This window comes from Prunus dulcis, chromosome 5 (genome assembly GCF_902201215.1).
Source record: "Prunus dulcis chromosome 5, ALMONDv2, whole genome shotgun sequence".
Lineage (NCBI taxonomy): Eukaryota > Viridiplantae > Streptophyta > Magnoliopsida > Rosales > Rosaceae > Prunus > Prunus dulcis.
In genome coordinates, this window is record NC_047654.1 from 11,506,428 (window position 1) to 11,558,647 (window position 52,220).

Genomic DNA, 52,220 nt, shown 5'->3' on the forward strand with positions numbered 1-52,220 from the left:
CCAAATGAGATTTACACAAAACACATCACTGAGGAGAAAGATAGAAGGAAGGCCTTCTCCTTTGGATTTTATCACAAGTATTAAGCTTCCCAAGTGCCAGGAGCCATACGTGAAATTTAATTTTTGGGGGAACCTTTGACTTCCAAATCTGGGGCAAGAACGATGAAAGTTGCCTGCTGCCACTGTTGAGCAGAAAAAAATTGTAGGATTTGCAAGAAAAAAACCCCATCTTATCGAGCTTCTAGCTCCTAGGGTCATCACGGTGTTGAAACAAACGCACCCTTTCCAGAATATGCAAGCAACCTAGACAGCTCATCCACCTCCACACCGTTAAGATTTCTCCTGAAGCCGAAATTCCAATTATAAAGGTGGACATAAGAATCCACAAAACTAGAAACGCAGCCAAAATGATTGCTAGAAAGCGCATACAGTCTAGGAAAAAGAATCTTCAAAGCACCCTCAACCAGCCACAAGTCCTCCCAAAACAACACCAAATTCCCCTTATGTGCCCACAACCGGATCACAACACTGTAAAAAGGCAGGATAACCCGAAGAGATATCCTTCCAGGGATTACGACAAGTACCTCTTCCCAGATGAACTGCATCCCATCTATTCTCAACCGAATAATGTTTACTCCTGATCACCTTGTGCCATAAGGAATTACGCTCCTCCGGGTACCTCCAAAGCCATTTAGCGAGCAAGGCTTCGTTTTTCACTAATGAAAAAGACAATTGTTTTATCATGTACCCGATTAAGTTATCTTTCACTCAGAACAAAAAGCTTAAATAAGAAGACAAGCATAGGATTAAACCCTCTATGTCTTGTTGCAACTGTTCAGGGAAACTCGAAGAAGAAAATTTAATTTCTTCTCAGTACCATGGACTGTCAAAATCTATTCACCAACAATATTTCCCAACCATATTCTACGCATCCTGTCAAGATGCAAGGTGAAGTGTAGTATAGACAAAACAAAATTTGGAATGTAAAAGGTCTAAAATAGTTAGCACTTTAGATTTCTCAGGATTTGTGGGATTACATTTGTATTGTTGTATACGGGAACTTCTTGTCTATGGTGATGTATTCATGATATCAGTTTGTATTACCAATCTGATACCAAACTGATGTAGAACAGTAAGGGAAGATAGGAAGAAATGAGAGATCCGGACTCACTCTGGCCTTTGCCATCGCACCAAAGGTTTCAGGTTGAGAAATTAGATAAATTCCGTCATCACACTGAAGGTGCCTTGGACTCATTACTAGTTAATAATTGGAGGATTACGAGATTAATTTGTGTCAATTATTAATACAAGAATTACATATATGAAGATTAAGCCGAACAACATCCATATTTTAGATATGCAAAATAAATCGCCATCGAACCCTAATAATACTATCCCGTGAAGGGAAACCAAGGCTACACTTTCATATCGCTTCATAAAAAATTTGACATCATCATCGTCCTCAATCTTTATGTGCTTCCACTCATTTGAGGCCACCAAAACTGAGAATTTTAAGCAAACATTGTCTTCCCTGCAGTTTGTATTACCAATCTGATGCACACGATCCAACAGTTCAGCAAATGTGATGGTCCGTGGAACTATTAAACCTTTTGAGTCACCCCCTTCGTATTTGCACATTTTCTTTGAGGTTACCCATTTTTCATTATAGCAAACCAGAATAACAATTGTCTCCATTTCTAACCATGACAAAACAACATTTTATTACCACAGTACAACCACAATAATCAGGCAATAAGTAGACAATACAATACCAATATAAATGCAATATAACCACAATATAATAGCAATATAACAGCAACATAACAACAATACGACAACAAAATAATAGTAACACAACAGCATCCACTACATCAAATGGAAAATCCCAAGTGTCAAGATTCACATATTCAGATCAATCTAAATGCAATTGGTAAAAACCCAGATGGATGAGCATGAAGATTCAAAAAACCTAACCGAAAGCAACTAAACCCAAAACTAATTTAACATAAGCCCAAGCAATCAAAACAAAACAAATTTCACATAATCCCACATATATTAAGAAAATAACCATCAACCCTACCTTTTCGAGGTCCACGATCCAGTAGAGCTTTAAGGTTGCAAGCAGCTATTCAAAAGACATACCTAAAATATGGGGTCGAGGGAGGGGTTCGTGATTCAGAACAAAGAGTGAGACAGAGCTGCGAGAGAGAGAGAGAGAGAGAGAGAGAGAGAGAGAGAGAGAGAGAGAGAGAGAGAGAGAGAGAGAGCGAGAGAGCGAGAGAGCTGCGCTAGAGAAAGAGAGCAAAGAGAGAGATAGAGATCTGCGCTAGAGCAAAGAGAAATACAGAGAGCTACGCTAGAGAGAGAGAGAGAGAGAGAGAGAGAGAGAGAGAGAGAGAAAAGGGGGCTGAGCGAGCTAAGAGAGAACCAAATTTCTGAAAATGTGATATGGGTGCAATCAGAGGACAATTAAAGATGTATTTATAGGTGGCAGTTTTAAAATTTTTGGGGAAGGGTGGTATTTTCACAAAAATTTATAAAATGGGTGGTATTTTGAGCTATTTCCCTAAAATATTCCCGGGGTATATTCGTCTTTTCCTTGAATAAATTAATAATTAAAAAATAATTTAGGATCGAGTTATTACATTATAATTTACTTAGTAAAATTTAATGAAAGTTGTAAAAAAAAAAACTTAGTAAAATTAAGAAAAATAAGGCCCATGGGAGCCTGGCCACCTAGGTCCATGCGAGCTCGCCCTGTCAATCCTATTGAGACCCGGCCCAATGGGTGGGTTTGAGCTTTAACAGTCGAACCCTCAGCCCGACTCATAAAATAAAAAAAATCACGTAAGGCCCGGCCTTTGCCCAACTCGAACTAAAAAATTTAAGATCGAGTAAGCCCAGCTTGGCCCGATGTCAACCTAACAATAAAGCCACAACGCAACAAATTTCCAATGATGGGGTACTTCATTTTTAAATTGAGAGGACATGGGCAAAACATGCTTTATAGGTGAAACCACATGATACCCAAACTGGAATTTACCCAATTATTTAAAAGTAAATAATTTTTTATTCATGCTGGAGGTGGGCTCTACTTTGCCATATCATCCACTCTAATTGGAGTAAATGGCTAATGTGTACAAATTTACTAATATAACCATGCAACATCATCGCTTTTAATAGAGTTTGGGATGAAGTTAACGGTAAGGGGGAAGTGATATACCAAACATTGGTCAATGGGACAAAATGGATCACTTTAACTTCCAAATGGCAATGTGAGATTTGAGCAAAGTTTCAGAAGTAATGTAACAATTTTTATTTATTTTTGGTCGAAAGAGTATTGTAACAATTAAGCCTTTACAATTACAAGAAGAAAAAAAACAAGATGTAATCGTCAACAAAATCTTTTTACATGCATTGATCCAACATTTCAATGATCTCATTCGGGTAAACATTAGATTAATGATTGTCACATCTTGTTCAACTGTTTTCCTTCAACTTATGCAATGCTTTTGTAATCATTAACTTTATATTACATTTAGTAGCCAACCTTATCCCTCATCCCAAACAATCCGAATTTGGTTGTGGTATATGAAAAAGCATAGCATGCCAAACTACTGCTCCCAAAAGAATCAATAATTTCAATTTCTGTCAAAATTTCCTTAAATCTGTTAAGTTTTGACCACTGTCTCTCACATCATCACATGGCAGGGTATTTTGCTTGTGTTTTACCGATAGATAGGCTCAAATGAACTGGAATATCCCTCCGTGTGAGGGGCACAGTCAAAACTTAAGAAATTTGGAGGAATTTTACAAAATTTGAAACACCTCATTGAAATTCTCCGAATTGAAACTAGGGAGATAAAATTGACAAAATTAAAAATATAGGAACCAAAAGGGTAAATATGCGACAATTATCCAAATAACAGTCAAACCTACTGCAATTATCCAAGTAATTGTACAACATAAGGTAATCGATCCAAATTTTAAACCACCGTACAAGTCCAAACAATAATGTGAACAACAGCATAATATAATTCACAGTTGAAGTGCACACATCCAACTTATTCCTCAGCCATTTCATGCTTGCCAAGCACCGTTGAAGTAAAGACCTTGCACTTCAGAAAACACCACTCTCTTCTTAGGTTGATATTTAAATACTATCGGCATGTCCCCGTTCCAGGTGAAGATTCGAAAGCCTGCATCTCCTTCATCAAGTGCCTCAACAAGGCCACCACTCCCCTATGCCTTCCTGTCCCGTCAGCTCGGAAAAGGTTCCATATTTTCTCCATGTCAGTCTATAGAGAGGCAAACGATGTGAGGACTACTAATTTAGAAACATAACAAGATATAATACAATATAACCCTTTTATACACAGCTGCATGACGAATGATAATTACAATGTGGAGAAAATTAACACACAACAATAATTACGAATGATGGTTTACATGGCAATTTGATATTTTGGAAAAAATTTAACTTCACCTAAAATGTCAGAGCATCTCCAAGGGAGATGTAAAATGTAAAATGTAAAATTTGAATTTGATGGCCTATGTGGCAATTTGACACTTAAAAAAAAAAAAAAAAACTCCATCCGAAAATGGCAAATATCATAATATTTTATTATATTTTTAAAACACAAATGGGACCCATATAATGCATAAAGTTTAAAAGAGAGTAAATAATAGTGGGGTTCATGACTAACAAAATATTAAAAATATATATGACATCAAACTTTTTGATATGTTAATTTTGACATATATCTTCTAGCCTTCAAATCTATGTAGGATTTGACAACTCCGTTGGAGAAACTTTTTTTTTTTGTTGTTGTTGTCATTTCATATCCATGTGGCAATTTGACATATCGGTTGGAGATGCTCTCAAATATCATATTATTTTATTATATTTTAAAAAGCAAATAGGGTTCATATGATGCATAAAGTTTTGACATCAAACTTTTTGATATGTTATTTTTTATATATTTCTTCTAGCATTCAAATTCATATAGTATTTGACTACAGAGCAACTTTAACCTTCAATTTTTGTCATTTCATATCCATGTGGTAATTTGACATATCAGTTGGAGATGCTCTAATCATCTCTCTAAAAAAATTTAACTCCACCTAAAATGTCAGAGCATCTCCAAGGGAGATGTAAAATGTAAAATGTAAAATTTGAATTTGATGGCCTATGTGGCAATTTGACACTTTAAAAAAAAAAAAAAAAAAAACTCCATCCGAAAATGGCAAATATCATAATATTTTATTATATTTTTAAAACACAAATGGGACCCATATAATGCATAAAGTTTAAAAAAGAGTAAATAATAGTGGGGTTCATGACTAACAAAATATTAAAAATATATATGACATCAAACTTTTTGATATGTTAATTTTGACATATATCTTCTAGCCTTCAAATCTATGTAGGATTTGAAAACTTTTTGTTGTTGTTGTTGTTGTTGTTGTTGTTGTTGTTGTTGTTGTTGTTGTCATTTCATATCCATGTGGCAATTTGACATATCGGTTGGAGATGCTCTCAAATATCATATTATTTTATTATATTTTGAAAAGCAAATATGGTTCATATGATGCATAAAGTTTTGACATCAAACTTTTTGATATGTTGTTTTTGACATATTTCTTCCAGCATTTAAATTCATATAGTATTTGACTACAGAGCAACTTTAACCTTCAATTTTTGTCATTTCATATCCATATGGTAATTTGACGTATCGGTTGGAGATGCTCTAATCATCTCTCTAAAAAAAGAAGAAGCTAATAATCAATATAAAAAAATGAGTTAAATTGAACTAAAATACCTGAAGTTATAAGATGAATAACAATACCCTTTCGAATAAATGTATTGGTACAACACGGTGCGTTTAGCTTAGCGATACAGTTGACCGAAAACAAAAAAGCTAAGCGATACTGGTTTCTCGAAAGACGAAGTTCCATTGCATCTTAACTACACACGTACACAATTTTGGGAGATCCAACGGTCCAGCTCATCCCAACATGAGGTCGAATATGATTGGCCAAGGTATCAGGCCTCGCGATCTGATTGGTCCACTTAATCAGAAATGACATGTTTCCACGAATTGCTTGCGTCCGGTAACAGACCACCGGTTCACATATGCGGACAGCATACGTTAATCTCCCTCTATAAAAGCTCTGTCTCACGCGCGGTTTAACACTCAGAAGCCATAAACCAAAACTCTCAAAATCGCCAAGGCTTAAGCCACCATTTGTACTTGAATCTCAGAGAAGCTCAGAGAAACAGAGAGGTTTCAGGAGTTGCTCAGACGCCATGGCTGGCTCCTGGAGAGCACGCGGGTCTCTGATCGTGTTGGCGATCGTTACATTCGGTGAGTGTTTCGGTTATTCAGTGTTAGATCTGCTTATTTTGTTTCTTTAACGATTTATGGATTGTTGTTTTCGGTCGAGAAAATGCCGTGGATCTGGCTGTGATTTGATGGTTTTTAGTGTGTTAGAGGACGTTCGTAGCTCAAAACCGATGAGATTTACGAATCAATCTGAAACTTTTTATGGTTTTATTATTGGTTGAGTGAATTTTTGTGCATAATTGAAGTAGTGGAGGATAAGTTTCTGCATGAGTACGTTGAAGTGTAGGTGTAGATCTAGTTAGATTGAAAAAGTTATTAAAGTGTGTGTTTATTGGTTGAATTATGTGAGCGTCTGAGATCTATAAGTGACTGGTTTGATATCTGTGCCTCTGTGTGTGCCTCTGGATCTGACTAAGTGATTTGCAGAACTAAGCATGAATAAGCGATCAGAATATATAGAAAACATATAGTTTTTTTGCAGTGTTTTGTTTGTGTATGAAATTTATTTGATTGATTTTGTTTCCGTCAAGCTAACATGAAACAAAAGGTAAGAAGAATCACAATATTTACTCCTACTAACAGCTGTTAGGATTAATCAACAGATACTTTGAAGAGTTTTGTTTAAATAAAAATTGCCAAACATGAAGGAAATGTAGATCCTGCTCCCATTATGGTACCATTATAATCGCAATGTTATAGAAATGGTTGTTATATAACTAGGAAGTATACGTTTTAAATGGTATGATAGTGATCAATGAACAGCTGTTAGTAGTGTTTGTTAAATATTGTATGTATTCACAAGACTCTTCTGGAATCTCATGCTATTATTATGCGAAATATGTTATAATAGTTACATCCAAAGTTTCCTTTCAACGAGGATTACGGTTTCATGTACTGATTATGTGACGCGTGATGCTTGACGCGCCAATGCCTTGTTTGAATGAGATTCATTTCATCATTTACCATATGTGCTTCATATCTGTACTAACATGGAAAGAGCTTTATAACAGGGTGCCTTTTTGCTATTTCGATCGCAAAAGAAGAAGCTACCAAGTTGGGAACAGTCATTGGGATAGATCTTGGAACTACTTACTCCTGTGTTGGTGTGTATAAGAATGGTCATGTGGAAATTATCGCCAATGACCAGGGTAACCGTATCACCCCATCATGGGTTGGTTTCACCGACGGTGAGAGACTGATCGGTGAGGCTGCAAAGAACCAGGCAGCTGTGAATCCTGAAAGGACCATCTTTGACGTCAAGAGACTTATCGGAAGAAAGTATGCGTTTTTCACTATTTTTTTAATGATTTGCAATCATTTTAGCTGGTTGGAAGTTAATACTGACTGGTGCTTATTATTTGGCAGGTTTGAGGACAAAGAGGTCCAGAGGGACATGAAGCTTGTTCCTTACAAGATTGTTAACAAGGATGGAAAGCCTTATATCCAAGTGAAGATCAAGGATGGTGAGACAAAGGTTTTCAGCCCTGAGGAGATCAGTGCAATGATTTTGACTAAGATGAAGGAAACAGCTGAGGCATTCCTTGGGAAGAAAATCAAGGATGCTGTTGTTACTGTTCCTGGTGAGTAAAACATATATTCAACTTAATAGCCTCCCATATTTATAGTCGTATTAGTCATGCCCCTGACATTGTCTTCCTGTTCAATACACAGCATACTTCAATGACGCCCAGAGACAGGCAACTAAGGATGCCGGTGTAATTGCTGGGCTGAATGTTGCTAGGATTATCAATGAACCAACCGCAGCCGCCATCGCATATGGTTTGGACAAGAAGGGTGGTGAGAAGAACATTCTTGTCTTTGATCTTGGCGGTGGTACCTTTGATGTCAGTATTTTGACAATTGATAATGGAGTTTTTGAGGTTCTTGCCACAAATGGAGACACTCATTTGGGAGGTGAGAAATCTTTTTCTTGTTTTACTACTTGCTCATACTTGATTTGTGTGGTCTGTTATTGATGCGTGCATACATCTCTGCAGGTGAGGACTTTGATCACAGAATTATGGAGTACTTCATCAAGTTGATCAAGAAGAAGCACGGAAAGGATATCAGCAAGGACAACAGAGCTCTTGGGAAATTGAGGAGGGAAGCTGAGCGTGCCAAGAGAGCTCTCAGCAGCCAGCACCAGGTCCGTGTGGAGATTGAATCACTTTTCGACGGAGTGGACTTCTCTGAACCACTGACCAGAGCCAGATTTGAAGAGTTGAACAATGACTTGTTCAGAAAGACCATGGGACCTGTGAAGAAGGCTATGGATGATGCTGGCTTGGAGAAGCGCCAGATCGATGAGATTGTTCTTGTTGGTGGAAGCACCAGGATTCCCAAGGTCCAACAGCTTCTTAAGGACTACTTTGATGGCAAGGAGCCAAACAAGGGTGTGAACCCCGACGAAGCAGTTGCTTTTGGTGCCGCTGTACAAGGAAGTATCTTGAGTGGAGAGGGTGGTGAAGAAACCAAAGGTATGCTCATTTCTCGCCTGTGTGGGCAGTTAAGATATATTTATTTGAAAAGGGTAATTGGATGAACTATTATAATACCTACTAACAAATGTTTCCTATGGATATTAGATATTCTTCTCCTGGATGTTGCGCCTCTTACCCTCGGTATTGAAACTGTTGGCGGAGTGATGACCAAGCTTATCCCAAGAAACACTGTGATCCCAACCAAGAAATCCCAGGTTTTCACCACTTACCAGGATCAGCAGACTACCGTCTCCATTCAGGTATCGATCTTTGTTTATTCGATGGTCCCAAAATGCTTAATTTAGTGTTTTCACAAAAATGCAACTCCGATGCTAATATGGATTCAATCCTGTTTTTGATCTCAGGTCTTTGAGGGTGAAAGGAGTCTCACAAAGGATTGCAGGAACCTTGGTAAATTTGATCTTTCAGGAATTCCACCAGCTCCAAGGTTTGTTTCTGCTGCCATTTAATCTTCCCTTGAGATTGCCACCCCTTTGTTTCCGAGGATTTAACAGTTTTCATCTCTCAATTGAACAGGGGAACTCCTCAAATCGAAGTCACATTTGAAGTGGATGCTAATGGTATCCTAAATGTCAAGGCAGAAGACAAGGGCACTGGCAAATCCGAGAAGATCACCATCACAAACGACAAGGGTCGTCTCAGCCAGGAGGAAATCGACCGCATGGTTAAGGAGGCAGAAGAGTTTGCCGATGAAGACAAGAAGGTGAAGGAGAGGATCGATGCCCGCAACAGCCTAGAGACCTATGTCTACAACATGAAGAACCAGATCAATGACAAAGACAAGCTTGCTGATAAGCTCGAGTCCGACGAGAAGGAGAAGATTGAGACCGCCACAAAGGAAGCCCTTGAATGGCTGGACGACAACCAGACGGCGGAGAAGGAAGACTATGATGAGAAGCTCAAGGAGGTCGAAGCTGTATGCAACCCCATCATCACAGCTGTTTACCAGAGGTCAGGTGGTGCCCCAGGTGGCGGAGCAGCCTCAGAGGAGGACGAGGACTCACATGATGAGCTTTAGAAAAAGTCTCTTTAACTTTTATTGACCACTGTGAGAAAGTGGAAGCGAGAGGAGAGAAATGAGGTTATAGGTTTAGGGGAAGGAGACTTTTTACTGTAATTTTTCTTGATGGGGGGTTAGAAGGGGAAGTTGAGGGAGATGGATTTTCTTCTCCCTCGATTGTCTTTTTTTGAAGTGGTGATACATTTATCAAGTCTTTTTGTTAGTTACGTGTAATTTCTTTGTTTTGATAAAGGATACAGTTTTTATAAGTTTGGTTGGTTTGTTTCTCAAATCACGCTATGCATTTTACTAAAATGCGTATATTTATATATAAACAATAATATGCCTCAAATCACATTTTTCTCCATCTTCTTAATAAAGATCAAAGTGTTTAAAAACCTTACGACAACAAAAAAATCGGTAGTGTTTAAAACCTAACAAGTATGGGCATCATCTGACCTCTATAGGTTGGGCCCAACAGATGGAGGAGCTATTTGACCACTTCTCTTTCAGGAAAATGGAAATAGGAAAATACTTCTCTTAAGAGTTCCTCCATTTGTGCCAATAGTAATGTGACATGCATAATTTTTTTGTCTATTTTTAATGAATTATTTTTACACATGTCAAAATGTAATTTACAGGAAGAAAGAATATCGCCTTATAGAAAGAGGCAAGCAGTATCCATTTTCAAATGCTTTTTGGCAAAGGAAATTTCTGATTTTCCTAACACACTGTTTGGAATCCAATATCCCACATTAGAAAAATAGAATATTTTAATGCTTTGAGAGCTTGGGGGCACCTTTCACTTTCTTTTATTTTTTATTTTTTCTGCAGAAAATAGAATTACAAGCAAAACCCCTTGAGCATGCACGCCCAAGAAGGTCAAAGAAAAAAGGAACAGAGCAGGAGAGAGGCAGCCCATGCTCCCACAATTTGGATGGGGTGAGGCCATGACCCAAGCCGACAAGAGCATCAGCAGTGAAATTAGCCTCTCTAAGAACATGCTTACGTTGCATTTCATTTTGTTTTCAACTCTTTTAAAAAATCTCAATGCTCTTTAATTGTTGAGAAAATAGAAAATTTAGAAACAGGGAAATAGCCAACAACCTTTGAAATATTTTGATAACAAGGAAAGGCGCAATGCTTGCTTGGTGAGAAAGTTTAAGTTCAAAACCCTCAGGTATGACATTGATGTGCATATAAGAATCATCTACAATACATGTATTGGTTGTTTATTAATTTCTAACCAAAGTTTACCATATTTTCAGTTGTCGATCAAACCTTTAATTTCTAGTGGATTCAGTGATTAGAAATTATTATGACTTAGACTTGGAAGTGCTTTGTTTGTATTGTACAGGTAGCAAACATAATTGCACTTGCACTGCCTTGAGCTTGGGCCATGCGATAAAATTTGTGTGATCTTGTTGCAGTCTAAATGCATAATAGCTAGCCTCCTATAAACATATATAATATGTCTCTTCTCTTGTAGCACAGTACGTAATAACATATATAGATGTACAGACCAGTCAGTCACCAGACCATTGTATTGGAGAGAAAATGAACAAGTGATCCCTTGACGGAAAAACATGCACATTTGAAAAAATAGGCATCCTTGCGATCAATAGCTTATATGTTTTCTTTCAATGACGAAGGAAAAAAATTAAAATGAAAGAAAGAAAACCCTAGAGTCCAACATTTGGATTGCCTGAGCCTGCTGCCACAACTCCCATCCCACCTCCACCTTGTGAAGAATCACCCAACTTGTCTAGCTCACTTGATTCTCCTAAATGAACCCTGTCACCATCTAACTCACGCACAAGATCATCAATCTTTCGGAACTGGTATGGCCATCTAGCATTGTATAAAAACTGGCGAAGGTCGAACCGATTATCCTCTGGCGAATAACTCTGCATGAAGTTAACAAAATGAGATACAGAAAGAAGCTTCATAGCACCGACATTCTAGTCTGCACTTAGTTTCTTAAGGTCACCATATTCATACCTCGGCGTGATACGAAGGTGTTAATACAGTCATTTTGTGTCGATTAATGGAGTAGTACTTGAAAAAGTGCTTCACTTTGTCAGCCACCTCTTGTGGAGTCAATTTTGCACCCCATCTGTAGCAGAGGTTCTGTAACCAGGAAATCGGAACAGAGTTAGAGAACTGCAAAAGATTCCCACCACTTTATGGAATTGATAATGCAACAAGTAAATCTGTCCTCTTAGAACTGATCCTGGAAATGAGCACACACCAAAACTTTCTACTTCTGTGGTCTCCGTAAAAGCCATTATGAAAGAATAAAGTTAAGGCATAAGACAAACCTTGAACATAGATATGGGACCACAGCGGAAAATTTTCCGCAGCCTTCCATAGACTGAGAGTTCCTCATATGTCATTCCCATGTCCACTTCATCCAGCTGTTTTACAAAGAATGAAGTATCAGATTCACCTATCTCGTTTGGATAGGACAGGAGCATAAAGCATTTTCTGTGGGTTTTCCCCTAATAATGTTTCCTGCAAAATGTTTTGCAGTTGAAGAAAAATTACTGAACCGTTGTTACCTGACTATAATCAGAACGTATAGGCTCTAGTTCAGCAGTGGGTGGAGCTGCTTCAATTTCTGCCAAGGACGCGTAACCAAGATGTGTGGCAGCCCATCGCAAAAATGTCCGAAGGTCCTGCTTACTAATGCTTCCGATAGGATTTATATCTGCTGAGCTGCAGTCATACTGTGCAGGAAAAGCAAAAAGAGCACTTACATATAAACTAGTAGGCAGGTCAAGATTATTAAGATACGAGAAAGTGCCCACAAGTAATACCATTTATTACCGAAACACCACAAGTAAAAATAATGCAGTACCTTGGTGAGGTAACCACGCAATGCTTCGTCCACATTGGAGCTACCCAAAACAAGATAAAACCCAGGTTTATTATGGACCCAAGGTAGGAGTGACGCAAACATAAAAGCCAGCACCATTCTTATTCGAGCTTGAATGTTTTGCAAACCTAAGTTCTCGCTATTAGATCCTCCATCTACCTATCAAAATAAAACGATGTTGAAGAATCAATTTAAAGCACAATTATTAACAGTTTCTAATGTAATTATGGTCAAATCCCAACGACCATATTCCATACAGACATACATACATACACACATGAGGAGGAGGAGGGAGGGGAGAATTTGAAGTCAGACAATATTTACTTTGTATTGTGGTTGTTTTCCTGTTACAGTTTGAAACAACGACAGAAGTGCGGAAATGACACCATCTATGGACACGTCAAGATGCCATGCTCCAATTTCATCTGCTAGAACTTTTGCCCTTGACTTTGTCGCTTCAGAGCTGCAAGGAACAAACCCCTTTACTGGACTACTATAATATCATATTATGAGCATGTATCTGCAGGATGTTGGGATAATAAAATCTACTGCAAGTCTACAAATGGAAACTTTATTAATTTGTTAATAATTGGTTCTCAGGTGCATTTAAAATCTAAAAAACCTTTTCCTGGATTATCAATTGATGAATTATGGTGCCTTCCCCAATTTAGTGCATTTTAGACCTTTGCTTTTATCAGAAACTGTGATGATTTCAGATGAATTGCTGACATTAGATATGCACAGCAAAGCACAAATTACCTTAATTAGAAACCACAAAAAGAGTTGCGTAAAGGACATTGACATTAATTGTCAATCTTATTGTTAGATGAAAAATCATATAGCATCCAAGAGAAGGTTTTAGTGCTACCTTACCTGTAAAACAATTAAAGTACTGCAATTTGCAACACCACAAGCAATAATTTATAAATTCCACTGATGTCTGATTTAATATTACAGGCACACGGCACGCATAGGGAAATTGTTGTTTGTGTAAATGGGCTCACCTGTTTTCAGATCCCATGAAAACAGTATAAAATATGCGTTTTGCGAATTCTCTGCTGTCAGTAGGATACTGGCCATCCTTGTATTGTCCAATCCGTATCGCGTCAGCTTTGACTTGTTCATCCCCGTTTGCAATTTCTGCATGTAAGAGTCCATCATAATTGAATGATAATATTCAGAGGATGATTTTTAGATGGTTCCCAGTAAGATACGAGAGATCTTTTTTCTGCCTCTACTGCACCCTGATTACTACACAAGTTCAAAGGATAAACTAACTTATACCTCTATGTTCACTCTCCTAACCTGAAACACTGGTTAGCTAAGTTTATGACCAAGTTGTGAGCCAAGGCTGCTCAGATTAAGTTGAAAACATTATAATTCTAATGTGGCATATGTAATTTCTACGTTAGTATAATTCGCAAGGCCATATGATAAACCCGTAAGAAATGGTTACAGACCCCATCCACCCATCCAGAAATAAGTGGTCCTTCTACATGAAATGCATCATGCGACCGAAAAGTCAATCACATAAAAAAGAAAATCATGGTACCCAATTATAGGCTTAAGAAAACTAACCTTTTACAACAAGCTGGCACATGCAACCAACTATAGCTGCTACACAGGAGCTATCTGCTCCTCCAGAAAGGGGAAGCAGAAAACCAGAAGCTCCACTTCTTCTTAAATAGTCCCATAACCAGCAACCAGGACCAAAGGCTATTTCCTCCTCAGGGGAGTGATACTTAATCTGCAGATCATAAAATATATTCATTTATAAATGTGAATGTTTGATTAATTAAAGCAATGTTTGATAAATAATGTCAAAAGGACAAAGCTTATCCACATAACTGGAAACTCCACCAAAGAAAGCATGTTAAAGCATATGACTTTTGTTATATTGTAAGATAAGGTCTGAAACACACAGAGATGTAAAACAGAAACATTTGTAGGCAATCTCTTGATGAACCAAGACTGGAAAGCCAGAGGCTTTTCTTCAACTTTTTAAAAAACCACTATCCCAACTACTTTGAGTTGGTTTTTGCTAGAACTGGATCTAACCTTTAGCGGACTAGAAAGGCACATTTTCAGATTAAAAGACTGACAAAGGTTGTATCGCGCCTCCACAAAAGGAACCCTGGTTTTGCAGCTTGCTTGCTCTTGGAAGCTACTTATAGATCCTCTAAGACTAGCAACCTGCCATTACGCCAGAAGCAAAAGTAGTAAAGTAATAAATTATAGTTGTAAGAAATTCAAGGAATCTGTTGTAGAAGAAAACTAGACTCAAAGAAATGAACCAAATATCTGTTATTTTGTCATATAAAAGTCATTGCAATTTAATGTAGCGTCTAAATAAAACATGCAGACACCTACAAGCAGTGAAAAGAATCGCATACCGCTTCTAAATCAATTTGGGCAATTACAACCTCAACATCCTTCAGTGAAAATTGTGAGCCTTGAGCGACTAGATCTCCATTTACAACGACAGAAGCGCAACCATCTGTGACAAATTACTCATAGTTCAAAAAATAGATGCCTTACTCATCACATAACAATAATTAAAGATCAAGTTTTTTATAACACTAAAAAGGAGATTCCATAAGAGATAGACCCAAAATACCACCAACGAAACAGTATTTTGTCCTTAACTTAAAATATGCAGCACTGATAAGTATATTATCCTAAGAAAATTTGCATAGAACCACTGAAGAAAAAATAATGTCACGTACCATAGTAGAGGCGACCACCATCACACCCCTGGTGATTGCTGTACATGTACACCCCTCCACGAGTGTGAGTAGCACCCATAAAAGCACGAAGACGAATATCAAGCTTTCTTAGTTGGTGATGACTTCCACTTGCATTCATAAACACTTCAACCCCATTCAATGCAAGCTCAGCGTGAGGAGGAATGGGAGTAAAAAGCTCTTCACAAATTTCAGCCGCGACAGCTCTAATAAGGGAACAATGCTTAAGATTTAGAAATGCATAAATCAGATTAGGAGTGAACTTATTATACAAAAAATGCTATTCTGACTGCTGAAAAAAGCTCACAACTCCTGCAAATTTTACTTAGGCAGGCATTTGACTCATCTGCATCAGCTATGGGCTTTCCTGAAGCACATTTCAGATAATGCAGAGGTGGGATCAACCAACGACCACCTCTTGGACACAAAACAAAGTCCTCACAAAGTGTTATGATGGCATGATTCTAAAACGTGGACAAATGCTAAGTCCCAACCAAACTTAATAATCATGAATTTTGTAGTTAACTCAATGAATTCCAAGGAACTATAATGAAGACAACTTTCAAGGCAGTTGTGGCACTATCCTATATATCTAACAGGGATAATAAAAAATAAAAATAAAAAATTCTACTATTTCATTCTCACCTAAACAATCCTACGTTTCAGTGTACGGATGGAACTGCAAAAGCAACAAGTGATACATGGAGTCTTAACCTGACTAACAACAATAGAGCTAATAACATTGGCACTTACGTGTCCAGAAACTGAATGTACCCATAACCAAAAGGCACTGAATCCTGTGACAAGGCCTCTGAAATTTCCTTTGGCAGCTGAAAGTTCACAAGTTGGTCTCTTTGTTTCCATGCTGTAAACCAACGTAGCTCCCTGTAATTTCCATCATTCGCAAGCCACATCTTTGGGCGTATCATGATAATCTTTCTGTTCATACAAAGAATTTGACAATTGTAACGTTCTGACCCATTGATCACAGGCATGCCGAAGCTGCATAATATACCATCAGTCCAATCCCCAACTAAGAGCTCTTTCAAGCATTCCCATCTGCAAAAATCACATTTCTCAATCACCATAAGAGATTACCATTAACGATAACTTAAAAATCATCATGGTTAGTTAATTATTTTAATAAACACATAATTTATTCACAAATGAGACCCCAAGATGATATATTTTCAGCAAATAAACTAAAGTCCAAGTTGGTTTTAATGTAGCTTTTTTTTTTTCTTTTCAAAACTTGAACTTTGAAAGAATGGTTTGAAATCCAAAGAGCTTACGCATGATTAACAGTATCGAGCTCGAGGAAATGGTCTTCGCAGCCATAACCAGTAATCTCAAGCTCAGGACCAAGCCGAATCACAGCCCCAGCCTCTTTAGCCTTAGCTATCGACTCTTTGATGTTCTTCAAATTGCAATCGAAGTCCATAGCCCATTGGTTCAAATTACACGTTGCAGTCTTCAGTAGCCTCATCTCCAACACTTCAGTTTCAGCGAATTCTAGGTTTTTGAATTGCCTTTCTTAGCTGAGAAAGAACCAGAAAGCTTCGATTGCAAGCGTCGCCGATGTCAGCAATGGAGCAGAGACTGACAATTCTTAGCCTTGCGTTTGAAATCTTGGAAATTTTATTCTGTTGCTTGGGAGCTATTTGTTCTGTTGCTCGGGAGCTAGGCTCCTGGACCCTTGGACGGGTCAGCCCGGTCAAGTTCTTCCGGTTTTGACACGTTTGAAGGGCTCGGGCTTTGAAGCTTCTGTGGAATTTTCATAAGTTGGACTCGTGTCCAAGGGGGAATATAACCTTTTGAATTATTCAGTAAAGTAATCAATTCAATAACGTCAATAATACGTTAATAAAACAAACAAATTCGACTCGTTTCTTAGGCTTAATTATTACAGTGCCCTTTGAAATATTGAACAAATCCTACGTTCTTCTTTCAAAGTTGAAATAGTTTATTTAGTGTGTCACTTTTCCTTTTAATGTCAAATTCATATCAAACTCTGTTAAAAACTAATAATGTGGTGTAGTTATATTGGTAAATTCGTCGGAACTGACTAAGTTTCCACCAATCTAATTTGGTGATGTGGCATTGTAGAGTCCAAATGGGACCCACTAGATATAGGTCCATGTGTACCAAAAATAAACTTTTGCGCTAAAAATGCTTCATGACAACCAAATGTAACGTTTGGCATAAAAACTCATTAGTGCTTTCGTGCTTTTTGTAGAAGCAAGTACTTTTGTAGGAATCACTTTCAAATACTTCTTGGAATTTCAATAATTTTTTTGACGTTTTTCATACAAAAGTATTTCAAACGATTGCCTACCCATGTGTACCTAAAATTAAATATTATTATGCCTGTTGTACAAATGGATCCAATCCATCCATATTATTAGTCCGGCCCATGGCCCGAAGAAATGGGCTGGGCTCACACCCGCCTTTTTTTTTTTCATGCCTAATGTAATTCAGATTTGGTTCTTAACAAACGAATATTTGCCCTCTCAACTGAACGCCGTCGTATCAAGCACCCTTCTTTATCGACCGAACGCCGAGCTGTTCTATCGTTTTTCTTCAATCTCTGCAAAAAACCCTTGTGCAGTGAACGAAACAGAAATCTTGATTTTCGTTTTTGGAATTGAATTTGGTTCGGAGAATGACAGTAGCGAGCTCAGTCGTCCACGAAGTGCTGGGCCGGAGGGCCGAGGACGTAGACCAGCCCATAATCGACTACATCGTTAACGTCCTCGCCGACGAGGACTTCGATTTCGGCGACGATGGAGAAGGCGCTTTCGACGCTCTCGGCGAGCTCCTCGTCGGCGCTGGCTGTGTTAGCGACTTCGCCGAGTGTCGCTCGGTGAGTCTGCGATTTTTTCCTTTCACTTGAGTTGGTCCGTTTGGCTGCTCAGAAAATCTGGAAAGAAAGTAAAACTGGTTTTGGATGAGTAGATTACTGTATTATTTTCTACGCTGAGCTTATAGCATTTGCTTTGAATCTGATTTGATAATTTGAGATACTGGACAGCTGTTATGAATTCAATTTCTTTTCGATGTGTATTCCATGAAACTGAATCCGACGTTGGTTTGTAGAGAAATTGAAGAAAAGAAAAAGAGTTTTGGAATTGTAGGCTTTATGTTGTTAGCGACGCTTAGTTGAGATGAGGTTGTTTGTGGACATTGGCAATGCTATTCATTTTGATTACGTGAAAAATGCTTTCTCAATCTGGGTTGGTATTGTTCTTGACGTTTGTTTTTTGCGATAGGTTTGTAGTATAATATCCGAAAAGTTTGGCAAGCATGGGTTGGTTAAAGCTAAACCTACTGTACGGAGCCTTGCAGCACCAGTCAGAATGGATGATGGGATGGATGAGGGGCAAGCTCCAAAGAAGAAGGTTGAGGTGGTTGATGGCCCTTTGTTAACTGAACGTGACCGAGCTAAGATAGAAAGAAGAAAGAGGAAGGATGAGCGCCAAAGAGAGGTAAGGTTTCTGTGTAAGATATGATTCCTACTGCTTATGCGAGGTTTTTATCATCTTGGGGTACAATATTTTGGGCCATGTTGAGTGTGGGTATAATTGGGTTGAAGTTATATCTGAGCTAGGTTGTTATTGGTGTTGATGATTGATATGGTTGAAAGAGATTTGTTCAGTTTTATTTATACGTTGTTTACACAGCAACAATATCAAATACATTTAGCAGAAATGGAAGCAGTTAGGGCAGGAATGCCTGTTGTATCTGTAAATCATGAAAGCATTGGTGGGCCAAATGTCAAGGATATCCGTCTAGAGAACTTCAATGTTTCTGTGGGTGGCCGCGATCTAATTGTGGATGGTTCAGTAACACTTTCTTTTGGAAGGCATTATGGTGAGTTTGCTTTTCATGGATGAAGATGCTCTTGATTTGGTTCTCAAGTTGAGAGGGCCTTTTGTTAGAGTTCCCAATAGTGAGTTTGTGATACATGGAGTTTCTTATCTCAGAGGTTGTTGAATAATGTTGTAGTTGTAATAATAATTTTCAGTTGGCATTTGACATAGTAGATTGTGCCTCAATTCATGCAGGCCTTGTTGGAAGAAATGGTACAGGGAAAACAACATTTCTTAGGCACTTGGCTATGCATGCCATTGATGGCATTCCTAAGAACTTCCAAATATTGCATGTGGAGCAAGAAGTGGTGGGTGATGACACATCAGCCTTGCAATGTGTTCTGAACACTGATGTTGAAAGAACTCAGCTTATGGAAGAAGAAGCTCGTCTCCTCACTAAACAGGTTGAATACCATATTGTTTTTAATTAGAGGAGAGCTTAGCTTTCCAGTCTTTTTTTCTTTTTTTTTTTGGGTATTTGATGGATTAATGTTTACATGCTCCTTTCTTGTGCTAAATAAATTATTATAACGTGAAGAGAGAACTGGAGTTTGAGGAATCAACAGAAACGAGCAATGGAGCAATTGACAAAGATGCTATTGGACGGAGGCTTCAGGAGATATACAAAAGGCTTGAGTTCATTGATGCTGATTCCGCAGAGTCACGTGCAGCTTCCATTCTTGCGGTCAGTACCCCATTCATTTCTGCAACAATCATCTAAGTCTTTACATGAATTAAGCTTGGTTTTTGACATGAAAATTTATGATGTTTAGGGCTGGCACAACTCTCCAAAAATTAAAATAAATAGTAACAGAAAGAAATGGGGTAAGAAGAATCTCATTCTAGGTTGAATTTCTTTGCTGTTATGCTGAACCTATCAATAATGGTATAAATCACCGAGCCACCACTGCTAACAAATGAAACAGAAAATCCTACCTGCTGGCAGTTAACCATGCCATTCAGGTACATTTGGATGGGTTGCACTGGATGCGTGCATGTGTGATGCAATGAATTTCCTCTAAGTTGAGAAAGGAAGTTGTGCCTTTACCTACACTGTTGCTTGTCAGCTGGTTCATTTTTCTGAATTACTATCCTACTGACCTGGAATTTTACAGGGTCTTAGTTTCTCTCCGGAGATGCAGCGAAAAGCAACTAAAGCATTTTCTGGAGGATGGAGAATGCGAATAGCTCTTGCTCGTGCTCTGTTTATAGAGCCTGATTTGTTACTACTTGATGAACCCACGGTCTGTTGTTCATATACCCCTTTAGGCTTTTCATATTATTCTGTGTGCCTGGTTTTCATTTTTCCGCCTCATGTTTATCCTTTTTTCTTTTTCCAGAACCATCTTGATCTTCATGCTGTCCTCTGGCTGGAGACTTACCTGGTGAAATGGCCGAAAACATGTATAGTTGTTTCTCATGCTAGAGAATTCTTGAACACGGTAACTTGCTTGTGTGCTTTAGTTTCTCAGTTGGTCATATCAACAACAGTATTAATGAGTATAGTTTATGTAACACGTGCACGATCCTTCAGTATACCTCATTCTATGCTCTGTTTTTTCAGGTGGTCACTGATATCCTTCATCTTCATGGGCAAAAATTAAATGCCTACAAGGGGAACTATGATATATATGAGAGGACACGAATTGAACTGGTCAAGAACCAACAGAAAGCTTTTGAGTCCAACGAGCGTTCAAGAGCACATATGCAGGTTTTTCATCTTACCGTAATGAAAAAATGATGCTATTATTATTTTTCTTATTTTCTTGATGTCCACAGCAGTTCAACATAATTCTGCTGACTTCCTATATTACTTTTTTGTTTTTTTGTCTCCTTTTTATTGCTTTGGCAAAGGTACTGAGGGTTGTTAGCCTTTGTTTGCTTCTACCAATAATTACTAATTTGATTTTCCTAGTCAACTTCATTTTTAGATATATGCACATATTTTCTCTTTTTATTTTCAAATTTTCTGCATGTAGCTTTCTGTTTAAATAATAAGGATAGAATCATGTCTGTTAGATGTTAAAGTACTCGCTCTTCTTCTTGATCTTCTTTTGTCATCTTGCTCCTCTCTCAATGGCATGTTTTTTGAATTACAGTAACTTGTGTTTGGCATTCACATGTTTTACTCTGATCTGCAGACTTTTATTGATAAGTTCCGTTACAATGCGAAGAGGGCCGCACTTGTTCAATCAAGAATTAAGGTGATTTTTTTTGTATTTTTGCATGTTCCCGAAACCATTTCTAATGACTGTAAACATCTCTGAATTCTGCTTTCTTGGCTGTTAATAAAAATTTGATTTAGACAACTTTTTCATGTACAAATAATCTTAATATAACTGATATTCCTTCTTTTCTTTGATTTAGGCATTGGACCGGTTGGGACATGTGGACGAGATTGTTAATGACCCTGAGTATGCACCGATTTGTTTATGTGGCTTATATGGATAGGAGCTTCTAGAAACATTTCTGCTTTTTCTTTCTATCTTTATAAACTCTGCCCTTTCATGTGCAGCTATAAATTTGAGTTCCCAACTCCAGACGACAGACCTGGTCCTCCTATAATAAGTTTCAGGTTGGCTCCCTCTTTGGTTTTTGCAAGTCACCTGAGATCCTTTCTTTGTGTTCTTTTCTATTTTCAAGTTTATTCTGTTTTCATTACTTAGATCAAGCGCTTATTGGATCTTTCTGATGTATGTGTTTGCAGTGATGCATCATTTGGTTATCCTGGGGGGCCCATTTTGTTTAAGAATTTAAATTTTGGAATTGACCTTGACAGCCGCATAGCAAGTAAGTATGCTAGTTTAATCTTTTTCTATTTGAAAAGGATCCATTCTTAATGGTTTACATATGATTCACCTTGTACATGTGGTGTCAAAATTGTTATGCAGTGGTCGGGCCAAATGGCATTGGTAAATCAACAATACTCAAGCTAATTGCAGGGGAGCTACAACCAACTTCTGGGACAGTTTTCCGTTCGGCTAAGGTATCTTGCATGTTTCACGGGTTTACCTATACTGGATAACAATTTGAAATTGATAGATTTCAGATTTTAACTAACATCTCACTGTCCACCAAGTTAATTTGGTTATAGTTATCATTATTTATTTATGCAAATACTTGTATTCTGCATTATGGGTGTTAGAACGTAAAGTAACTGCTATTTGGCCTTTGTATCTCCTTGCAAAGTTGGAGTTACTTGATATGCTTGAATCTCAAGGGGGACTTATATTTCTACAGGTTCGGATTGCTGTGTTCAGTCAGCACCATGTTGACGGGCTCGATTTATCTTCTAATCCCCTATTGTATATGATGCGATGCTACCCAGTGAGTCCTTGCTATTACCTTCTTCTTTTTTTTCTTTATAGGTTATATTTATCTTTTCATGTTTTGATGGGTGGTATCTATGAGTTGCTTTTGAAGTTTTATGTATACATGAGAATCCAGGATAGGATCCTACAATCAAACCCCTCTGAATCTATTTCCATACTCGGGTTAGGATAATTTTGCTTTAAAACTAGAATATAATCCATGGACCTCATCTACTGATATTTCCAACCTAAACATGATATTTTCCCCTTTTCCTATCTACTACATCATTGAACAAGACTTGGGAATTGGTACCAAAACCGTTAGTCATTTTGACCACATGAACAAGTTTCCATTGGTAGAGACCAAGTTTAGGTGCAAATGTTGTTCAAGGCCTCAGCCCTATCTGACCCGAGATGGATAAACCCTTTGTAATTCTTTAATCTCGTTTTGGCAGATAATCTTGTTATTTAGAAGTGTCATGCTTTTACTATTAAGGAATGCCTTTTTTTTTTTGGGTTCTTTTTTTAAATGTAAAGTAATAAAGTATCCTTCTTGCAGGGAGTGCCTGAACAAAAGCTCCGATCTCACTTAGGTTCTTTTGGTGTAACTGGAAATCTTGCACTTCAGCCAATGTACACTTTATCAGGTATTTTCTTAATTCCATATTGTCAATACTTGAAAGATATTGGTTGATTTTCTTGATCTATATGGATTTTAGCATTATTCTCTAAATGCGTAAATGGAATCTATTTTTTATTGTTGCATCATGCATTAGGTGGTCAAAAGAGCAGAGTTGCTTTTGCCAAGATAACTTTCAAGAAACCACACATAATATTGCTTGATGAGCCCTCCAATCATCTGGTAAGTCACGATCCTTCGCATTATTTTAATATTTTGAAGAACGGTATTCTGGATTTCAAAGTTTCTCCACCTTGACTGATTGTTGATTTATTCACATTGCAATGGTTGTTGACATGTAGGACTTGGATGCTGTGGAGGCACTAATACAAGGTCTTGTTATCTTCCAAGGAGGCATTCTCATGGTACATTATCCCGATCTCGTCATGATTTCTATTCACAACAAAAGTTGATTTATCATAGTTAGTTTGTGGTTTATGCATAACTAGGCGTGTGTTATTATTACTTACAGGTTAGTCACGATGAGCATCTTATCTCTGGAAGTGTGGATGAGCTGTGGGTGGTATCAGAGGGTAGGATAGCACCATTCCATGGCTCTTTTGAGGACTACAAGAAGATACTGCAGTCGTCTTAGATAAAATGTTACGAGAACTCGGAAGAATACACAACTCTGGAGCTTGTGCATGCCGTGGCATGTGAACAATATTTTGATATAGTGCACTTGTATTGTATGTACCCACAAATATGATTCTTTTTGTTTTGGTTCTGAAAAGTTGACTCATCTTTTGCTCAGAATAGTAACTTCTGCTTAGAATGAAAGTGGGATTTATTCCAATGGGTTCCCACACCACAGTGGTGGTGGATTCCCCCTCCCCCATGGCACCCAGGTTCGAAATCCCTAGGGGTTTCTTTCCTCTAATGTAACCCCCAAAAAAAAAAAAAAAAAAAAAAAAAAAAAAGAAGATTTTATGCTCGTATTTGATTTACTTATACTGTCTGGCTGAACGAGCCCTTGGTTAATAGTCCATAAGGAGGGTTTAAAAAAAACAACCTAGATTGAGCACGTGGAGGTTTTAGCCCATGGAAAAGTTATGGAGAAGGTTTCATTAGTTTTGCATTTGCAGAAGGGTAGGAGTTTATTTGAGGGGTTTAATTTCATCATCAACAAATGTGAGGAAATCAATGGACTTCAAATATTTTAAATAGTTTGATGGTGGAATCGAACCTCTCGAATACAAGCTCCTCACTCTAAACTCCTCATTGTAGAAGGTCTCCTGTTTGCCCCGTCAGAAGAATATGTTGGGATTTTAAACTTGTTTCACATTTTTCAACCCAAAAATTTCAAATAAAAAAACTTGTTTCTCATAATCTGACCCAAAAAAAAAAAGGAAACTTATTTCACAGAAACTTAAATTTTAAAAAACATGCGCATCCAGGGAATCGAACCCTGGTCAGTACCGTGGGAGGGTACTATGATACCACTACACCAGATGCGCTTGTTGATATTGTGGACAACCGTTTGAATTTATTTCTCATAGCCTTTATATTGTTCATGCTTTCTATTTCTCTTCTCGCTAGTCATATGATCAACGAGATAAAACGGACCGTAGGCTTTTCTCATAAGGGAAGAAAAAAGGCAAGAGATTCCAAAGGTCCATGTAGTAGAAAAATAAAAGAGCTAGGCACACTATGTTGAACTTTATTGGATGTGTAATCTTATTGATTATACATGCAAATATGAGGAATTTCTGACCGTTAATGCATGTGAGACTCACGACACAAATGGTTGAAATTTACCCAAATGCTATTGTAATTAATTCTATTTACCCATAAATAAAAAATTCTTGTAATTAATTCTAAAAAGAGCATCTCGTGGGTTAGATCGCATGCGTGATTGACCATAACATGTCATGGTAATTAAATCTAAATGGAGCATGGCCCATAACCTATATAGGCCGTTTAGAACTAAACTAACACCCATATAGCCCAGGAGTCCATGACCCACATAATGATGGATATAAAATTCAAACCAAAATCAAATCAACCTTCATTTTCAACTTCTGAGAAAGTAAAAAGAAAAGGCCAAAAAAGAAGAAAAATGGAAAACGGGAACAATAGTATCATATCACGGGAGAAGCTTGACCAGGTGGCCAGCTGGGTGGGCGCGACGGTCTCCACCGCCTTCTTTTCCTCCCTCGAGCGCTTCTCTTGCGTCAACCTCGCCACCACCGACTTCGACGACGAGGACGAGGACGAGGCCGCAGACCGCCCTTTCACCCTCACCAATCACAGCGACCCTCCAAACGACGTTGCTGAGCTCCCCGTCTGATCTCCCCCTCTCTGTGTGGTATTGTTGTTACACTAGATCTTGGTTTTATGTGTAATTAGGGTTTATGAAAACAGCTTCTGGTTCTGAATTTTATGCGAGTCTGTCAATGTGTAATGTTTGTCGATGACGATTGTATTTAGCATTTTTATAGAACATATTGAAATTGTTAAATAATAAAGTTATTTCTTTAATCCGGAGGTGGTTATTTATGCTTGTTTCATTGGAATTGCAGTTTGTTTGGTTGCATTGTTCATGCATTGTACGGACTGAAGATCCAATTTTAACATTGGATAGGCTAAGCTTCAGTAAACCCCCGATTTACAATGATTGGAATTCAAAAATTTTGTTGAGTGGAATTGAGTTGAGTTTATGCATATGCATCATTGGATTGGAAGGACAAATAATGATTGGTGCACTATTTTGAGAAAACAAATTAATCAATGGATGGGACATTGTCAAGTTGATTTAGAATTATGGGTTTGTGTTTTCATAATCTCCTAATTGGATACTTGATGTATGAGTTTTTTATCCCTCTCCCATTGTAGGATAGCAGTACATGCCTAGTAAATATACTCACAAGGCAGTATGATTAGTAAATTATATGTTCAGGGCAGTGTATAAAATGTATCATATTTGGCTTAAGGGACGTGGTCCCCCTCTATTTCTAATGTCAGTCTATAGGAAACTTCTGCTGGGTTTTGTTCAGAGTGTTGAACAGCTCATTTTAATGCCGTACTGCTCTCTCACATGATCAAGTTAGAACACTGACGTGTTCTTATTCAACATGGCATGTGCTGGTAATTGTAATTGTAGGTGAGTCGGTGACATAGCCTCGTAGATCCCATATTCAGTTCGTTGTTTCTGTAAGTGAAATAACTTCTGCATAGATTTGTATAGACACCGTTTAAACCCCATATTTTTTGCCTCTCTTATGATCTCAACCCTTTTTCTTGAGAATCTATTGCTTATATTAGTTTTTGGAATGTGGCCATATATCTAGCTTCGAGTATCTTTTTTCTATCTCTCCATCCATCTAACTTCCTGGTGGAATGCCAACTTTTAAGAGCATATCTAATTATTTGTTGGTGAATGTCATGGTATTTCCTATTTTGTGAGTGAAACAGTGGGGAGTCTGGTGACTCTAGTGGCCTTCAGGAATTGTATCTTGAGGCTATTTGTAATTTTCCCAAATTGAGTTTTATGTCCCTGATGCCATTGAAACTCTTCTGGAACCATATCTGGGATGTTGGCGCATCCAAGATTCTGAGAAGGACAACTTGAACACATTCAAAACTTTAAAACTCCAGTTATGATTTTGTTAATCCCACCTTCAAGCTTTCTTTTTACAATTTTATTTTGGGTGATTCACCCTCTTTTGTATCTTATCTGTCTCATGTTTCTGCATGTGTTCATCTGTGTCTTGAATATGCAAATGGTGCACATCTTATAGGCTTAGTTCTCCTCTTAAAAGATACTGCTGCATCAAATAGTGAAGAAAGTAGTTATTGTAACTTGGAATGCATAGTGCTACTGCTGCATCAAGTTGTGAAGAAAGTAGTTACAGTCACTTGGAACAATTAATAGTGCAACTTACAACTTTATCTTTACAATTTGATGTTCTCATCTTCACATCTCTCCTCTCTCTCTCTCTCTCTCACGCACACACACATACGCTACAAATCCTAGTGCCATTAACAACAATGCCAGGTAAACAAGATAAACTTTTTTTAAAAACTACTGCAAAACTTGAACAACAAACATGGATGGTGAAACTTTACCACCATTGTTAATCTGCATGTTCCCTCCAACATAGTAGCATGAACACGCAACGTTTGATAATGTACAACCTTGCTCTCTTCTCCTTCAAGCTTCTCTTTGATGCCTGAGCTTTGGTTTGCTTTTGTGGGGAAGTAGACTGCTCCATGAACTTAAAACTCCTCACTCCTCTCCTGGGCTTTTTTTTTTTCTTCCTCCTCCTTCTGTGCCTTATTAAGTCAGGTTATAAGGGGAGAGAGAGAGAGAGAGAGAGAGAGAGAGAGAGAGAGAGGAATCTTTTGTGTGAGTTACTAGTGGTTGTTTTTTCCAGTTTCAGTTTGAAAGTCAGCAGATTATGTCGTGTGTGGTAAAGGCCTGGAGAGACTCAGACTGACCAAACCAGTCAACCAGGGAGCTGCTGCTTTTCTGCCTTGCGAAGGCTGTTTTCTGCTTCCCTCTGGTCTAAAATCCAGACTTCCAGGTTGGTTGTCTGTTGAGCCTTCCATTATTACTGGTCTGTTTCCAGGATTTATTGCAAAAAGAACCATGGACCACAAAAGGCCTTTAGAACAATTTTAGGAAGTGCTTGGGTTCATGGACTTATTGATTTTTAGAGTACGTTAGATTATTGCATTACAAAGTAACTCAGCTGAGGTGTCCTGATGACAACTTTCAGTCTCATAGATATCATGTACATCATTTTGACCAGCCACAGATCCCTTCAATGTTCAAACAACTTTTCAATCAGCTCTAGATTTTGTGGTCATGATTCTTAGTTATCCTCAAGTCAGGTTCTGACCCTGACGTTTCAAATTCCATTTATTGCTTTATGTATTATATATTAATAACGTGTGGGAAATGTTAAATTTTAATTCTTACTTTTGCGGTTTACTCTCTCTCTCTCTCTCTCTCTCTCTCGCGTTGCAAGTAGCAAAGAAGCCGCAGTAAAGGCACTGCCTCATTTCATTGGGGAACCTCAAACCGGGTTTTCAAATTCTTGATTGTGATATGCTCTTCTTTTGTTGTTGTCTTTATTTTTTATTTTTATATACAAGTAATATTGAGATAGAGGATTCGAACATAGAACATTTAGTGTACAGATAACGGCTCTTAAGTACTTAAATTATAATCCCTATGCTGTTCTTTTGTTGTTGTGGTTTGAGGTTCGAAACCCTCAAAGATCCCTCTTCCTAATGTTTCCCGCCTCTCAAAAATTCTAAGACCCAATAAGACTCAAGCTTTAAAATCATGGAGTTTCGAACTTAAGATTTTCTTTTAACAAATGGAAAGATAACACTAGAAATTGTGCGTTCGAAATTTAGAACTTCTTCTAACAAAGTGGAAAGAAAAAGAAAAGAAAATCAAAGCACAAGATACACATTACTTACTTTATGGAATGGAATGGAAAGTTGGGGTATTATTGGGCTTGAAGGGTATGGGCTGTTATTGGGCTTAAATGCCTATTTATTCATCTGGTCCCAAAATTAACTAATATAATAATAATAATTACACAAACTCCACAATCAACCTCTTCTTCTTCTTTTTCTTTTCTTCTTCTTCTTCTTTAGAGAAAAGAGAAGAAACCGTCGTGGTTGGTTCTTCTCGGTTTTAAATGCCGGCGGGATTTTTGCTAGGATGGCTTCAGTATTGGCCTCTAGCCTTTGTATTTTTCAATCTTCTATTATTATTATTATTTATTTATTTATTTATTTATATTATTCGATTTGCAATTTTGTGTTGAATGAATTTGGGTGAGAGCAGGCTCCGATGATGAATTATTTCTTGGCTGTCACTTTTGTATATATATCGTTCCAATTTCCGAAGCTTTATTTAAACAGTTTCAGCTTCCATGTGGAACTCAAGGGACATCTGAGGAGTTTCCCCACCCTTTTTTTTTTTTTTTTTCATTTCTTTTCTCCCCTTCATTTTTGTCTCTTGTTCTTGTTCTTCTTTTCTTCTCATGATTGAACGACACGCCGTGTTATATACATACGTAAGGAAAATAAGATGTGACATGGCGTCGCACTATTTTTTTCTTTTTCTAGATGGAAAAAAGGGCATTGTAGTTTTCACATGATTGGGTTGCGCTGATGGGATTTAATTGGCAAATTTTTTTTTAGTTTTTTTTCTCATAAAGTCCCCATAGTCTCACTCACACATCACATGGTTCTTGGTTGTGCTGCTGTCGCGTAAACATGCAATTTGGCCTTGGACCACTGTCATATTCGACCCTTTTTTTATTTATTATTTATTTCTATAATGAAAGTATTCTTTTCAACTTTAAAAAAGATAAAAAGATGATATCTATTCTTTCTCTAACCCTCCTCTCTCTCCTATCTTGACCACGAATCTTGTGTTCCTTTTTTCCTTTCTAATATTAAAAGTTCAAGAAAATAAATATAAACTGCTCACTTGTGCAACAAGTTGTGCTCAACAAACCGTTTTCAATTCTCACAAACCGCACCAGATGAATGAATCTAATCCACCCCTCATTTGAGCTTTAAGTTTGATTGGGTAAGTTTAAAATCGACCAAGTTATATGCATAATCGATTCAGTTAAGTTCAAACAAATTACATTTGTCTTATAATCGATTAAATTCATCATTACATACCACTTAAACTATAAACCTCTCACCCTTTTAGGTTTAATCCACATAATTTTTTTAGAACTATAGGCACAAAATTTGATCAAAAGAATAAAATATGTATGTGCACAATATACAGAATATCAGTGGTGATGTGCACAAAATACAGAATATCAGTGTTGATGTTAAAGGTCAAAGCTGAAACGTAGCTTTTGTTTCTATCTTGTCAACCCAGCATTGTTTATGTCGAATGCCAAAAGCTTATTCCGTCGATGGATTGAAAGAAACCAAGTCCAACCCAAAAACCCAAAAAATTCCAAGTGCCGGCTTTTGCCCTCTTCCCAAGTTCCAGTTTCTGTCATCTTCTTCTTCTTCCTCTCCACGTCGACCATGTGCTCTGCTTCTCTCTCCTCGTCCTCTCTCTGTCACCAATCCCATCTCAAACCTCCACTCTCTTTCTCCAACAATGGCGGGCTCTCTGTTCCCCAGCCATAGCCACTCTTCATTCTCATTATTTTCTTCTCTTCTTCTCTCTCTTTTACTGCCAACCATGACTTTCACAACAAAAGCCTCGTCAGCCTTCACTTCTGAACCAGGCCCTGTAAAACCCACAATTCCATTGGTCGCCTTCTTCGATCGGCTCCAAGAAACTGCGCTCGCCACTTTTGGAAAAACCAACTTCGACCCAAAATTCTACGTCGATTTGTCGCTCAAGTTCGAGTTATCGAAGACTCAGACAGCCTTTGATCAGCTTCCAAAGTCTGCAAACGGGTCTGCATCAGTAATGGATTTGAAGGAGTTCATAGCAGAGTATTTTGAGGATGCAGGGGAGGATATGGTGCTTGCTGAGCCAGAGGATTTTGTCCCAGAGCCGGAGGGGTTCTTGCCCAAGGTGAAGAACCCAGAAGTGAGGGCTTGGGCTTTGGAGGTGCATTTGCTTTGGAAGAATTTGAGCCGCAAAGTCTCTGACGGGGTCCACAACAGGCCTGAGTTCCATACTCTTCTTCCTCTGCCTCAGCAGTGTGTAATTCCGGGTTCAAGGTTCAGAGAAGTTTATTACTGGGATTCTTATTGGGTAATTAGGTAAGTGTTCTGTTGATTTATCTTCTTTTTTTCTTGTTTTTTTGGTTGATCACGTTATTCTGAATCATGTGCTGCATTATCTTTTCTAAATTGTTTAAGGTGATGCTAATTTAAATGTGAATTCAGAATCTAATTCTAGTCATTATTGACTTGAGCCAAAAGCAACCCAATTGGTTTGTTGGTGCGAGACTACCTTGTTAGAATCAAAACAATATAAAATGAAGAAACCTTTCTTTTTCCACTTTTTCATTCACACTGGAGACAAAAGCGTAGAGACCTTGTATGCATGGTGGGATTTTTCTTTTTTACCTTTTTTTGCAGGGTTAGTTGGTAGAAATTTAATGCTCATGAATTATTTAAGCTGGTGGGGTTAAGATAATTGTGTATTTGATGTGCAGGGGCCTGCTTGCAAGTAAAATGTATGACACAGCTAAAGCAATTGTGTCTAATCTCATTTACTTGATAGAAGAATATGGATATGTCCTTAATGGTGCAAGGGCCTATTACACTAACAGGAGGTAATGCTTTATCATTTTGTTTACTTCTTCTCCCAGTGAATTTTTAATTGATGTTTTGTTTCTAAGGAACCCCAAAAGATTACAAAAGCAACTTGTAAAATATGTCAATTTTGCACAAGCAAATTTCCTTGGTGTATACTAAGCTCTGCGTTGTATTACACACTCATATAGTTCAGTTCCATATTAATCTTGGGTGGGCAAACTTTGCAGCCAGCCACCCCTTTTGAGTGCAATGGTTTTCGAAGTATACAAGAGGACAGCCGATGTCGAATTCGCTAGAAAGTCTCTCCCTGCACTCATCAAGGAACATGAATTCTGGAATTCAGGTTTATGATAAACTTTTTTTACATAATAAGTTCACATTATAATGATTGCAGCCGTCCTTTGTTCATCTATAGTTGGTTTTAAAATTTCTGTAGTTTTAATTTAATTTTCTGCTGTTGTAGGTATTCATAAGGTAACTGTTCAAGATTCTCAAGCTCAGAAACACACTCTAAGTCGATATTATGCAATGTGGAACAAACCCAGGCCTGAATCTTCAACCATTGTATGTCCTCCTCTGCAGCTCCCTTAGAAAAAAAATTTATACTTTTGGTAGGAAATAAAAGAGAATAGAGCTAGTTTATTACTCCTTTTAACAGATTGTTATGCCTGTCAGGACAAGGAATTTGCTTCGAACATCTCGAGTGTTTATGAGAAACAGCATTTTTACCGGGAAGTGGCTTCAGCTGCTGAGTCTGGATGGGATTTTAGTACAAGATGGATGAGGTAAATCCACAAGAAGTATGCAAATCCACACTTAGAGAAGAGCCACTATAAATTAGTTGAAAGAGGATTTTTCTTGTTCTTGTTGCAGGAACCACTCAGATTTTACAACATTGGCCACCACATCAATTTTACCTGTTGATTTAAATGCATTCATACTAAGGGTATGTATGGCTCAGAAATCTTAAACAAAAATGAAGCCCTGCAAATTATGACCTGTGTCTGTTGATGCAGATGGAACATGACATTGCCTTACTTGCAAAAGTTACAGGAGATCACAACATTGCTGAGCGCTTTCTCAAAGCTTCTGAAGCAAGACATGAGGCCATAAAAACTGTTTTCTGGAACGCAGAGAAGGGACAATGGCTTGATTATTGGCTCGGCAATAGCACATGCAATGCGGTATCAATTGCAAAGCTCTTTGATTTGTTGAAAGTTTTAGTTGTGGTTGTCTTAATTCCTTCATATTTATGCTTATAGGAAGCTCAAACGTGGGAAGCTTGTAACCAAAATCAGAATGTATTTGCTTCAAACTTCGTCCCTTTGTGGATCGAGCTGTTTTTCTCAGGTTTGTGCTTCTGAGCTCCATCATATGGTTGCATCTAAGTGCAAGCTTAGACTGAAATTTATATAAACAGACAACAAAGCAACATGAAAGCGCACCACAATTTTCCTTTGAAAGATATTAAGTTCTTTGGATTAAAATCATCAATAGATTGGTTCAGACACCCTTTTCTATATCATGAACCAAAGAACATAATTGAATGAATATTTTGTCTTGTACATTGTATACTGAGAAAGCCCTTGCCCTGTGTGTATGTGAATGAAGATGCTTCTCTGGTAGAGAAAGTTACAAGAAGTCTTCAAAGCTCAGGACTGCTTTGTGATGCCGGTATCGCAACATCCTTGACAAAGTCAGGAGAACAATGGTGAGTTCATAAACTAAAATCCAATTATCTTTCAGCATTTTAAGAATTATCTGAGGCCTTTCATGAAAGGGTTTCAAATTTCATTGTCAATGGCCTAATGGGGACTTATAAAAAAAAAAAAACAGGGACTTTCCAAATGGCTGGGCTCCAATCCAACACATGATAGTTGAAGGCCTGGCAAGGTCTGGTTTGAAGGAAGCAAAGTTAGTGGCAGAAGACATTGCTGTGAGGTGGATCAGAACCAACTATGTTGCCTACAAGAAAACAGGCACCATGCATGAAAAATATGATGTGGAAAAGTGTGGAGCATTTGGAGGTGGTGGTGAATATATTCCCCAGGTATATATGCCTTAATCACTTTCTAATTGACAATTGTATTAGCTACACAGAAGATTTCAGCTTAAATTTTTTAACATCATTTGTTTTAATTTGTTTTGTGCGTGTTGCAATGCAGACTGGTTTTGGGTGGTCAAATGGAGTTGTATTGGCATTCTTGGAGGAGTTTGGATGGCCTCAAGACAGAAGGATAAATTGCTGACTAACATTAGGATTTTAGGACCAAATCATCTTATTGGCTTGGAGATGCATTTCAGATTTTTGTGTGTGTGTGTGTGTGTGTGTGTGTTTACAAGCGATTGGATGCATTTCAACTTTTAATCTGTTTATCATAACATATATAAATTATATGCTATTAATTTTTATTTATTATTATGGTTTCTGTTGATCCACGAGTAGGTGATAAGGATTTTTATTGTCTGATGCACTTTTGGGGGGTTCATGCTTCCACTAAGATTCTTAATTAGTGTTGTGATTAGGACAGAAAGGTTGGATTTGCTCCAGAAGCGGCACTGATTGAGAACTTTGATTGATTGTACAATTATTTTTCCCAAGCTGGTGGAGTTAGTGTGTCAAAAATTTGCGTAGCTGTTTGATCATACTCCAACTCATATGTGACATAATTGACATTGGTCTTTATGGACTCGTTATGATTTTTATATGTGGCTAAAGATTTAACTAATTAATTAGGGCCTAATTATCTTATTTTGTGTAGTGGGTGGTGGGTCAGTGTTAGATGATAGAGATCCTTTTAGCAAGTGTCAAGTTCGGTTTAAGGGATGATTAGGACTTAACAAGAAGAGAGAGCCAAAACACACATCTCATCACACAGACATACTCTTAACTCTGATGAGAGGAAAAAAAAAAAAAAAAAGATACCCAGTAATCAAACCACATTAGTTTCTTTTTCTTGTTTCTGAAGATCAATAGGACATTTCTAACAAGTTAAAGTATGGATTAAGTAAAACATCGAAGTGTTCTTCCGATATAAAAGACTTTAAATTGTAAGATAAATGACAAATTTAAAGACTGATTTGACGCAGTTCTTGAAAAACTATCTCAATTAATAGTCTAGTAGCATAACACAACACGTATATCTGTATGCAAACAAAATGACGGTGGGGTGCGGTGATGTAACCTTGTTTCATAAGAAACTCCTTACCATATTATTATACATTCCAACTAAAGATTTATTAATTGTAATTGAGAAGGAAGGATATGATTGAGGTCATCAAATGGAGATTAGTTTAGAGTAAGAGATTGGATGCCCTGAACCCTAACTTTAAGGGAAGAGGGACCCTTGAAAGATTCGGAGATACACAAAGTAGAGAGTGGCAATCATTGAATCATGGTAGTATTCAAATGGCACCCAATGTATGCTTTTGATACTACAAAATTGGGTTTTTTTTTAAATATTTTGAATTGGGAAATGAGTGAGTGGAAAGTATATAATGACCAAAGTCTCCAAGATTTTGCATATTATATATATGAACAAATTAAATTATAGTGTCATGGGATTTGGTCCTTTCTCAAATCCCTTTAATTTGATTAGTCAATTAGAGTGGGCGAACTAACAAAACACCCAAATCCAAGGTTTAATCTGTGAGGTGGGGTGCATTCAAATATCATATATAGATTGAGGGATATATTGAGGAATTCTTCAAATAATTTTATTTGAGAAGCATCATTCAGGGTCTCTTATAAAAATAAAAAAAATTTAACGATCCAAACAATCTATTTTTAAAGTTTATATTCATGGATCGTCCTTGCAAAAAATTAGACAAATTGGAAACCGTTTCAACATCTAATTGTGTCTTACAAAATCAATGAACACAGTGCTTCAAGAAAGTACTAAAATTTCAATAATTCAATTAGGTGGTCAAATGATATCGAATTCAAGTGAATTTTTTTGTAGATATGATATTTGAATGAATATCTACCAAATAGACTTTTGGATTAGAGAAATACAATATAGAGTGGGCCTTATAAGAATGTCCTTCAAATAAACTTATTTAAAGAATCCCTCACTAAAGCTATATATATCAAATATTGGAGGGAAATCAGATGAAAGGCAACTTTAGGCTAAAATATTAAGCAGGCCTAATCTGGGGAAGCCTCATTTGACTATTAGGGGGTTTCATTGGAGGGTAACAGATGTGCGCATAAGCTTGCAAAACGGGACCATAATCCCAATACTTAATAGATTTCTTTATTTATTTTTTGTCTCTAGTTAGTTAATTAATTCAATGTAATGAAAGTGCTTTAATAAGCAGCATTTAAACTTAAAGGTAAAGCCACTGATTTTGAACCTTTTACTCCAAAATGATTTTGATTTCATTTTATTATAATGCATGCCCTGATCCACACAGTGCATGCATATCCTGACTTCAAAATTTGAACTTAAACTTTTTTTTCTTTTTTGAGTTAAAGAAAACTTAAGATTTGAATTTAATTTTGTTATGTAACCAAGGATGAAAGAGTAGTAGAGAAAAAGTGAAATGCAAAAGATAGAGTTCCGTTATCATAATTTGTTTCTTTTATTTTTATTAGAGTAAATTTCGACGGCATGAGTGAAAATTTCATTTAACTGAATAAACTAATACAACTCGGGGATGTAAAACCTAACCCTGATTCAATAAATCTTCCAAAAGGGTGTACTGCATAAACGAAGGGGCACCTCTGACCAAGACAAACTATCATCTATATGCAAAGTATATTGTGCTACGTACCCTATGAGTAACTTCATTCGCTTCTCAAAAAGTATGTATATGAACTTATTGTTTGCTGGAAATCTTTTTGCCAGAGTCTCCTATTTATGGGTTCACATAATAGTAGATCGAATATCATCATTTAAAAAATATATAAAGTATTAATCAAAAAATGTTAATTTAGTGTATATATGTTAAATAAAACTCAAAGAATGAACTCATAAAAGGTATGGTGGTCATCCACAATCACGCATTTACAACAATTTTCTCTCGTTTATAGGGTAGGGGCCAAGGGACAACCAAGAAAATGTAAACGCTGTATGAATGTTTCCCCTCCTTCGATCCAAGGACCCCATGGCCTTAGAAATTTACAGATAATCTCTAAAGTGAAAAAAAGAGCCATAAATGATACTGATTTCTGTTAAATATGTGGATTGGGGGGTCTAGGAACTTGATTTGTAGGGTTAGGCCTCGTCTCCGTGTTCTTGAAAGATGTTCAAGAGCTCACATCCTACTTCTTCAAACATGAAAGATGTTTAAAATATGTGCTACTTGGTAAAAAGTTCATGTTCTGCCAATTAATTACTTTGGTTTCATGGAAAAAAGGTTATCGTTAATATGTGCAAAATTAGATACTAATTGACCCGACCACTCTATTTTAAAGAGAAAAAATTACATTAACTGGATGTATATGCGAAGAGAGAGAGAGAAAAAGAAGAGTATGTACACGATTTATGCAAGTTTTTTCTTTATCCGACAGGTTCATAATCATGAATAGTAACACACGCAAACAAAAAGGCAAGAAGACGTGATGTGGCAGCACCATGCCCTCTAAGAGGAGTAGAAGTTGGTGAAACTAGCGATGTGATGTGGCAGCATATATATTCCGTTCCAAATACAAATAGTAGTATGAATAGTATGTGCAGTTTGTGGAGGAAGGATGTGATGTCATAAGGTCCCCGCAGGAGGGCACGGGGACTATTTAGAAATAGAGAAGTGCTCCCAAAAAAGCTGAAATTTTCAGCACTTTTTTCCCCTTTAATATCCACCTTTTGGCCAAATAATAAAGGGTCTCCCTCTCTACCCACCTTTTCTCAAACTATTGCACATCACAATTAAAGTGCCCTTTAAAAAAAAAAAAAATGATATTCTCTTTGCTCAATTATGCTATGCATTCTCATTAAAAATGAAACTTTTATATATAATTTTTTCAGTTTGAGTTTTAAGGTGATCGGATTTTCAAGGATGGTAGAGCATAACTATTCCCATCTTTTTTATTACAACTCCATACTAAATCCACCATTAAAGGACATTATAAACATAATAATGAGTGAATTTATATTCGGACTCTTATTACATAGAACCTCGGTTGCAAAGAAGAGGAATTTCTAGCTTTAAAAAAGATGTGTTTGATAAACTATGTCTAAGAGCAAGTCCAGCAGTGCTAGACGACTCGGGCTGGGGGGGTTTGGGTCAAAAAACGACGTCCAGCAGCAAAGGTCCAGCCCGGGCGAGCGTGGGGGCCACCAAAACGGGCAGGCCCGAAGGCGAAATCGGCCCGAGCTCGGGCCCGAGGTGTAGGACAAAATAGCTGACGCCAGCATGGCGTCAGCCCTGAAGATTTGAAATTTTTTTTTTACCGCATTGCACGCGCCAACGTTAAAAAAAATTTCAAATCATCTTCTGATCTTAGCGTAACGGCTCTTGACCGACGATGGCCTCACGCTGCCCAAAAAAATTGAAAAAAAAAATTTTTTTAAAAAAACAAACAAAAAATTACTGAATTTTTTGTGTATAAATACCAACCAATACTCTTCACTTTTAACACCAAATCCTCATATATTTTCTTCTCCTTCTACTATTGTTCACTTTCTCCTCAAAATTTATTCACTTTCTATTCAATATTTTTTCACTTTGAAGTTGTAATTTTTTTCTAGCATATTATGGGTTCTTCTAATGAAAATGGAGGGGCATGGAGCATGATGGAAGATGTTAGCTTGTGTGAGGCTTGGGTCCAAGTTAGTCATTGTCCCATAACGGGCAATGAGATTAAATTTTCTCATATGTGGAAAAAAATTCATCAAGCATTTTGTGAAAGGGCAATTGGTTCTACACGTACGGAAATGGCATTATCCAGTTGGTGGAAAGTTCTTAATAAAGAGTTGGGGAAATGGAGAAATGCTTTAGCAAAAGCGATTGACAACCAACGAAGCGGAGAAAATCTTAGCAATGAGGTAATTTATTTGTCATTTTTCTTCTATTAATTTCTATGTCATATTAATTTTTATTTAAATGTTTCTTGCAATTTATATATTTTGTTAATATGTCTCTATTTTTTTTTTAATACATGTTGCATTTTTTTATTATTTCTTTAATTTCCATTAGTTTTTTTTTTTTTACATGTTGCATTGCCAATATTTTAAAAATTCTCTTGCATTTCCATTTCATTTTTTTTTTTTATAGATTATACAAGCACAAATGTGGTTTGGTGCTACCGGCCAAGGAAAAAAAAGTTTCAACCATACCCATTGTTGGGAGGTGGTGAAGACTTGTAAGAGATTCCAAATTATTCCAACCGGTCCGACGGTAGTCTTGAACGAGACTCCACTTCATGAGACGCGGGCATCGGATTCACCTATGGATTCCCCGATGAGTACCGACTCACCCATTGAAAATAATCCAAGGCCTATTGGGAGGAAGGCGGCGAAGGCGAAGAGAGGGAGTAATTCTAGCAAGAATGCATCTCAATTTTTGGAGGAACTTTCAAAGCACCAAGCCATGAGAATTGAAATGGACTTGAAACAACAAGAGCACGATATGGCAGTTCAAGTAGAATATGCAAAAGAAAGGGAGTATGTACGCAAAGAAAGGGAGTATGTACGCGAACAAAACATTAAAAAAAAAGATCGGGAAACCATGGCCATGGATACAAGCCATATGTCTCCTGAAACAAAACAATTTTGGAAGCTAGAACGAAGGGATGTTATGAGACGAAGACTTTTTCGTGACGATGGACCTAGCAACACGGATTGGTTAAATGATGGAAACCATTAAAATAGTTTGTTTGCCTTTAATGTCTTAGTTTACTTGCCTTTGATTTCATTGTATTTTTTTTTTTTTTTTAATTCATGTACCTTTGATTTCATTGTATTTTTTGTTTTGTTTAATTCATGTATTTTATTTTATTATTAGTTGTATTGCTTTTCTTTTATTCAATAAAGAAAATATTCAACAAAATTCCTTTTTATTCAAAACATTCCATACATAAAAAAACAAACCACAACCAAAGCATAAAAAAAAATAAACAAACCACAACCAAAGCATAAAAAATAAACAACCCACAACCAAAGCATAAAACATAAACAACCCACTCCCAACAAAAAATAAACAACCCACTCACAACAAAAAATAAACAACATACAACATAAACATAATAAAATAAAAACAACTTCTTCACTTCACTTTATTCACCTTCATTTCCTTCATGACCTTTCACCGCCCATAAATGCTCCATCAAGTCAACTTGACGGTGTTCATGAATATAGGACGATTGCATCTCCGTGTAGCGATCAATCATACGGGGCATGAAACTACCGTCTTTAACCAACGGTTCATGCTGGGATAAAATAATCTTCCATAAGATTCTTACCCCGGGAATGTCTATGTATGTCCACATTTAGGCGACGGCCTTCTCGTGAACCACGCGACCCTTTTCTCTCCAGCAAAGCAACTGCTATGCCAAGTTGCTCATCTAGTTCTCTCTGCGCCCTTTTGCTTGCAGCTCGTCTACGCATTCTTTCTCTAGTTTCTCGCTCTTGCCTCTCCAAAACCTCTTCCATGTCTGCCATTGAGAATGGAGAATGAAATCTAAAATTTGAGAAATGGAAATGTAGAGAAGAACTGGTGTGGGAGGTATGAGCTGAACCTCTGATTTTATAGAAAAATGTACACATATAGATATGACACGTGGCGCAATCTTAGAGGGTGAAAATCTTATCTGAAATTTGAATTTCAAATGAAATTTCAAATTTATCTGAAATATGAATTCCGAAATGTATCTGAAATTTGACATTTTGAATTTATCTGAAATTTGAATTTTGAAATGTATCTGAAATTTGAAATTTATCTGAAATTTGATCTTATCCGATATGAATAGTATTGACACGTAGGAACCCAAAAATCTTATTCGAAAATATTATCCAAATTAATTGTTTAAGTAAACAAAATTGTGAAAAAAACAAAAAAATGAATAGTAATTGCCATGGCAAGCCCCAACTGCTGGAAACACATTTTGCTGGAGGGGGCTAGGGCAGCCACTATTCACGTAAATAGTGCCTGCCCTAAGACTAATCTTGCCATGGCAAGAGTCAACTGGTGAAAGTGCTCTGAATGGTTAAAGGAGGGATTCATGTATTTTGGTGGCTCAAAACAAAGAATTATTTTAGACTTAGTAAGTTAAAAAAGTGAAATAAATATAAAATGAAAAAAGAAAGGGGGGGAGTTTGAACAGGAATGATTGACCAGAGGCGACTTTTTTATCCCAATAAAATGCAAGATTCGATGTGGCAGGATTGACCGATCTGCATAAATTTGGAACCCTCCTCACGTGCGATTCCCCTTTGACAAATCACAAATGCACACTCTCCCATACATTCATTCACTTAATCAAATCACCTTGACACTTGTGCCCTCTATACTTATTTTCTTTTCTTTTCCTTTTATTCGCCATTTTAAATAATCAATCACTTATATTATTGTTCTACCTCATCCATCTCAAAATGAAAATTTGATCCAAGATCTAAAAATGAAAATTTGCCGTTAATATAATCCAAGAATATTTATGCTAGTAAGAAATAACTCGGTTGGTTGAACGTTTTCACCTTTATTCATGTGGACAGAAGTTCAAAATTCTGAGGCACCCAATAAATATTTGTGTAAACTTCCTCTCCTAATCGCTTGTACTCCAAAAATATCCAAGTTCATATATCCAGCGAATTCACACAATTTAACATCAAAGACTAGAACTTAAATTTTATAACTTCATCATAGTTTTGGGAAGGAATCAGTTTTCTTCCTATTACGTACTAGTCTTGCTAAATATCCCAAAAAGTTTATAAACATCTGCCATGGGCAAACAAGTAGTTCTAAAACAAGTGCAGTCCTTATAATGGACATGCCTATAAATAAACTGCAACTTAATATTAAAAAAAACATAAAAATAATCAAGCAATTAAGTCCTCTATTGTCTCCAGTTTTTGTCTTCTTGGCTGGAGACTTAAGACTACATTTCCTTATTGTGTGGGTTGTCAAAGAAGAAATGGATAGTGATTCCATTAGCAAGCTAGAGCTTGGTTGGTCTATAGATATATTTGCAATTCAATTTTAACAACCCACGTCAAGATGCCAAGAGACAGAGAAACATAGAGTACGATAGGGTAGGGGTTGGGGAAGGTGTGGTAGAATTAGATTAACTTTATATATATAAAAGATTCTATTCTTTATGTTTATTTTAGTTATAAAGAATAGACGAAAATACCCTTAAACTTAACGGAAATTCTAACGGAGTTAAACATAGGTGGTGGATTGCAATACTTTAAAAAGTTCAAGTGGTTAAAATTAAGGGAGATTCACTATTATACCAATATAGGAACCCAAATTATAAAAATACCTTATATTAAATGAACTTTAGAACACACCCAAAGCCCATTTACAACATAACAAAGAAACTTTTAACTTCTTATAAATTACAAAGCTGCCATCAATTTCTTAAAACAAACCCAACCCAAAAACCTCATTAAAGAAAAAAAAAACTCAAAAAACTCAATAGGGTATCAAAGTAATTTAATAATCAAAATTAAATTTAATAGGGCCAATTGTCATTTTTTGGGTTTTTTTATATTATAGAAATTAAATGATGTAGGGTTTATCTATATTATTAGTGCTAAGAATGGGTATATGACTAAATATTTCTAAAAGTAAAAATTAAAAGTTTACATAGTAATAGAACACATGCCTAAAAATTCATATGATATTTATACAAATTTAATAAATTGTTGTTATAAAAACCTAAGACTAGTATTTATTTCTTATTTGATGGTCTTTAGATGGGCAAGGCTATGCTCATCCTTACTTCATAATAAGTCCACAGCTCTCTTGGACCCAAAAATTTGTTTACCAACCATCCCACGAGGATGTAACCTGTTTTTATTCGAGGCTGATTATTGCTTAATTATTTTTCATTAGCCAATAGCATATGCCCATGCGCTGCCTGGCCATATTCTCATTAGGATATAAGAAAAGCTTTATTCAATGATTCCAGCACAAATTGTTTTGAAAAAACAAAACCCTATGGAATTTTTTATATTATTCTTCTCTTATATTAGATTAACTTCAACTTCACGTGGTATGTGGAATTGGGGAAAACTCAATTTGGGATTTTGAAGAAAAGTTTTTAGTTTTCCCCTTAATATTTTTTTAGAACGATACTATATTAAATTCACACATATTAACGCTAGGATTTAAATTCAAGACTTCGCTGAGTAATAATTGTTCCAAATCATTACACTAGTGGGTCCTTTGCACCCTTTAACATTCTATTAATAATGGAAACAAAAGAAGCTTTTGGAAATTAGTAAAAGATTTTTGAAAAGAAAGGGGTAGAAAATTAGAAGTAGATTATTTGGTACATTATTGCTAGATCTTTAATTTAATGGTTTGGATGCTATTAGGAAAGTTGTAGTAAATGATTTGGTGCATTATTGCTAGATTCTTTTCGTTTACAATCAAAACCCTCACCTCCCAAAGAAAGAAAAAACCCCACTAAAATCCCGATCTTTAAAGAAATAATAATGTTTAGAAATAAAAACAAAAAGTTAATTAGATGGATTAGGACCACAAATAAAAAATCACCAAGTTAACCTAATCATGCAAAATTAAATTTAAACCAATTAATCCGATCTATCAATCACAGACAAATATATAATCCTCTCCCCCTCCCTCCCTTTCCCTAAACCTCAATCCATATCCTCCACCCAAACCAAACCTCACCATTTCTCTCTCTCTCTCTCTCTCTCTCTCTCTGTATGTACTTAATGCAAAGCGGCTACTTCAGGCACTGTGAATAACCAAACACAACACGTACGTGCTCTGGCTGCCTCTCTCTCTCTCTCTCTCTCTCAGTCTTTGTTTTTCTGTGTAATAGTCAACGCGGTCAAACATCACTTCACACTACAGGCCCCAGTGATCAACAGGCAAAAAAAATGCTCGAGACCGTGAAGTACCTGCTCGGATCGGTCGGCGGGAGCGGCTACGGCTCAAGGAGCACAGCCGAGCAAGTCACCGAGAGCTCTCCCGATCTGCGTCACATCACCGCCATCATCACAGGTACGCAAGTGAGCTTAATAACCACCGTCCGATTACGGTGATTTGCTTTTCATTTTGATGATCAGCTTCTGATTTTGAAGACCGTGTTGTTTTTTTCGAATTCATCAGGTGCTACTTCAGGGATCGGAGCCGAGACGGCTCGTGTTTTAGCTAAGCGCGGGGCCAGGCTGGTTCTCCCGGCTCGGAGCCTCAAAGCGGCCGAGGACGCCAAGGCTCGGATCGTCTCGGAGTTTCCCGACTCGGAGATCATCATCATGGCGCTTGATCTTAGCTCTCTCACTTCTGTCAGGAACTTCGTCTCCGAGTTCGAGTCCCTTCAGCTGCCTCTTAATCTGCTCATGTAACTCTTTCTCTATCTCTCTCTTGTTGTTTTCTGTTTGGCTGCCGAGAAAATGCGGGAAACGAAAAGAAAATTAGCCAACTAAAAAGTTTCTTTTTGGTTTGTTTGTGTCAGAAACAACGCCGGAAAGTTCGCGCACGAGCACGCGATTTCCGAAGACGGAATCGAAATGACCTTTGCGACTAATTATCTAGGTTATTAGTACTAACACTCCGACTAATACTTAAATTAATATTTTTGTTTTTTGTGTTTTGTTTTTTTGACAGAATATTTATTTAAAAAAATCAGGTCATTTTCTGTTGACGAAGCTGCTGCTCAACAAAATGATCGGAACGGCGGCGGCTACAGGCGTTCAAGGCCGAATCGTGAACGTCTCGTCGGCGATTCACGGCTGGTTTTCGGGCGATACCATCCGATATCTCGGCGAGATAAGCCGAAGCGGAAGGTGAGCGAGTTAAATGAATCGAGAACTGTAGCCGATTATTTATGGTGCATTTAGTGATAAGAGCAAGAAAAAAAAAGTTATGCGGTACCAAACTAAAATTCCTAATTTTATATTAAAAATAATCACTAATTAATTGATCTTATTCTAGTTTCTTCATTTATTTATTTTTTTAAAATTATTAAATAATATATGCGAATTAAGTGAGTTGATCAAGATAGTTGTCCATCTTTTTATACCCGAATTTAATTCACTTTTCATATAAAAGAGTAATTTGAAATATTGCATTATTAAATAAATTTATAAAAAAAATTCCCATTCAATATGTAATTATTTGGATTCAAATTTTTTTAAAATTTTTTAATGAATTTGTCTTTGAGAGTTCCACATTTGTTTATTTGTATTGAAATTTTTTGTGTGGGTGGTTAACAGCGATTACGACGAGACACGTGCGTATGCGCTCTCGAAGCTGGGCAACGTCTTGCACACCAAGGAACTCGCTCGCAGACTCAAGGTTCGCATGATCATTATGAAAACAAACACACACACGCTGCCTGATGATTATCGATATAAATAAATAATTTATTATAAGTATTAAAAGGTGGCTTTTGTTTGTTTTCTTAAATGATTATTGTTGCTAATTTCTTTGTTGTAATATTGTTTTTTTGTTTTTACTAAAATCATCAGGAAATGGACGCCAACGTGACCGTTAACTGTGTCCATCCAGGAATCGTTAGGACCCGCCTCACCCGAGAACGTGAAGGCCTTGCCACAGGTTTCCTTTTTATTTCTACAAATTTATTAATTTAAAATAATTTTTTTGTGTTTGCTGAATTAAATGAGTTTTGAATATGCAGATTTGGCGTTCCTCATGGCTTCCAAGCTCCTGAAAACAATACCTCAGGTTATATTTGTTAGCTAATCCTTCCTTTTTTTTTCTTTTTTTTTAAATGTTCAATAAATTTAGTATTACATTGTACTGAGTTTAGTTTGTTGTGGAAGGCTGCGGCGACGACATGTTATGTCGCGACACATCCAAGGCTGGTGGATGTGTCCGGAAAGTACTTCGCGGACTGCAACGAGACCTTGCCGTCGAAATTGGGGTCTAACCTAAGCGAAGCTGCTCGGTTATGGTCGGCCTCTGAAATCATGGTGTCCAAATCCTCCAATGCGATTTTTGATCCGAGCAGCCAATGGGAGTACTAAAAGAGTAGAAAACAGGACATCATCATCAACTATATATTATAGATATAAATATCAAGAGAGAAACAGAAAAGCATCTTAATTATACGACTAGTTACTTCTTAATGTATGTTTAATTAGTAGCTAAATACAGTGGTAGGAAGGAAGAAGGAACATCGTCCTAAAATTATATATATAATTGTACACAGCTTTGAACATGTATAGTACTAGTTTTAGTAGTACGATAGTGGCATGGATTATATATAATTAATTAGATAAAGGAAGGCTTTTGATGTATGAATATATTTATGTGAAGAATGGTTTTCTTAGTTGGTACCAAGTCATGACCAGATTGGATTTGGTGTGTGTATATATATATATATATATATATATATATATATATATATAATGACACAAAGGTATAATATTATCGAATTAATTAGAGTTTGCACTGTGGACTTTGGTTGGAGATGAAAGTGTTTGGAACCCTAGTTTGTGTATATTTGTTGAATAGTATATGTTGGTTTTTCTTTAAGCAAAATATATCTGTTCTTTTGCCAAAACGGGTCTAACTCGGTAGAAAAAGAGTCATTAAGAACATGGGGTCAGTTTGTTGCATGTGGTGGTTGAATTTTGAAGAGTATCTTTTGGGCTACAGTTTGGGGCCCTACTTACTAACATGCGTGGTGGTCACCGATCGATGCATGCTTTCAATGAAAGGAAGTTCAACTTCTCGATCAAAACCCCTTTTTAAAATCACCAGTTTTCCCTCTTTTTAATTAAATAAATTTCATATTATTTTGAAAGCAGAATTCAATTCAACGCAAAACACAAAGAAGAAAAGAAGACGTGGATTTGACAGAGGTGGGAGGGAAGAAACACAGAAGGGCTCTGTCAAATGGTTAGGGCAAACAAACGAAAAGTACAAAGCATTAAAGGCAGTCACAGAAACCCTAGTTTGTTGTGAGGACTTTTTGATGCTTCCTGTTAGAGTTATCCATCTACACACGAATTCTCGAAGACCAAAGCCAAATGTGGCATGTAGACGAACACGAAGACAAAGCAGTTATGTTGTCTGAGGCTTTGTCTCCCGCCCCACAATAAATAACATCTGCCATTGCCTAACATTTCTCAGGTTGATTATTGCTGTAATTAATTCATAACCACCTTAACTTAAACACAGCTCAGCTGATGATCTTTTGATTAGCAAAAACTATAACTACAAGTTACCATTTACCAAGTTCCTTTTTACGGTGGTCAAAGGATTATAACTCGACCAAGAGACATAAATTTGTGTTGTGAGTCAAAAGCTAACTAGCTTTACCGACAGACAAAGTGAATGATCGTTTACCCTATTGCCTATGCTTTGACTATTGATGAGGATAATGTTGTACCATGATGATGCTATGTCGGATTATAATAAAAAATAAATAAAAATATTAGCAATATGGATGGTATTAGTTAATGTTTTATATAAATCCTAAATAGAGGTTCAATATAGGAAGGTAATATTGCTATTACCCTATTCCTTTCCCCTTGATCACAAGAAAAATATTGATTTCAGAGGATAGCTCAAGGATTCGATCCAAAAGAAATTATGAGTTAGAGCAAATGCAAGGTTGTTGGGCCAATGTATGTATTTCCTACAAAGTTTTTTAGTATTATTATAGTTACACATTTCAAACAACATCCTTATTAAGTAGAGATTCTTATATGCGACTGTCGTATACGATAACATACTCACACAAGAAGGATCATTGAAGGGGCGAGTGGGACAAAAATATAGGGGGTTCTTGCTTTTGTGACTGCGGCCGAGACAATGCACATGATACGACAGGCGGATGCTAGAATTTCTCCTTAGGTCATCTCTAATAGTGGGTTAAATCCTCAAATTTAGCCCTTTCACACCCCAAAACCCATCTCCAACAAGTAGGCTAAATGTGCCATGTGACTGAGCCAAACCCAATCAACAGGCTAAAAGGGCCAAATGTGGCATACTTCTTGGGTGAGCTATATCTTATTTTATTATTTTTTAGGTGGGCGAGTTGTTGTTTTTAAATTAATGTATTGTTGTTGTTTTTAAATTAATGTCTTAGTTTCTTGGGTGGGCTGTTGTTGTTTTTAAATTAATCCTATCATATCCGAAAAATATTTTTCTTTTCTTAAATCTTATTCGTGGATGTCAAAAAATTTATCCAAAAATATTTTTATCTTCTAAAATAAATTTTAAATAGGGTCTAAAATAGTACTTTAATTAAAGTATTCAATATATTTAAAGAATATACTAAAAACTAATAAAATATTGAGGAGGCTATGATTTAGCTATGCACTGTTGGAGATGATAAAAAATATAGCCCAACACTATTTCTTAAAAAAAACTATAAATAATGGGCTAAATTTTATGTGTGGTCTATGTTTAGCCCTCCACTACTAGAGATGGGCTTATTAAGCTCAACTTTTGTGGGGTTTTGTTAATTTCCTTAATATTAAAAATAAGATAACAAAAAAAAAAACCTCCGAGTTCACTACAAAAGCCAAGCCCAATATACTTGTACGGCTCATATATTCACACCCACATACAAGCCCAATAAAAAGCCCAAAAGGCTAAAACCCTGAAGTCCCGTAAACCTCTGAAGAAAACTTAACAAAACCCAACCATCTCGTCTTCCTCACTCACACACGGGGCACAACGCCAACCAGATCCTCACCCCTACCGAAAATGGCGACCACCCTGCTCCCCGAGACTGCCCAAAAGGTCCTAACCCAAGAAACTCTCCGCTCCGCTGCCAAACAGTCCCAGCGCTGTCTCACAACCCCAGTCCGTCTCCGTCGAGCCATTAAAAAATACCTCAAAGGTCTTCACCCTCTCGCCCTCTATCTGGTTTTATGTATCTATATGTGTAAATGATGCAATTCAATTTATGGGGTTTTGGGATTTTAGAGCAGGAGGAGCCCCACATGAAGAGGAAGGTGCTGAGGCTATCGGAATCTTTCAGCCAAATTAAGGATGTGAATTCGCAGCTTGTTACAGCGACTTCACAACAGCTCGTTGAGGACCCTTTGCAGTCTGTGGACCAATCCCAGAGGTGGAAGATCAAGAGCTCTTATGGAGACATCGGCCTCACCTACAGAGACGACGAGACCATTGCTTATGTTGCTTCTAGAATGCCTGCTGTGTTTTCTGCTTGTCACAGAGTACTCAAGGAGGTATGAATGAATGAAATTTGTAATATGGGTTGTTGTATAAATTTGAATAACGAGTATTGGAGCTGAGAAAATGGTGGAAAGCAGAGAAAGTTATCTTCTTCTTTTTTATAGAAATGAGGTTCTTAGCTTGGATTTGTTATGTTATTGTTCCCTTTGAATGTGGATTGGTGCAAGTAGATTTGTAGTTGTTCTGAAGTTTCGTTTTCTTATGTGTTCTGTTGTTTTACAGGTTCGTAGAAGACTGCCTGAGTTTTCTCCGGCTAGAGTGTTGGATTTTGGTGCTGGCACGGGTTCAGCTTTCTGGTGAAAAACACATTTGGTTATCTTTTGATTGCTAATCACGTAAGACTTTAATTTGGTTGTAATGTGAATTCAATGCTATAGGGCACTACGTGAAGTCTGGCCACATTCCTTGGAGAAAGTTAATCTAGTGGAGCCATCACAATCAATGCAGCGTGCAGGGCAGAAGCTTATACAAGGTTCTTAATGATTTTTCAGTTCGAACTAGTTAATTGATATGTTTTCGAGATTATTTGTAGATTAATTTGTATAGATAACTGGTTGAATTGCAGTTGTTAAAGCACCAGTCTACTAACCTTTGACCATCCGTATTGCAATTGTTCATGCATTATCAACAAGCGTCTAGAGCTCAGAAAAAACTCTGACCACTTTATGTCATGGTTATTTTAGGTCAGAAGGACTTGCCACTTATTCATAGTTATGATAGCATCCAATCATTGACCAAAAGCATCAAAAAGTCAGACAGAGAGCATGACCTTGTAATTGCTGTAAGTTAGGCAAATTATACACTTACACATCATGTTTGCCTTGGCATGGTTGGTTGGTACATATAATAACTGTTGTTTGTTACAATGGGGTGAAGTCCTATGTTCTTGGAGAGATACCGTCGCTCAAGGATCGAATTACTGTAGTACGCCAGCTTTGGGATCTGACACGGGATGTCCTGGTATGCTTTTTTTTTTTTTTTTTTTATGTGGATGAGTTTCATGCTTCCCTATGAGTTCATGATAGAAGATTTGTGATGATCCTATGTTCTGGTTTATGCCATTAACTAAGGGGACAAGTATTATATGTTTTGACAAATGATTTTGGAATACATGGGCAAAAGAAAAAATTACTTGTAATTCACTTGCCATGTTATAATTGTTTTCAAATTTTCAGTTTGGACCTTCCAAATTTTTAGCCTAATATATTTACCCTTTGATTTCCTAACATTTTATAGGTTTTAATTGAACCTGGAACACCACAAGGATCTAATATCATATCTCAGATGCGTTCACATATATTGTGGATGGAAAAAAGGGTAAGTAGTTTTCTTACTTGTTACTTGCTCCTTGATGTGGCTTTTGAGTTAGGATGCTTGTTCAATTTCTGTACTGGGAATTTTTTGTGTCTGCAAAATAATGTATAATGACACACTCATTACTTCTTAGAAATGCCGTAAATCTAAAGATGGAGCTGATGAAACTACCAAGGACCTGGTCACTCAAAAGAATGGTGCATTTATAGTTGCTCCGGTGAGTATAATGGCTCTCTAGCCCATATTTTTCTGGTGTCAAAATTAATATGTTGCCCAGCTTCTCCATTTTTTTCCTTTGAAATTGTTATTTCTCTCATTTTATTTTATAGTTCTCTTGATGCAGTGTTCTCATGATGGACAATGTCCGCTAGAGAAAGCTGAAAAGTATTGTCATTTTGTTCAGCGGTTGGAGAGGACATCTATTCAGCGTACATTCAAGGTTCTTCCTTGCATCAATTTCCTACACTCTTTCTTCTTGAAATATTTAGTACATTATGATTTAAGTAAGTGCTTTAATATTGATATTACCTTTTCTTATTTGAATTTTTATAGCGTTCCAAGGGTGGTCAGCCGTTACGTGGCTTTGAAGATGAGAAATTTAGCTTCATTGCTGTCAGACGAGGACAAAGACCACAGTTAGTATTTTTTTATTTATGTTCATGTTCAAAATCGTGGTTTCTTTAATATTCTTATAAGACAATGGAAGCTCAAAATCCAATCTCATAAAGCTACAATGGTTTAGTCAGATCTTTTTGGGTTTAATCTTTTGTCATGTTATGAACGCATCTTTAGCCGGTGTCTTTGTTATGAACGCATCTTTAGTCGGTGTCTTTGTTATGAACGCATCTTTAGCCGTCAATGACCTTAGTTTAGTTGTTATAATAAAAAACATTTTCAATTAGACCAATCAATAATTTTTTATATCAAATAACTGTGCTCCAAAGATGCCCTTCTCTTACAGTTGTCAGGTTTTTTGCTCATAAATATTTTGTGTTGGGAATGCTTTTGTCTCATGATTTCGCTGTTGTTATCCTGACCAGGGAACCTTGGCCTCTTGATGGTCTGAAATTTGACACTTTGAAGGAGCAACAGGCTAAACGGAGCCCTGAAGATCTTGAAATTGACCTGGGTATGTCTTACAAGTTACATGAGTATCCTTTTCAGAATAAATATTCAAGAGCCCCAAAATGAACTTGTCTATGTGATTCCATGCATTAATTACTAACATTCTGGCCATTTGTAAACTCATATTTCTTCATTCTAAGGTTTTGTGTTTGACCTGGACAGAGGAGCTAAATGCCTCGCAGCAAGCTGACCTCATTCCATTTGAAGAACCGGATCCAGTTAACTATGATTCTGATGTTATGGAATCTGATGTTGCTGATGAAAATGACGAAGAGGAGGAAGATGAAAGAGGTCATGCTGATCTTGGGGGTGGTTGGGGCAGGATTATCTATATGCCTGTACGAAGGGGCAAGCAGGTTACAATGGATGTTTGTCGATCAACCAAACGGGATGGTTCGGAAGGCCAGCTTCAGCGGGTGGTCGTGACAAAGAGTAAGAACCCTGCACTACATCAACAGGCCCGAAAGTCTATCTGGGGGGACTTATGGCCTTTCTGAATACCTCGTCACGCTGTAACCACTATGTATACGAAACTATGTTGTTATGTTCAACGAGCCTTTAATTTGTTCTTCTCAAGACGGGGTTGGATCCAAATTTTCCCCTTCAATTTATTGTGCCCTTTTAGTGAGTATTTGACATGATTTTACTCTTTTATCACTTTCGTATCATTTAGGTTGCCTTTTGGGTTACCCTACATGGAAATTCGGTTTCAACCTGCTTGAATAATTTCATAAAAGATTCCGTATGATCGCTTAAGTACGTAAATTAGTGTTAGAGCATCTCTAAGGGAGATGTCAAATGCTAAACATCAAATTTAAATTTGATGGCTGATGTGGCAATTTGATATTTACATACTTTTACACTTCACTTGATATGTCAAATAAATAATTATTGTAATAGTCAAATCATTTAAGATAAAGCA

General features: G+C 37.0%; 6 protein-coding genes and 1 non-coding gene across 10 annotated transcripts; 5 read left to right on the forward strand and 2 right to left on the reverse strand.

The window, feature by feature from the left end:
- The first annotated feature begins 6,107 nt into the window (after positions 1 to 6,107).
- On the forward strand, positions 6,108 to 10,140 carry LOC117626996 (endoplasmic reticulum chaperone BiP). Its single transcript, XM_034358858.1, has 8 exons — positions 6,108 to 6,368; positions 7,358 to 7,625; positions 7,713 to 7,927; positions 8,019 to 8,261; positions 8,345 to 8,824; positions 8,933 to 9,087; positions 9,193 to 9,275; positions 9,365 to 10,140. The coding sequence occupies exons 1-8, from the start codon at positions 6,311 to 6,313 to the stop codon at positions 9,864 to 9,866; spliced, it is 2,004 nt and encodes a 667-aa protein (XP_034214749.1). The 5' UTR covers positions 6,108 to 6,310; the 3' UTR covers positions 9,867 to 10,140.
- Positions 10,141 to 11,284: 1,144 nt separating this feature from the next.
- LOC117629270 (glutamine-dependent NAD(+) synthetase) lies at positions 11,285 to 17,249 on the reverse strand. Its single transcript, XM_034361809.1, has 13 exons — positions 16,763 to 17,249; positions 16,224 to 16,529; positions 15,453 to 15,676; positions 15,120 to 15,223; positions 14,785 to 14,919; positions 14,305 to 14,473; positions 13,731 to 13,866; positions 13,051 to 13,189; positions 12,709 to 12,885; positions 12,410 to 12,577; positions 12,170 to 12,265; positions 11,850 to 11,978; positions 11,285 to 11,755 (listed from the first exon to the last, which is right to left on the reverse strand). The coding sequence occupies exons 1-13, from the start codon at positions 16,954 to 16,956 to the stop codon at positions 11,531 to 11,533; spliced, it is 2,202 nt and encodes a 733-aa protein (XP_034217700.1). The 5' UTR covers positions 16,957 to 17,249; the 3' UTR covers positions 11,285 to 11,530.
- A 665-nt stretch (positions 17,250 to 17,914) lies between these two features.
- Positions 17,915 to 24,125, forward strand: LOC117629268 (ABC transporter F family member 3). 2 transcript variants are annotated; one of them, XM_034361808.1, is made up of 18 exons: positions 17,915 to 18,333; positions 18,740 to 18,955; positions 19,151 to 19,340; positions 19,535 to 19,743; positions 19,878 to 20,024; positions 20,455 to 20,583; positions 20,680 to 20,781; positions 20,904 to 21,050; positions 21,481 to 21,543; positions 21,707 to 21,753; positions 21,855 to 21,914; positions 22,047 to 22,129; positions 22,231 to 22,325; positions 22,580 to 22,666; positions 23,210 to 23,297; positions 23,427 to 23,512; positions 23,632 to 23,694; positions 23,802 to 24,125. In XM_034361808.1, the coding sequence occupies exons 1-18, from the start codon at positions 18,133 to 18,135 to the stop codon at positions 23,922 to 23,924; spliced, it is 2,136 nt and encodes a 711-aa protein (XP_034217699.1). In that variant the 5' UTR covers positions 17,915 to 18,132; the 3' UTR covers positions 23,925 to 24,125. The 2 variants fall into 2 exon arrangements, with proteins under 2 accessions (XP_034217699.1, XP_034217698.1); XM_034361807.1 differs by having other exon boundaries at positions 17,965 to 18,333; positions 20,455 to 20,781.
- Positions 24,126 to 24,715: 590 nt separating this feature from the next.
- TRNAG-CCC lies at positions 24,716 to 24,786 on the reverse strand. The gene has a single exon. It is a non-coding gene; the product is annotated as a tRNA-Gly (tRNA).
- A 5,301-nt stretch (positions 24,787 to 30,087) lies between these two features.
- Positions 30,088 to 33,965, forward strand: LOC117627326 (probable trehalase). Its single transcript, XM_034359358.1, has 11 exons — positions 30,088 to 31,042; positions 31,441 to 31,560; positions 31,771 to 31,886; positions 32,007 to 32,107; positions 32,219 to 32,328; positions 32,417 to 32,489; positions 32,560 to 32,727; positions 32,806 to 32,893; positions 33,155 to 33,254; positions 33,380 to 33,593; positions 33,709 to 33,965. Exons 1-11 carry the CDS (start codon positions 30,210 to 30,212, stop codon positions 33,790 to 33,792), a joined length of 2,007 nt encoding a protein of 668 aa, XP_034215249.1. The 5' UTR covers positions 30,088 to 30,209; the 3' UTR covers positions 33,793 to 33,965.
- Positions 33,966 to 43,349: 9,384 nt separating this feature from the next.
- LOC117627327 (short-chain dehydrogenase TIC 32 A, chloroplastic-like) lies at positions 43,350 to 45,985 on the forward strand. 3 transcript variants are annotated; one of them, XM_034359360.1, is made up of 9 exons: positions 43,350 to 43,435; positions 43,500 to 43,681; positions 43,790 to 44,021; positions 44,136 to 44,215; positions 44,310 to 44,466; positions 44,896 to 44,977; positions 45,151 to 45,238; positions 45,321 to 45,367; positions 45,466 to 45,985. In XM_034359360.1, the coding sequence occupies exons 2-9, from the start codon at positions 43,558 to 43,560 to the stop codon at positions 45,667 to 45,669; spliced, it is 1,014 nt and encodes a 337-aa protein (XP_034215251.1). In that variant the 5' UTR covers positions 43,350 to 43,435; positions 43,500 to 43,557; the 3' UTR covers positions 45,670 to 45,985. The 3 variants fall into 3 exon arrangements, with proteins under 3 accessions (XP_034215251.1, XP_034215253.1, XP_034215252.1); XM_034359362.1 differs by having other exon boundaries at positions 43,532 to 43,681; XM_034359361.1 differs by lacking the exon at positions 43,350 to 43,435 and having other exon boundaries at positions 43,452 to 43,681.
- Positions 45,986 to 48,260: 2,275 nt separating this feature from the next.
- On the forward strand, positions 48,261 to 52,000 carry LOC117627738 (methyltransferase-like protein 17, mitochondrial). Its single transcript, XM_034359965.1, has 12 exons — positions 48,261 to 48,500; positions 48,587 to 48,852; positions 49,082 to 49,155; positions 49,237 to 49,331; positions 49,543 to 49,640; positions 49,736 to 49,819; positions 50,096 to 50,176; positions 50,307 to 50,390; positions 50,517 to 50,612; positions 50,726 to 50,808; positions 51,214 to 51,302; positions 51,461 to 52,000. Exons 1-12 carry the CDS (start codon positions 48,365 to 48,367, stop codon positions 51,793 to 51,795), a joined length of 1,521 nt encoding a protein of 506 aa, XP_034215856.1. The 5' UTR covers positions 48,261 to 48,364; the 3' UTR covers positions 51,796 to 52,000.
- Positions 52,001 to 52,220: the final 220 nt, after the last annotated feature.

Bases quoted from the DNA above. Each gene is read 5' to 3' on its own strand.
- LOC117626996 (XM_034358858.1), top strand. From the start codon at position 6,311: ATGGCTGGCTCCTGGAGAGCACGCGGGTCTCTGATCGTGTTGGCGATC. The intron at 7,928-8,018 runs GTGAGTAAAACA...TTCAATACACAG, and splicing joins TGCTGTTGTTACTGTTCCTG to CATACTTCAATGACGCCCAG. The intron at 8,825-8,932 runs GTATGCTCATTT...TATGGATATTAG, and splicing joins GGGTGGTGAAGAAACCAAAG to ATATTCTTCTCCTGGATGTT.
- LOC117629270 (XM_034361809.1), bottom strand. From the start codon at position 16,956: ATGAGGCTACTGAAGACTGCAACGTGTAATTTGAACCAATGGGCTATG. The intron at 14,920-15,119 runs GTATGCGATTCT...GCGTAATGGCAG, and splicing joins CCCAAATTGATTTAGAAGCG to GTTGCTAGTCTTAGAGGATC. The intron at 13,867-14,304 runs GTTAGTTTTCTT...TCTTACATGCAG, and splicing joins GTGCCAGCTTGTTGTAAAAG to AAATTGCAAACGGGGATGAA.
- LOC117629268 (XM_034361807.1), top strand. From the start codon at position 18,133: ATGACAGTAGCGAGCTCAGTCGTCCACGAAGTGCTGGGCCGGAGGGCC. The intron at 18,956-19,150 runs GTAAGGTTTCTG...TTGTTTACACAG, and splicing joins AGGATGAGCGCCAAAGAGAG to CAACAATATCAAATACATTT. The intron at 22,130-22,230 runs GTAAGTATGCTA...ATTGTTATGCAG, and splicing joins CCTTGACAGCCGCATAGCAA to TGGTCGGGCCAAATGGCATT.
- LOC117627326 (XM_034359358.1), top strand. From the start codon at position 30,210: ATGCCAAAAGCTTATTCCGTCGATGGATTGAAAGAAACCAAGTCCAAC. The intron at 31,887-32,006 runs GTTTATGATAAA...CTGCTGTTGTAG, and splicing joins ACATGAATTCTGGAATTCAG to GTATTCATAAGGTAACTGTT. The intron at 32,894-33,154 runs GTTTGTGCTTCT...ATGTGAATGAAG, and splicing joins GATCGAGCTGTTTTTCTCAG to ATGCTTCTCTGGTAGAGAAA.
- LOC117627327 (XM_034359360.1), top strand. From the start codon at position 43,558: ATGCTCGAGACCGTGAAGTACCTGCTCGGATCGGTCGGCGGGAGCGGC. The intron at 44,022-44,135 runs GTAACTCTTTCT...TGTTTGTGTCAG, and splicing joins CTGCCTCTTAATCTGCTCAT to AAACAACGCCGGAAAGTTCG. The intron at 44,978-45,150 runs GTTCGCATGATC...TAAAATCATCAG, and splicing joins AACTCGCTCGCAGACTCAAG to GAAATGGACGCCAACGTGAC.
- LOC117627738 (XM_034359965.1), top strand. From the start codon at position 48,365: ATGGCGACCACCCTGCTCCCCGAGACTGCCCAAAAGGTCCTAACCCAA. The intron at 50,613-50,725 runs GTTCTTCCTTGC...GAATTTTTATAG, and splicing joins CTATTCAGCGTACATTCAAG to CGTTCCAAGGGTGGTCAGCC. The intron at 50,809-51,213 runs GTTAGTATTTTT...TATCCTGACCAG, and splicing joins AGACGAGGACAAAGACCACA to GGAACCTTGGCCTCTTGATG.